The sequence below is a fragment of the Vespula vulgaris genome, chromosome 10, assembly GCF_905475345.1.
Source record: "Vespula vulgaris chromosome 10, iyVesVulg1.1, whole genome shotgun sequence".
Lineage (NCBI taxonomy): Eukaryota > Metazoa > Arthropoda > Insecta > Hymenoptera > Vespidae > Vespula > Vespula vulgaris.
Genome location: NC_066595.1, coordinates 4,447,194 through 4,517,547, shown reverse-complemented (window position 1 = coordinate 4,517,547; position 70,354 = coordinate 4,447,194). Strand labels below are relative to the sequence as shown.

At 34.9% G+C, this 70,354-nt stretch overlaps 7 protein-coding genes across 20 annotated transcripts in view; 5 read left to right on the top strand and 2 right to left on the bottom strand.

The window, feature by feature from the left end:
- Positions 1–5,205, top strand: part of LOC127067026 (small conductance calcium-activated potassium channel protein) — a 164,777-nt gene extending 159,572 nt beyond the window's left edge. For all 5 annotated transcript variants that reach the window (XM_051001465.1, XM_051001467.1, XM_051001466.1 and 2 more), the window contains 4 exons: positions 1,151–1,261; positions 2,059–2,186; positions 2,306–2,375; positions 2,652–5,205. In XM_051001465.1, the coding sequence (XP_050857422.1) occupies positions 1,151–1,261; positions 2,059–2,186; positions 2,306–2,375; positions 2,652–3,350 (1,008 nt within the window). In that variant the 3' untranslated portion in view covers positions 3,351–5,205. The remainder of the gene's footprint in view (positions 1–1,150; positions 1,262–2,058; positions 2,187–2,305; positions 2,376–2,651) is intronic.
- Positions 5,206–15,128: 9,923 nt separating this feature from the next.
- On the bottom strand, positions 15,129–19,236 carry LOC127067027 (A-kinase anchor protein 17A-like). 7 transcript variants are annotated; one of them, XM_051001471.1, is made up of 8 exons: positions 18,901–19,236; positions 18,644–18,818; positions 17,500–18,128; positions 17,265–17,413; positions 16,985–17,192; positions 16,723–16,905; positions 16,498–16,624; positions 15,129–16,405 (listed from the first exon to the last, which is right to left on the bottom strand). In XM_051001471.1, exons 1-8 carry the CDS (start codon positions 19,036–19,038, stop codon positions 15,495–15,497), a joined length of 2,520 nt encoding a protein of 839 aa, XP_050857428.1. In that variant the 5' UTR covers positions 19,039–19,236; the 3' UTR covers positions 15,129–15,494. The 7 variants fall into 7 exon arrangements, with proteins under 7 accessions (XP_050857428.1, XP_050857429.1, XP_050857431.1 ...); XM_051001472.1 differs by having other exon boundaries at positions 17,500–18,317; positions 18,644–18,753; positions 18,901–19,045; XM_051001474.1 differs by having other exon boundaries at positions 17,500–18,169; positions 18,644–18,753; positions 18,901–19,045.
- Positions 19,237–19,659: 423 nt separating this feature from the next.
- On the top strand, positions 19,660–25,386 carry LOC127067028 (G-protein-signaling modulator 2). The gene is made up of 8 exons (XM_051001478.1): positions 19,660–20,232; positions 20,568–20,933; positions 21,031–21,173; positions 21,251–21,490; positions 21,576–22,044; positions 22,144–22,349; positions 22,453–22,633; positions 22,739–25,386. The coding sequence occupies exons 1-8, from the start codon at positions 20,188–20,190 to the stop codon at positions 22,940–22,942; spliced, it is 1,854 nt and encodes a 617-aa protein (XP_050857435.1). The 5' UTR covers positions 19,660–20,187; the 3' UTR covers positions 22,943–25,386.
- Positions 25,387–25,749: 363 nt separating this feature from the next.
- LOC127067024 (androglobin-like) lies at positions 25,750–31,994 on the top strand. 3 transcript variants are annotated; one of them, XM_051001462.1, is made up of 11 exons: positions 25,750–26,111; positions 26,192–26,292; positions 26,357–26,434; positions 26,551–26,740; positions 26,815–27,036; positions 27,362–27,487; positions 27,716–27,933; positions 28,059–29,609; positions 29,686–30,384; positions 30,452–30,631; positions 30,713–31,994. In XM_051001462.1, the coding sequence occupies exons 1-11, from the start codon at positions 25,979–25,981 to the stop codon at positions 31,343–31,345; spliced, it is 4,131 nt and encodes a 1,376-aa protein (XP_050857419.1). In that variant the 5' UTR covers positions 25,750–25,978; the 3' UTR covers positions 31,346–31,994. The 3 variants fall into 3 exon arrangements, with proteins under 3 accessions (XP_050857419.1, XP_050857420.1, XP_050857421.1); XM_051001463.1 differs by having other exon boundaries at positions 30,452–30,623; positions 30,713–30,854; XM_051001464.1 differs by having other exon boundaries at positions 30,710–30,837.
- A 2,841-nt stretch (positions 31,995–34,835) lies between these two features.
- On the top strand, positions 34,836–56,171 carry LOC127067023 (fibrillin-2-like). 2 transcript variants are annotated; one of them, XM_051001461.1, is made up of 42 exons: positions 34,836–35,043; positions 35,297–35,420; positions 36,353–37,074; positions 41,923–42,005; positions 42,553–42,657; positions 42,730–42,864; positions 42,988–43,275; positions 43,591–43,839; positions 43,920–44,075; positions 44,253–44,537; positions 44,621–44,743; positions 44,837–45,085; positions 45,169–45,288; positions 45,415–45,630; positions 45,695–45,894; positions 45,969–46,149; positions 46,220–46,525; positions 46,592–46,933; positions 47,004–47,129; positions 47,214–47,547; positions 47,646–47,812; positions 47,884–48,212; positions 48,327–48,753; positions 48,853–49,206; positions 49,292–49,405; positions 49,477–49,635; positions 49,713–49,927; positions 50,006–50,363; positions 50,445–50,590; positions 50,665–50,773; positions 50,835–51,113; positions 51,217–51,642; positions 51,716–51,964; positions 52,179–52,382; positions 52,494–52,619; positions 52,693–52,932; positions 53,042–53,214; positions 53,285–53,479; positions 53,568–53,672; positions 53,754–53,906; positions 54,032–54,235; positions 54,306–56,171. In XM_051001461.1, the coding sequence occupies exons 3-42, from the start codon at positions 36,896–36,898 to the stop codon at positions 54,525–54,527; spliced, it is 8,631 nt and encodes a 2,876-aa protein (XP_050857418.1). In that variant the 5' UTR covers positions 34,836–35,043; positions 35,297–35,420; positions 36,353–36,895; the 3' UTR covers positions 54,528–56,171. The 2 variants fall into 2 exon arrangements, with proteins under 2 accessions (XP_050857418.1, XP_050857417.1); XM_051001460.1 differs by having other exon boundaries at positions 34,836–35,420; positions 36,440–37,074.
- LOC127067100 (galactose mutarotase-like) lies at positions 55,703–57,812 on the bottom strand. The gene is made up of 7 exons (XM_051001629.1): positions 57,317–57,812; positions 57,048–57,178; positions 56,777–56,970; positions 56,519–56,692; positions 56,207–56,448; positions 55,976–56,123; positions 55,703–55,891 (listed from the first exon to the last, which is right to left on the bottom strand). Exons 1-7 carry the CDS (start codon positions 57,412–57,414, stop codon positions 55,703–55,705), a joined length of 1,176 nt encoding a protein of 391 aa, XP_050857586.1. The 5' UTR covers positions 57,415–57,812.
- Positions 57,813–63,800: 5,988 nt separating this feature from the next.
- On the top strand, positions 63,801–68,143 carry LOC127067209 (transcription factor sox-3-like). Its single transcript, XM_051001884.1, has 2 exons — positions 63,801–64,412; positions 64,509–68,143. Exon 2 carries the CDS (start codon positions 64,651–64,653, stop codon positions 65,638–65,640), a length of 990 nt encoding a protein of 329 aa, XP_050857841.1. The 5' UTR covers positions 63,801–64,412; positions 64,509–64,650; the 3' UTR covers positions 65,641–68,143.
- The last annotated feature ends 2,211 nt before the right edge of the window (positions 68,144–70,354 follow it).

Below are 70,354 nucleotides of genomic sequence, written 5' to 3'. Positions count from 1 at the left end.
GATGCATTATCGATACGCTGTGCCAAGGAAATGAGAAATATATAAATATACGCATCTGTATATGGCATTAATTAATTCAATTCGAGATTAACGATTTCAATAAAAATATTAACGCCAGCAATTTTATGTTCTTTCGTTAATTATTATTTCAAAATAAATTGGAACAATGATCGGAGATAAATTGAAAATGACTACGAAATAGTTCGTTAATGTTTTATGATGTACATATACACACATACACACACACACATATATATATATAAAAGATGATTCAACGATTTATAATGCATCTACGAATGAAATGATTAAACGATGCTAGTCCATGAAAGGATGATAAATTTTTAAATTCATCGTAATAGTTTTATTTAGTTGAAATGATTTGTAAATCATTGACGAGGTAGTTCGTCGATACGTTGTAAATAATAAGTAGGTTCAATCGGAAAGGGCACAATAACTTTTTCAGTATGAGTTATATCGACGGGACGATTTTCTGCACGGAAATGCCATCCTAAACGTTCTTTAGATATATCGAAGAGGATTTTACGATAGTAACAGCAGTGCCGTTGGAGTAGAGTCAGCAAAGATATTTTAAAGAGGGAAACAGCCGGGCTATAACAAACTGTACTCATGCCGAGTCTAATCTTCTAGACAAGAGAAAGAGAGAGAGAGGGAGAGAGAGAGAGAGAGAATATACGAGTTACTTATCGTTATTGTTGCGCCATGCTCCAACTGCTAATTCAGTGGCACAAATTTGGAGGCAACACCGCGAGAAGCATTAACCAATTTAGCCAGAAGCTACACGTTTCGCCAAGCAAATTTAGCGTTAAGTTCAGCTCGGTGAGCACGTAGTATAGATATAACAAGTACATAAGTCCACTTTTCGATCGTTTCTCATCATCCCTTCAATGCCACTTCTCGTCTTATAGATAAATTCGATTGGTCAAGGTAGAAAATTTCAAGATTCCCTTACGTATGCATAAGAGAAAGGGAAAGGAATAGAATAATCTAGTTTATCGATTCGCTTTTTGTTTTCAATTCATAAGCTCTTCTCTTTATCTTGGAATTTCTAAAATATTCTCCATTTGTTTGTTTCTTATCTCCAATGAAAGTGGAAATCTTAAGGGAGAAACAACGATTTTTATTTTTTCAGGGTGCAGGTTGTACGGCTTTGCTCGTCGCTGTTGTTTCCAGGAAACTGGAACTTACAAGGGCGGAGAAGCACGTTCACAACTTCATGATGGACACGCAGCTAACGAAAAGGGTAAGAGCTCGTTTACTGGTTACCACGTTGGAATATGAAGCAGATATTTCGTAGTTGCGAAAGTAGAGAAAAATGTTCCATTATGGATGAAAGAAAAAAAAGAAAGAAAGAAAGAAAGAAAGAAAAAAAGGGAAGGAAAGAAGAAGAAGAAGAAGTAGTAGAAGAAGAAAAAGAAGAAGAAGAAGAAGAAAAAGAAAAGAAAAGTGTCGTAAAAGTTAAAATACTAGGTAAACTTTTTTATTAAAATTCTTAAGCAAGACCTGTTATCAAGTCTCGCGACTAGACTCGACGACGAGGATCGAACGTATAATCATGAGGAAGATAACGACTGATTATCGGAAATTCCGTAATTAGTTAATAGCTTCGTTGTTTGCTGAAACAACGGAACTAATTTTAAGCCAGGCTTGTTTAATTTTCGATCAGAATGTAAGCGTATCGATCGGTATGAGTGGGTTGGACAAGCTGGGTCGTTGAAAGTCGTTCGTTAGGATCGTTCGAACGGCCGCAACGTACGGCATTTTTCTCGGCTGTACAATCTGGATCGAAGCCTTTAGCCAGCTACTACTGAAATAATAATTAGCCTTTGATATTTATAAACCTTTGCAAATATCAAGGAGTGATTTGATATAGTTACCAATGTGCGATATTTTATCGACGAGCATCGCTAAACCGATAGGTACTTACATCCCTTCGCGATTTGTTTCGATGAAAGGAAAATTCGTTTAACGCGATAATACTTTCTCCTACATATTCAAATTGATGGACAGTTCATTAAAGTTATTCATTTACGATTTCAGTTGAAGAACGCCGCAGCAAACGTGTTACGAGAAACGTGGTTGATCTACAAGCACACACGCCTAGTGAAACGCGTCAATCCTGGCCGTGTTCGAACGCATCAACGAAAGTTTCTACTGGCAATATACGCGTAAGTTGATTTGTAAGTTAGATAACCGATGGTACCTCGGCCATCTTGTTCGCGGTGAACGACGTAAGCGTCCTTCGTCCGGACATACGGACTATTTAAAGTAAACTTATCCCTTGCAGACTGAGAAAAGTGAAAATGGATCAACGAAAGTTAATGGACAACGCCAACACGATAACGGACATGGCCAAGGTAATAACGACCAGAAAGATCCATCGATCATGGTTAAGAGCGAAACTGAAATTGCTAATGAGCGTTGTATTGATGTAACCGTATGTACATATAGTTATTACACGCATATAAGTTTCGTCTTAGCCATGATCGAGAGAGGTAGACGAATTCCTTGACAGATTCATAATAATTAGAGCGCATTGGATCGAAATTCATTGGATTAACGAGGACTAATGAGTCGGGGTTGTGTGTGGTGCGTGTTTTGTTGTTATTGTTGTTGTCGGTGGAAACGAATAGACGCAGAACACGGTCTACGAGATAGTCTCGGATATGAGCACGCGACAGGACGGGCTAGAGGAGCGACTTGTGAGCCTGGAGGATCGGCTGGTCGGGCTGGAGGAGAAACTGAGCACGTTGCAGAGCCAATTGGAGATGCTGCCGGAGGAGCTGACGCGGTGCCTAGCGCAACATGCCGAGCGTATGGAGCAGAGACGCAACTTCCTGCACCCGGACACGGCGGTGGCGATGGCGTCTTCCGGCGGTGCCGGTGGTGGCGTCTCCGCCGGTAACAGCCTCGGCTTGGGTATGTCCCATGGCGTTTTGGCTGGCGGCAACGCCTCCGGTCATCATCCCTTGGCGAATTTAGCGAACTCGCCGTCCCTCCTGCCACATTCGAGGAGCGTACCCAGCGGACCGAGTGCACCAAGTACCATGTCTCTTCATCCTTGGCCGGTGAGTCCGGTTCTACCACCTGTGTCTAGTCGTACGCCTCATCTCGTCCCGGAGACTGGTCGACATCACGGCCACTCTACCGTCGTCGCTACGATCCCGAGCAGCACGCTGACGGCGGCACCAACAGCGACGGCGGCGGTGACGACGACGACGACGACGACGATGATGACCACAACCTCGCAATCGACCACCAGGCTGACCTCTCAAGCCGGCATGGGTGGACTCGGCAACAGCCAAGGCTCGGACACATCCGCGCACAGCTGAGTTTCGTCTCTGCAGCCGCAGCATTCTTACTAAACGGAGATCCTTCGAGAATACCTCCCTCTCTCGTTTTCTCTCGCTCTCTCTTTCTATTTCCCTCGTCCTATCTTTGACTCTCTTAAGTCCTCATTTCCTTGTACCAAGCGACGATCTCATCGTCTTATTCTTTGAGAGAAAAAAATCTCGACGAAACCATCCTCCTTCACGACGGGTCCAATCCTTTTACCGATTGACGTTGCCTATTCGCCTAAATAATGCAAAGGACGGAAGTGTTTCTATCGATTAATCGATTCCGATCGATCGATCGACCTTGCGAGAGACGAGGGGACATGGTTATCGTCTAAGCGCGAACCGATAAAGAGATGGGAGGAAACTCGAAGCCGGTTTCTTCCAATCCGTTGCTGCTGCTGCTGCTGCTGTTGCTGCTGTGTGCTGTGCTACTCTGCCCAACTTGCGTGCCTGAAAACTTTTTTTTCTTATCGATATAAATATATATTCGACACAACACGGAAATGCTCCATCTTCTTATATATATCTCTCTAATACCTCGAGTCGAGTACGCGCGGACGGGCACGATACTGCGTGTGTTATTAACTCGAATGAATGATTGTGCAAGTGTTGCGTTGAGGAATACGTTTCCTTTCGAGTTCGACTCGCGCTGGCTCGAGAAACTTACAAATTTGTACGCATTCGTATTACCTTTCTATCCTCTAAAGTATTTGAAATATAATATTTTTCTTGAAAATTTTATAGTCCTTTAAACGACGATAATTAAGCCTACGTTCAATGAAATATAATATATACCGGCTGATGCGCAAATTATTAAATAAAAAGGAAAAAAAGAAAAAACAAGAAAAAAATGGAAAAAAAATAGAGACAGTTTAACGCATAATAAGAATATAAAAGTAACCGATTCTTTTTTTTCCAACTTATTACTATAAAAAAAAAATAGATCGATATATAACTATTCATATATTTACTGACATAATTAAACAACGTTTTAGGAGTCGCGTAGTAACTGCATAGTAAGAGAGAAGACGGTGAATATATATGCATTTAGCGCATTAACTGGCCAATACGAATGTGTGAAATTGACGTGATCGATATTGGAATCGTTCGTGAAAAGGTTGGAAAAAGAGGGCATTTTGGCAGGCCTCCGTTCGTTCCTTCGAAGTTTAAAAAAAAAAAAAGAGAGAGGAAAGAGAGGATTTTCATATTCGATTCGAAAGGAGAACGTGTCACCTTTCGTGCGAACGATTCGACGAGCCATTTCGAGTTACTCGAAGGGATTCCTGAGATCGGAGACGAATCAAAATACTGTAAGAGAAAATATTTCTACTTCTAGTTCGATACTCGATAAATTTATTTCGTTTGAAGAAAAAATTTAAATTCATTTTTATGCGTTTGAGATTGGTTACGATATATATATATATATATTTATCGATGAACTATTTTTCTTTTTCTTTCTCTTTTATCTCTCTCTTTCTCTCTTTCTCTAAGTGTATTTCGTTTAAATGAAAAGTATAGTAAACAAATTTCATTGATCGATGACAGTATTTTTACACGGCTCCGAAGTGCTCTGGAAAACAAAGAGAATAAACGCAAAGTGATCTTATTCGCTTTTACGTCCGTAGGATTACGAAGCATATTAATATTGTTAGCGTATACATACATTATATGTACATGGCGCACGGGTAAAAAAAGATAGAAAAATGGTTTTAAAAAAGAAGGGAAGAAAAAAAAGAGAAAAGATAAGAAAAGAGAAGAAAAGACAGAGTAACGTAACAAGAAAAAAAAAAGAAATGGCCACGTTTCTAGTCGAGGAGAAAAGAAGAAATTTTTTACAAGAGGGGGGGGGGACGCGACACGTATCCAATATATCTTAATTAAATAATTAAGATATCAATCAACCAATTGATTAATTAATTAATAAAAAAAAACAAACAAACACAAACAAAAAAAAAATATAAGAAAAACGAATCGGCCGAAAGCTATAAAACAGCGAGTTAGTTACTTTGCTAAGAAGGACGTTTTACGTTTCAACGTGTATCAATATAATGCGTATGTTGGGTGAGGGAGATAGGAAGAGGGAAGGGTGGGTGGTGGTGGGGTGATGAAGGAAACAAGAGGTGGGAGATACAAAAGAACAAAAAAAAAAGAGATAAGAAAAGTAAATACGAAAAAAAAAAAGAAAAGAAATGAAAATAAACGAAGAGAAACAACATAGAGAAATAAAATAATGAAAGGGCAGGTAGGGAGGGGGATGGATAGGGTAGGGAAACGAACTTCTTGCCACAGGGAAAATGGGAAAAGTGTAGGAAAAGAAAGGTGAAAGAAAAGTCGAGGGAAAGCAGGTAGGAGGGCGAGGTACGTTCGTTGTGTTTTCTTCGAAAGAAAATAAAAGAAAAGAGAAAAAGAAAAGGAAAAATAGAAAAAGGAAAGGAAAGGAAAGGAAAGGAAAGGAAATGAAAAGAGAAGGGGAATAGGAGAAAAAAAGAAAAAAAAAGAAACAGGTGATTTATTCGGAAGATAAATCGGAGCCCCGTCGGCGGACCGACTTTAACGTTCGTTGCATCGAGCGTTCACCGCCTAAAAAGAGAGAAACGTGTGCAGTATAGCCAAGACTTTCTGCGAGCGCAATTGGAGATCCACAATGAAAGCGCAATCTTTCACGAGAGCGAGACGATCGCGTCAACCGCGAAGATAAATGATGGGATGGGAAGGGGTGGAACGGGATAAGGGGGTAAAGTAAATAAATAAATAGAAATAAATAACAGTAAGAAAAGAGAAAGATAAGAAAAGAAAGGAAAGAAAAAAAAACAAGAAAAAGAAGAGAAAAGAAAAGAAAAGCAAAAGAAAGGAAAGAAAAGAAAAGAAAAGAAAAAACTGAATGGAACGGGGCTGTCTCGCCCTCGTGCTAATCGTCTGTTCGTTTTCGCGAGACGAAAGTTTGGGACCTGGTTTGTCTTGTCCGACGAATTCATTTTCATTTTCGAAAGCGCAGTTTCGCGGCTGTTTCGAAACGCGAAACGGGACCAAAAAAGACACACGTTTGTCACGATGTTCTCATACTCTATCTCTCCTCTGTCTCTTCCTTTCTCATTTTATCTCCGTCTTTATATGTCTGTTTCTTTTTTTTTTTTTTTTTTTCGTTATCTTTTCTTTCCGTTTTCTCTTCTTTTTCATGTATGTAATTCTTTATATGTCTATCCGAATCTCGATATTTCGTTTTTAAATGTCCTCTGCTTTTATCTTTTATTTTTCTGTATTTGTTTCTCTCTCTCTCTCTCTCTCTCTCTCTCTTTCGTCTGTCTGATTCTATCTTTCATCCATCTTTCTCTCTCTGTCTCTCTCTCTTTCTTTCTTTCCGCGACTCAACACGCTGGACACGACAACTCCACGATATTTTTATATAGATTTCTTAAAAGTGCATTATAGTGCCAGGAAGACCACGCCGAGTTAAATAAATAAATCAATAAATAAATAAATAAATAAATAAAAACATAAAAAAAAACAAAAAAGAAGAAAGAGGAGAAGAAGAAGAAGAAAAAGTAACAATCCCAATATTGGAACATTAGACGATAGACACCGATTATATATAATATTCTATAATATATATAAATACACGATAATAGAAATAATAACCAGAAAGTTGAACGGTCTGGCGCATAATCGCTTCGTCTTCGAGAAAGATTTAGGCGAGATACGAAAAGTAATATCTAAAGGGATCTAAGAGGGAGAGATATATCTTCGACGGTAAAAAAAAACTTTGTCATAATGATATTATAAAAAGAAATTAGACGAATGCATCATGAAAGTATTAAAGGAGATTAGAATCTTAAATGAAGATGAGTAGAACACAAATCGATCGGGATTTGTGGAATCTAGCGATTATTCGTCGTACCGTAAGCTGGTTGAAAGTTTAGCCACGACCACTTAGAGAGACTTAGAAGCGAATCTGGACGCGGTAGCAGTCATTACAGGAGTATCTGCCAGAGCCAGTTTAGATCATTTATTTAGGATATACATAATATATGTATATGTATTTTCGCGGAACGAGAGAGCGTTGAGAGCGAAATATCAAGCGAGATAAACTAAAAAGTCCAAGAAGAAAAAGCGGGAGAAAATTATTTGGAAAGGAACAAAATAAAATAAAAATAAAATAAAATAAAATAAAATAAACAAACGAAAAAACGAACAAACAAACAAACAATTAAATAAATAAATAAATAAATAAATAAAATTTCCGCATCGACGCGCGAGACGCACTCGCGTTATTCCACTTACGGCCTTCGATTCTCAAACGAATTTCAAATACCATACCTACATAAATAAAGCGTTTTCTCAGTTACGGTGTTACGATGATACGAACGTAAACGAAAAATTAAGAGGACTGATAGAGAGGAACGAAAAGAATAGGAAAAAGAAAAATTGATACAATTTCAAGATGAACGTCCAACAACGACGAGAACGACGAGAACGACGAGATAAATAAGATTTGGAAAATATTGAAGAGATGAAAGAGAGCATAATCCTTTATCGTAGAGTAGAGCGAGAAAACCAAATAAGAAATGACTTTATACAGGACTTAAAAACGCACGTTCCACTCTTCCTCTATCTTCCCTTTCTAACTCTACCACCCCCTCTTCCCCTTACTATTCCACTCATTACATCGATATCCACTCGAAGATATATAATTTCTTCTTCTGCTGTTATTAATCGATCGAATCGATTTTTATCATCAAATTTCGGGAAGCGACAATTTAGAATTGGTATAAGACGATGTCGTTGTCGTTAGAGTTAAAACATGATAAAGAAGATATTATCGCCCGTATTAAAATGAGAAACAAAAAAAAAAAAAGAAAAAGAGAAAAGAAAAAGCTTTTTGCAAACGAGGGCGAGAAAGTTGTCTCGAGCGTAAATTTCTACACGAGCGCATTATTATGGTTATATTATTGCGTACTTGATAATTTATTATTATTGTTACTATTGTTATTGTTATTATCATCATTATTATATAATTATTCATTAATACTACGATTAACTTAAGAACTATTTACTAAAAATATAGCGAATTAGAAGAATTTAAACGGTCTTAAAGCGGAACAAGAGAAAGAGAGGAAAATTAAAACTAAAAAAAGAAATGAAAGAAAGAAAAAAAGAAGAAGTAAAAGGAAAGAGAAAAAAATCAAGATCAAGAAAGCAAATAATATCCGACGTTTCCTCTGTGAAAGATCTTTACCAGAAATAATATATTTATTACTTAGTCGGCTCTGTCGCCATCTTACTATTACGTAAAATGACCAAGAGATTAACTAACTAACGTATATACATATATATAATCTAATTATCTCTAATAGTGTGATGATCTAGTCGACCACGAGTTAATAAGGAGACTCCTTTTTTTAAGCGACTCTCTATATACTTCTAATATATACATACATATATATATGTATGTATACATATATGTGTTTACATATATATGTGTGTATACATACATACATATATATTATACCTATCTATTCGAAACGACACAAACACACATCATGCCAAAACGCAAACGCAACTAAGTACTACTTATGTGTACTTATTTGCATGAACTTTATCTATAGTCGGTGAAGATCATCATGGTCATTTAAAAACACGACGCGACATTTCATGTCGATTCTCGTCGGCTCTACAACGAGGCGTGGCTTATCTCGTTGGTTCCATGCGATTTACGAATTTCATAGATCTTTTATTTTTACTGAATATGTTTGTAAATTTATAAATGATATATAGAGTGGAGTAATATAAATTTGTCGAAAATATCTTTTGATATTGAATTAGTTTTATTAGTTTCTGTTTTTCTTTTATTTTTTATTTATTTTTTTTTTTTATTTGCTTAGGCCGAACAAAGTGCTTTGAATGTTTGAGTAAATATAAACAAATTATTGGTACTGTGTATGAAGTATGTGAAGAATTAGAAAATAGAAGAGAAAAAGAAAATGATCTTTTGTTTGTTGTAGCAACGATAGAACATGAGACAAATATATTCATCTATTTATTATTTTTTCTTTTTTAAATATAAAAATACATACCCGATAAAAAGAACTTTGAGAAACGCTTACTTCCTATTCGTTATTGATGCTACAGAATAGAAAATCAAAATTTATACTGTATATTTTTAAGAGTTTCTTTGTTTGCTTTAGACAAAAAGAAAAAAGAAAAGAAAAAAGAAGAATAGAGATGACATTCATTTTCAAAAATTGTCCGATGCAAAATTTCTCTGACTGACCGTACATAACAACGCGCACGAATAGATTTATAATTTTGTAATACTTTTATACGTGCACCTACATACACATAGGACGTAAAAAGAATACACACACATAACTTTTGGTTGATACTTTTCACTTCATCTTCGTTCGAACGATAGAAAACGAAAACGATAAAAGAGACAATTGATACAAGGGAATGGTCACTCGCTAATATGCACTCTCCTATTAGAGAATTAATTAATTAATTAATTTAATTAATTAATTGATTAATTCGCTAGCCAATTTTCAGATCCATCGTCAATCCATGAAGAAATATATTTTCGTTTCTTCTAGTCGAACGCGAAATGGACATTTCGAATAAAAGTACACGTTGTTCTGAATGAGCTCTTAAAAAGAAGAAAAAAAACAAGAAAAAAAATATGAAATAGACAGAATTAAATAAAAAAGAAAATGTTCCTTCCGAGGGCAACGAACATCGGAAGACTAAGCATACCTATAACACATATTCATCTATACAATAATTATATAAATAAAATATAAATATACGATAGCTATGCAAATTTTATCTTATCCGACGATTATAATATTATAAAAGAAAAGAAAACAAGGAAGAAAGGAACAACAAAAAGTATTTATATTAAAAGATCTGTACTAATAAAGCTAGTACTCGATATATTACTTTCTTACGAATGGATCTAGAACGAGGCACGAATTAGGGTTGAAAAATCTCAACGTATATGATACATTTTTATTATTATTATTATTAATATTAATATTATTATTACCATTATTATTGTTATTATTTATCTAGTATTTTATTTATTTACCTGGTGTTTTGATCTCTCGAAAATTATTAATACAGAGAAAACTAAAAATAAAAATAATATAATAATAATAATAATAATAATAATGATAATAATAATAATAATAATAATAATGATAATGATAATGATAGTAACACAATAAAACGGTTTTGATACTACGAAACACCGAATGATAAAAATCTTTTATTATTGCGAAACTCGTCTAGGATATTTTTTTAATTCTTCGCGACAAAGCGACGAACTAGTTGTTTATTTAACGAATACGAGGATGGGTCGGTTTATGTGTGTTGAAAAAAATCAGAATATAAAAAAAAACTTCTCTTAAAATATTTCTTTTTGTCTTTCCTTGGCATCGAAGAGGGTGTCGGATGAAGTACTCATAAGTATTATTCGATATTATCGAACGAATTAATTATAAAAAGATTTTTATCTTATAATAAACATATTAAATTTTTAAGTTTAATGAAAGTTTAATTTTAATGAAATAAAAAGCTTGTATTATTAAGTAATATCGGATGAAAATGAATTATACTTTTAGGAATTTTCATTAAACGAATTTTTGATGATTTAAAATTTAATATATAAATTTATTTTCTAATTAAAGAGAAAAGTATGGTATAATTGAAATATAAATGAACAAAAGATGGTATTTCGTCCGATCCTAATAAATACTGCATTCTCTTTTACGACCAAATAGCAACATTAAATAAATAAATTTAATTAAAATTGATTAGGTAAAGCAAGCGTGCGTAAGTTTTTTGTATAGGCTGCTGTTCAGAACAAAAAAAAAAGGAAAAGAGAAAAAAAAGGAAAAGAAGAAGAAGAACATTTCGAATGGCCGTAAACATATCGTTCCTCTCTCCTCTTTTCATGCGTATCCTTTCTCCTCTTTCGTTCGATCATGTGTATTATCAATAATCATCACGACAAGAAAAATTAGACGAATTAATCTTTAGTTTAATAAAAATGCACTTGGCTAATATTAAATGTTAAACAAAAAACATTTCAAGAGAGAATTCTTGACAATGCTTTACTATTATCACGCATTATCGTTATATCAATGTTAATTGTAATTATTATTATTATTACTATTAATTATATGAGAATAGATCGTGTGATTATCAGCGAGAGCTCGAGCGAAGGAGTAAAAAATTTTAAAAATAAAAAAAAATTAAAAATTAAAAAAATTAAAAAAAAAAGGAGTAAGAAACAAAGAAAGAAAAAAATTCGTCTTAAGGATTTCGTCGAGAAGGGACTAAAAAAAAAAAAAGCATAAACAAGAAAAAAGATAATAAAAAGAAAAGAAAAGAAAGGAGAGGGAAATAAAAAAATAAAAAAAGAAATTTTCGTAAGAACGTAAGTACAAGATACTGCCTGTCGATTCTGAACCATTGAGAAAGCACATTTCCCTTTGAAAATTCTTCTTTTATAGAGAGTCATACAATATACTCCTACCATATGCATACATATACATATAAAAATATGGAGAACGAAAAAAGAAAAACAGATTACACACAGATATACATGTAGATCGGGAATAGAAGAGGAAACGTAATTTAAATAATTTCGTGTGGTCGTTTATAAATATGCGTATGTGCGAAAAGAGCTTTATTTGTATGTGTGGAAAGATGTTTGTAAAATAAAAAAGAGAACGAGAAAAAGAAAAAGAAAAAGAAAAAAGGGAAATAAAAAAAAGAGAAAAAGAGAAATATTTGACAAACAAATGCAATGTATTCGTGTAATGGTAACGATCGGAAATGAAAATTTATTGTTAATGAAAATTGATAGTAAAAGGATTAATAATAGTAATAATAGTAATAAAAATTACTATTATTATTATTATTATTACTATTATTATTATTTTTTTTTATTTTTATTAATGTAAAATATGAAGAAAAATCATAAACAAAAACGTGAAAGGAGGAAAAAAGAAAACGGAAAGAAAAGAAAAACAGCTGAAAAAATAAAGAATGAAAATTCACAAACACGAAATATGATAGGCGTAAACTCTTAAACTTATAGTTTAGAGTAGCGAAGGATACTCAAGGGTTTTGTTATCTCACACACTTATATCGCAAAGAAAGAAAAAGTTAAAAAAAAAAAACAAAGAGAAAAAAGAAAAAAGAGAAAGGAAAAAAGAAATTCAAACGCGAAAAAGATTCGACTGTAACTTATGTATGGTAGTCAAAAAGAAAAAAAAATATATATAATTAGATACTCCATTTCTATAGCATTGTGACCCAATGATTTTCACTTTCGCGTGGAAGTAGTGCAAATCTCTGCGACAACATTTGAACGACGTTATATTGTCTTTGATATATATACATAATAATCTGTTACTGCTGTCGCAAATCTTTTTGCAGCCAAAATAAAATTAAATTAAATTAAATAAAATAAAATTAAATTAAATTAAATTAAATAAAGTAAAAGAAAAGAAAAGAAAGGAAAAAAAAATTAAGGAGAACGAAAAAAACTAAAACTAATAACAATAATATTAATATAAATATTAATAATTAAAAAAAAATAATAACAATAATAAACGTTCGGAAAGATAAATATCCGACGTACTTTTCTACGCCGATTAAGCTCCTTTCTTAAAACGTCTTGAACACTTTTTCCTTAGAGACTCGTCTCGATCGATTCTTTCAAGATCGCTCTGATTAACGCTGAAACCAAAAGAAGAAACAAGAAGAAAGAAAAGAAGAAAGAAAGGAATAAAAAGAAAAGAAAAGAAAAACACACACAGAATAAAAAGGAAAGATAAGAAAAGAAAACGAAAAAGAAAAAAAAAATAAATAAATAAAGGAGACACGAGAAAGACGCTTCTTCTTTCACTTTTGAAAATTTCGTCATTATCTTTGTCCGTGATTTTAACGAGCGGACATTCGTCATTTTCGGGCATTAAAAACCTTTTTCCAATTCCTCGTGTTGAAGAGAATCCTTCTATCGTTAAGGAAAGTTTAAAAAAAAAATAAAAAAAAAAAAAAAACAGAAAAACGACTTACAGGGTGTCTTAAGTCTTGCGATGCTGTCGTGCTACCGTGGAGAACGATGCTGTCGTGTACGTTAAGACGTATTGTACGTTGTTCCATAAATGATTATTGTAGTTTTCCAATTGCGTCCAGATCGACGTTTGGCGAATGAAATTAATTCTTATAAGTTCGAGTATTATTCTATATTATACAGATCCTAGTTTCTCTCTTTATCTCTCTTTCTCTCTCTCTCTCTTTCTCCAAAGAAAAAGAAAAAAAGACAAATTATATTCATGAACGATAGCGCTTGTCTCGTATAGATGGTATTATTTATTAGGACGATTTGTTTAGAAAAAAGGTATATATATATATGTATATGTATATACACGCATGTGTGTATATAAGAAAGTTTACAAAAATGAGTTTCAGATCAATCAAAGATTCAGTCGTCGAAGTCGTGCTTTTTTGAAAACAATTTTGTGTCAATCTGATTAATGAATTTGTGAAGAATCTTGTAATTTTTTTTTCTACTTGTATTTTTACTAAATTGTTTTTTTTTCTTTTTTTTTAGATAAAGAAAAGGACATCAGCTATATGTATGCATATATATATATATATATATATACACATACACATAAATAATAAATGATTAATATTACACCGTAATATAAAGGAGAATACACGAGAAGCGCTATCAGTTTAATCTAAACAAACAATTCCCACGCAACGAATCTTGAAAGTAGTCAATATTTAACCAATTCCGAACATACCGTAGTGATAGTAGAGGAGAAAATAATAATAATAATTAATAAATAATAATAATAATAATAATAATAATAATAATATAATATAAAATAATATAATATAATATAATATAAAAGAGTAATGCCAATAACGTTAAATTTTTAACTGAAAATGTTCAGAATGGTAAAAATCTTCCATTAGATTGAAATCATTATGAAGCATTGAATATGATAGTTAAAATTGAAACATACGAGATGATGATTATGCGAAAAGCGTGTATATATAACATATTAAAAATAGTTATGAGAGAAATGTAGCAGATATTTTTAAAGAAAAACAAATGTTGAAGAAAACGTTGGGAGACTGTGAATCGTTTAAGTAATGGCACTAAGCGATCTTGATGATCTATAAATAGAATAATAGCGAAGATATAATAGTTCGATGATCATACATGGTACATGTCTCGAATTAATAATTAATTAATATTGAGTCTTATATTTATATATATATATATATATATATATATATGTATGTATGTGTATATATACATATATATATACATATAAATACATAAGCAAAAGAATGTGTGCGAGTACACGATTAAAAAGTGTCTATGAACCAACCAACGCATTTTCATGCCAAGAACAAATAAATTTGCAAGTCGGAAGAAGACGTAAGATATTTCTTTCTTTATTCCTTCGATCATTATCATTATTATTATTATTATATTGCCTTGTTATTTATCTCCGTTGAAAGGTGATTCGTCCAGAAAATAAATGGATCCTCATCGATTCCCTTTCATTTATTTCTCATATCGAGAATCATACGTACGGAAGGCAACGAGTGTTTGACTACATTACAACGAACGACAACAGCACAATAGAACCGTGTTATCGACAAAATTTGTTTCTTTCAGTAAGTAATTTACTTGAATGAATATGCATGTAATATGTACAAATTACATTCATCAGCAACAGGAGTCACATCAACGACATCGATTTTATTTGGCTCCATCGCGATTGAACATTTTCGAATATTTTCTTTAACATAAGAAAGTATTATGCCGATGAAAATAAATTAATTTTTTTGAAAGTCAATCTCTCGACGTCGTACAAATTAGAAATATATAAATACATATGACACGTCGATACATAATATATAAATACACATACTTTTCCGCACCGTTAAAATTATTTAAGTGAAAATACGCGACGAAAAATGCGATGAAATATATATGTATACACTCACGCGCGCGCGCACACACACACATATATATGTATATATATACACACACATATATATGTGTGTGTATAAAGAAAAACATGAATAAAAGAAATATGTTTTAAACTACTTTTCTGACGTTGCTGTATGCGAAGATCGCGATTCTTCTTTACTGACTGTATCTAGATTCTTATTCTCCTTCTCTTTAGATTCTTGAATATCTCCGGTGGAATTGGTATTGTCGATAGTTTTTGACCATGAACAACTTCTTCTGTCCAATGACTTTGGCATGGACCACGTACTACTTCGTGATCTTCTTTTAGGCGATATTGTTCGCGATTTCGCTCTAGTAATCTTTACTCTAGAGGGTGATCTTATGTTACGTCTACGCCTATTGTATCGATTTCTAGAAGCACTACTACGAGATCTAGAACGACTTCTCGATCGAAATTTTTTCCTTGATCTTGATCGACGCGAACGGGATCTCGTTCTCGATGGTGATTTAGATTTTGATTTGGATCTTCTGTTACGTTTCCTAGAATGAGATCTACTGTTACTTCTGCTACGTTTCCGACTTCGAGATCGTCCTCTCGACTTTGTACGCGATTTCGACTTCGATCTCGTCGTTGATCTAGACTTTGTATGCGATTTCGTTCGCGATCTCGATCTCGATGTTGATCTGGATTTCGATCTAGATTTCGATCTAGAGATCGATCTCTTACGACTACGAGATCTAGAGCTTCTCTCGTAATCGCTTTCGAAATCATGATAATCTTGACCAGCCAGATGAGCAAAGTACTTGTAATATTGCTCGTTATACAAGTGAGGATTAAATGTACGTAAGGTATGTGCATTTCCACCACCACGCCAAGGTATAAATCCTCTATTTCTGCCACGTAAGAAACGTGAACTTCCTCTACCGTTGCCTCTTGTTAATGGAGGATACATCATTGGTAATGTTGCTTCGTAATACCAATGCTGTGGGAATCTTGGATAAATCGGTGGATACGGAAGCGTTGGAGCAGTGGGCACAGGACCTAATATAAAAAAAAAAAGAAAGAAATGGAAGATAAAGTACAAATAACAGAAAGTAATGTAATAATTTCATTTAGATCAATACTCGTGTTACCTGTATTTGCTGGCGGATACGTGATGGCTTTCGTTAAGACGCTTTTTATTTTCTTCTTAGTACCCTCAACGTCTGTACCATCCGTCTCGCTACCAGAGCCAGATTCCTTGTCCTTTTTGTGTTTTCTCTGTTAAAACGATTACACAGAACATTGAAATTCCCTTTGCTTCTTTTTTATATATCGTATGTTATTTTTTAAACCGTAACAACGACAGAGGGAAATACCTTCTTCTTTTTTTCTTTCTTTATTTTCTTCCTCTTCAACTTTTTTATTTTTTTGTTTTTCTTTTCATCTCCCGATTCAGATTTGGTACCAGCTTCATTGATTTTTTCGTTCTTCTTATCATCCTTCTTAACATCCGAATTCGATACTTGATCTAATTTAATTTCGTTTTTTTCTACTTTTATCTGTTGTATAAAAAGTTATATAAAAAGAACGTTTAGATTTCTTACTAGACCTATAATTCACATATTTATGAAATTTCACCTTTATCCTATCAAATAATTCGTCTAAAAGACGAATACTTTCAAGCTGCCTTTGAGCCTTTATTAACTTTTGTTCTTCTCTAGCTATTTTCATAGAGACCTTATCCTCTTCTTGTTTACGGAATATCGTTAATGCTTTTCGTTTACGTTTTTCCTCTCGTTTTTGTCGTCTACTTGCTTTAGCTGCTAAATCGGCTTCTTCTTTTTTTCTGTAACCATTCGAGTATAAATAAAACGTATTAAAGATAGTTATATATAAGGAAGGATATATTTCAACTAACTTTTGCTCCTCTCTACGTTTCTCTTCTACTTCTTCCTTCCTACGTAATTTTTCTACAGCCAAATTATCTTGTGCTATAAGACGTTTTCTTTCAAATTCTCTGTGTGCAACGGAACTATCACTCATATGTTTTGTCTTATCAAAATCAACCTAAATCAATTGGTCAAAGAAGATTTGTTATACGGCTATATCTAATTTGGATATTAATACAACGACAAATAGAATATATCTCAAACCTTTATCACAGCGGTAAGAGCATTTTGTCCTTCTTTTTTAAGAAGTTTCATACCACGCAAAGCATCCATCGCTCTAACAAAATCCATATACTCAATATACTGGATATAAGCATCAAAGAAAATTCCATCTTCATAGCTAAATTTATGCATATTTGTACCAAGACGCATTCTTGGCCTGTATCGATCGGAAGCAGGTACATCAACTCGCCTAAGAGAACCCCATTTCTTGAAAATCTTGCTGATAAGCGATTCATTAGGTATATTTCCTCCATCTTCCGTAAACCATTTGACCGGTAGTCCTGAAATATGTATTGTATCTGGCCTTTCTCCAGGTTTTAATTCGTTCATATGCTTCGCATCTCTAAAGTATGAATCCCAACTATGTCTAGTAGGAAAATCATCCTTTGCTTCTGCTGCTCGAATTTTGAGCACATTGGGAAATCCAGCCAAATTCAAACGTTGAGAATCCAATCTGGCTAATACGCGCTGGAGTCTGCATCTGTCTCGAAGATCTCCTTCCAGCCTGATAAACTCCAAAGTGCTTTTGGCTACTTTCAAAGATGCAAACTCGTCTGGTAGTATGAGTGTACGTATTTTCTCCATTACCTCCCATGTTGAAATAGTTTTTCCTGTTTATATCGCAGTTAACTTTCTATAAAAACCTGCTGTACTAAAAAGGCCACATATAATCATAGATTTGTATGAAAGTTCTGTTTATGAAGATTCCTTTTTTCTTTTTTTTCTGTTTTTTTTTTTTTTTTTTTTTTTTTAAATCGACGTAAATTAATGCAGATTGTGTATGAGGAGAATCATCGAAGCTGTGCATGGATAAATAAGTTATATGAAGTTGATTAGTCAAGCAATAAAAAAAGAAAAACTCATAAATTAAATATAGATAAACTTGTAAATAAGAGACAATCCTATAATTGTCTCTTAACAAGTAAACGTTATGCCTTTGATCAAAATATGATTACAAAAGTATATTGCATGAATTTATTGAAAAAATTCATTTGAAAATGTTCGTAAACGTCCAATGATCAATCAACAAAGTGAAATAACTTACGTGGCTTAGAATTCACAAAAAATTGAGATTTAAGATGCTAAAAGTATAAGAAAACAGTGCTGCTGACTTTGAACATTTTACCTGGTGTCTTCAGTTGGGGAAGATTAACAGACACATTTACTTTTGCAAGTGGTTTTAGATAAAGCGCACGTGGTGTGTATAGTGGTACAATATCGCTCACATCCCTACAGCTTCGAAATTGATTAACAACCTCACTACTGGAATTTTCACCTACCTTCTTATTGTCGCTCATTATCTATCTCAAAAATTCTTCCGTATGATAAAATGTGCGATAATTACGAAAATGCTGAAATTAATATTTAATTTATATAGCTTACGACAAGAAATGGCCAGTAAGGTGAAAAATATTCAGTAGAGAGGTTGCATTTCAGCTCGAAAGATCCGCAGTAAATCTTCAAGAGGAATTCCGTTTTGTATTCCACTTTACTACGAATTTTCTTTGGAACATAACACATAAATGCCAATTCATAACACCATTATAGAATTTATAAGATCGTGGGTAACACCTTGCGATAACACATTCTAACTCTATTCCACACTAGCTTTCCCGTCAATACTAGATCGAGTCACAAAAGATATATACATATATATATATATATACCCTAATGCATATATTTCTATGTGACAATATATGAGCATTTTTAACCTATATTAAAAAGCTTATCCGATTGGTAAACCGATAACGAATTAACGATGGGTTTTTACGGAAATATCGTCTCAATGTATTTTACTCGACGAATGAAAACTCATCTCATATTTGTTACAATATATAATAAATTTTTCGTGATAACGTTAAAACGCGAAGAATAAACAATAAAATATTTCGATATTGAACGTTTAAAGTTTTATTATAAATATGTGAGAGAGATATTTTTAGAAACTTTTGCGAAAGCAACGATCGAAAAAAATTGATTATTTTGAAGTATTCCTATCTCTCTCTAATACGCGCGATAACAATGTGTCTTTTTTCATTGACGCATATGTCGTATAAAATGATTAAACTAAGCGCCATTTGTTCGGATTAGCGATACTCAAACTTTCATAGTTGATCGTAAATTATTTTTTTTCGACGTTGCTTTTGAGAATATCATGCAAAAGAATATAACATGATTTATATAATTATATTTAATTTGCCAATTTGATTTATAATTTGTTATTTATATAAAGGTAACATTAGAAAGGAGGATTTATATAATAAATCAAAATTGCGTAGTAACATTTACAATTCGATGTTGCGAGCTTTTCGTTTGAGAACCACTGACGTTAGACGCTCACTTCACTATAGATAAGTTGCTTTGAGTTGCATTCTGAAAGGGGAAAGGTTGTAGAACTTCCTATGTATACAAGTAATAAAAAGTGACGTAATTAAATTAATGGAAATGGATTGATAATTAAATCCTCGATATAACAATCATGATATACGTTGAAAGTTGTGAGTTACGACAATAGTATTTACAAAAACGTGCCATATATATATATATATACATATATATATATATGTAAGACCCACCTTATTTGTTGCCCGTTCATAATAATAGAGAGTATTATTTACAAGAATATTATTAAGGATATTATTTAGAAATATCAGTTGGAATAGAGACGCGATGTCGCTCAGTGCTAGTGCCGAAAATTTATCATCGGAAGGACAAGTAAGTAAAACGTGTTAATAAAAGGATTGTTCATACTATGACTCATGTTTAATACTTTTCTCAGCTTAATTTTTACGATTATATTGTCGTGTATAAATTAATATAAGGGATCTTTCAATTTTGTCTTACATAACCTTTTCATTTTATAATAAAATTGAATATATTTATTATTCGAATTATAGTTTATGAAAGGTCAACCATGTCCATATTTAATTTAATTAAGCTAATTAATTTACTTTAATGTCTCGCATATTACTAGCATAACGTTATATAGGTTATTAATTTGCGTTGAGTTTATATAGATCAGCGTTTAATTATTGATTGTTATTTGTTAGAACAATGAAAGGTGGAATATGTGCCTTGAGTTGGCACTCGAAGGAGAACGTCTCTGTAAGGCAGGAGACTGCAAATCAGGTGTTGCATTTTTTCAAGCTGCTATTCAAGCAGGAACAGATGATCTAAGAATACTGAGTGCAATTTATAGCCAGCTAGGCAATGCGTATTTTTATCTTGGAGATTATGTAAAGGCAATGCAATATCATAAATTGGACTTAACACTTGCGAGAAATATGGGAGATAAATTAGGAGAGGCAAAGTCAAGCGGTAATTTAGGAAATACGTTAAAAGTCATGGGAAAATTTGATGAAGCTATGTTATGTTGTAAAAGACATTTAGAGATATCGAGAGAAATTGGTGATAAGGTAGGAACTAAAACGTTATTTATAATGTAATAATTGTGATTAGAGTATTAAATAGAATATATAATTATTGTACATATATATATATGTATATACATAGCTTAGTGAAGGCAGAGCTTTATATAACTTGGGAAATGTATATCATGCAAAAGGAAAGCAAGCAGGAAGAGTAGGACAACACGATCCTGGAGAATTTTCTGAAGATATTAGACAGTGTTTACAGGAAGCTGTGCGATATTATGAGTAAGAATATTTTACATAAGTTAAAATTAACTAAAAAATCTTTGAAACCTATATTAAAAAATTGTGAACACGAATAGGGAAAATTTAGAACTTATGAGAGAGTTGGAAGATTCTGCCGCACAAGGTAGAGCTTGTGGTAATTTAGGTAATACGTTCTACCTTTTGGGAGATTTTCAGCAGGCTATATATTATCACAATGAACGATTAAAAATTGCTAAGGAATTTGGTGACAAAGCAGCAGAAAGAAGGGCAAACAGTAATTTAGGAAATTCGCATATATTTCTTGGAGAATTTGAAAAGGCTGCTCAGCACTATAAGTACATATTCTATTTATTAAAAATATTATTATATCAGCAATATTAAGATAATATAAATAAAAATAATTATTTATACTTCTTATAGGAGAACTTTGGTTCTTGCACAAGAGTTAGGTGATAGGGAAGTAGAAGCACAGGCTTGTTACTCCCTAGGCAATACATATACGCTTCTTCGTGATTATCCAGCTGCTATAGAATATCATTTATGGCACCTTGGAATTGCTCAACAATTAAAGGATCGTGTAGGCGAAGGACGTGCGTGTTGGTCATTAGGCAATGCTTATGCTGCTATGGGCAATCATGAAAAAGCACTTCATTATGCAAATTTACATTTGAGTATTTCGAAAGAATTGGAGGATCCAATGGGACAGGCTACTGCACAAATGAATGTTGACGATCTACAAAAAATTTTGGGATTAGGAAAAGGACAAGAACACAATAAAGAAAATCAAATGCATAAACTTACTATGAATGCAGCATCAAATTATAATAATTCTTCTCCTGGCAGATATAGACTTCGTCGTCAGAGCATGGATAATTTAGATCTTATTAAGGTTAAAATTATTAATAAATAAAAAAAATTATAATACATTTATTATGATACTATTAATGTAACACATATGAATGAAGACTTACGCAATATATTTCTTTAGCTTACGCCCGATGGAAAACAAAAGGAGCCTATAGAACCATTGCCAGATGTTGCTAGTAGCGCTACCGCACAATTAATGCAAAAAGAAGAAGATAATTTCTTTGATCTTTTATCTCGTTTTCAATCTGGTAGGATGGACGATCAACGTTGCGCTCTTCATGTAAATCGTAATGCAAAAGTTAGAAGTATTTCCCCTGAAAATGACAAGTATGAATAATTTCAATATTACATCGTGTTACATATTGTATATACATATATATATATATTTTTTTTTTTGCTTGATATATATTTTCTTTCATTCCGCGTTCAGAGACGGAGAAGATTTGATGGAATTAATTGCTGGAATGCAAAGTAAAAGAATGGACGAACAACGTGTTACTTTACCTTTCTTGCCAGGTTTAAATACTAATGGAAACGATCAAGCTAAATCATCTGCTCAAGCACATGCAGATGCTGATGATTCGTTTATTGAAATGCTTGTAAGATGTCAGGTATGTTATATCGTATAAAATTTATTCGTGAATTCGTTTAATTTTTAAGATACATGCTAAAACGTCAACATATATTTTCTCAAAGTAATTTTACAATAATATTAGGGCTCACGGTTAGAAGATCAACGTAGTCCATTACCAGCTGCAGCTTCGTTACAAGATGCAGAAGAAGAAAGAAATCCAAGATCTAATGGAAATACTCATTCTGGTTCTACAGTACCAGAAGAGGATTTATTTGCTTTGATCCAAAGACTTCAAGCTGGACGAATGGAAGATCAACGTGCATCCGGACCTGGAAAAATATGTTAAACGCATACGGAAATTTTGTAATAATAGGAATTGACGATTTCAAGCAGTAATGCGAAGGTTAACACTATAATCTCCTAACTTCGTTCAAAGTTTCTGCTATACAGGAGAAATTAGATCTCTAATATATATGGAGATTTATTTTGATTTATATATTATATTCAATATTTTTTTAATTTTTTTTTTCTCCATACAAACATATAGGTTTCTGATCATGTTTGATTTGAAAATGGCGAGATTTAACACACCGTCCACTGATACCAGATCCTTTATTCATCGTATCAATTTTATCATATTAATATGCAATAATTTTACTTACATTTATATATTACGTTTTATCGAAGAGTTATCAATTTCCTATACGCCAGAGAGCTTAGCATATGGTGCCAAATTTAATACTAACAAGTTTGAATTATTTGTAGAAATAATTTGGAGTTGTTTACATTATATCAAACGCATATATTATCAATAGATAATTTCTTAAATCTAGCAATCTAACACGATTAATTATATTAGAAATTAGGAATCATGTGTTAAGGTATTGCTTTAAAAAATGCCTAAAAATTTCTCAAGCACTGCCAATACTGGAGCACAGATGATTAGTTGAGCAAACAATACATTTAGAAAACTGTATCTATGCCAAAGGATGTCAATCTTTTGAGTGTGAGGTAGATATACTTAAAATATTTAAATAATATACACAAATAGAGTCTTAAATAGTTGACTCGTGAATTGTTTTTATACGTTCACTTCGAATTCAATGCTTAAGAATATTTTATTTCTTTAAAAGAAATAATTTTATTCGAACTATAAGAAGTATCGTGAATAAAATTTGTGCCAAAATAATGTGAAAAAGTAAGATAAAGTAAACGGAACAACAACTAAGGCACCATTCTTAAAATAAGCTCCTAAAGATTTTTCGATACATTGCAAAACAAAACGGATCGTTCATTTTCAAATTTATCGAAATGAATTGGATTTTTTAAAATGACCAGAATTGATAAAATATTGAAAAATTATCATATTTCGACCTAATGTATTTTTTAAATTCTTTTGCCTCGCTGCTATAGAGCAAGCTGGTTCTTGCTATTAAAGTATAATAGAAATGCATTTTTTGGTAAAAAAAAAAAAAATAAATAAATAAATAAATAAAAGGAAAAGAAAAAGCAATTTTACACACAGGACACGTATGAATAAAGACTACTACATCAGGAATTCCAATAGGACAATTTTGATCAAGGAGATAATTAATATTTTTTTATCAAGCTTACATTACGTTTGACTGCATGATTTACATGGATATACATATTAGATAGTAATTCATTAAAGAAATCTATCATTTTATGGTCCTAACCGATGGTCTAGCGCTTGAAATTTTCAAACGGTTCAAGCGTTTTATAAAATAACTTAAGTGTTATAATGTTTGATCGCGCTTAAATATATATATATATATATGTACACGTGTTGTAGGAGATAACAAAATCCTGTTATTCAGACATTATACATTTTTCTGCATCTAATTATACGCTTTTACTGCTACCGTTCGTAGTCTTCTGTTGTTACAAAGATGCTATTATTCGAACAAAGATTCCGAATATGTGAACTTGAATGTATCGTATATCGTTTAAAGATATATATTTTGGTAAACTCTGTTTAGAATAATTCTACAAGATCTAATAATCATTATTTTCATAGTTAAATAATCATATACGTAAAGTTAAAATTTTTGCGAGAGAGACAAAGTAAGAAATACATTTCATATAGAAAAGTTCTATCTAATTTGAGCAATGAATTGCTTAGAATGTTTATTATGAATTAACTGTTACTATATCTATATACATATGTATAGTTTTAAGATTTTAAAAAAACTCTTTATATACGAATGACAGGATAGATCGTAATTTGAAACATATATTTCGCATATATGTAAACTTAATTTGATATAATGGTGATTCAATGACAGGGAAACATTGCTACTTAATGATAGCTATGTAGTTTTCGTTAAGAAGATGGTCATTTGATCATTAATATCTCTCTTTAGTTCAGTTAACAATAATTAACAATCATTAAGTTAGTAAAATAAGCGAATAATATTGATATAATAATAAGAAGAAGAATAAGAATAATAATAGAAATAATAATATTAATATTAATATTAATATAATAATAATTATTTTTTGTAAAATTTTTTATTACTCTTGTAATAATTCTTATTATTTTGCTAATCAATCTTTATTCTTATTATCGCACAAGAAATTGCGATAGTAAATATTAGGTACTAACAATTCTACGATTACGTTAATGTAGAATTTTTTTATAGATTTTCTTTAATAACGAAATTCGAATTTCTCATTCTACAGTGTAGATATATACATACATTCCACTGTCTTACAAATATAGACGTGTATAACAAATTGAATGAATAATAAAGATATACATTTTTCAAATGCGAAGTTTTATATATGTATATATATATATATGTGTGTGTGTATGTAAATATAGAATAAGTTTTTTAAATTGAGACACTGAAATATCTCGAAAACATATTTTTAGAAAAGTGTTTGATATCAAAGTTATTTGATTTTCTGAAAGAAACATTATTTATTTTTAATTCGATCAATGTTTTTAAGTCAACTTAATTTTTTTATATAGAAACTTATAATTCTTGAAATATTTTATTTTACTTAAAAAAAAAAAAATTCTACTTTTTAGAATATTTAATATAATTTCGATAACAGAATTTGAAATGGAAAGTCAGATTAGGATCGGATATTCGATTGCATAGTATCGAATAGAATCGAACAGGATCGAATGATATCGAACAAGATCGAATATCGAATCAAACAGCTTTTATTTCAAACTTTTTTTTCAAAAATGTGTTGTTTTTGGAATATTTAAGTGTTTTTATTTAAATTGTTCATCCTGTAGATGTTCATAAAAAATGATAAAATTGAGTATGATGAGTCTACGAAAAACAAATGCAATGCATGATTATTGTATTGTATATACATATAGATATACACAGTTAATTAAACACAAATGGATACTTCGGTAAAATCAAAAAAGTTGACAGATACGGATTTCAAGGATAATTTCAACGAAAATAGTATTATACCTTGGACAGAGTGGAAAGACACGGAATTAAATAACGAAAAATGGTCTATACCACAAAGTAATCATTATAATATATTTCTAACCTATTAGTTTATTAAAATAGAATGTCATGATTAAATTAATTAATTAATAATTTAGATGGAGAGGATGGATTATTTCTCGATACGGAATTAACTCCGATGCCTCTATCTTTGGAACCATATGAGTGGATTCGTCCACATTTTTTAAAGGATTTAACGGTATATTAAATTATCGAATGATAATTAACATTTTTAAATTTACAACAAATATGTATAACTTTAGGAACCGTTAACTGTTTATACAATTACTAAAGAATATCCTGACTTAATAAAAAGGAATAAACATCTGTTGCACAGTGAAGTAGGTTGAAATTTATCGACTTTTTATAAACAAAAAAATATGGAAAAAAAATGTTTTTCAAAATGGTTACACCATTTTTACAATCGAGTTTAATGATAAATACGAATATAATTTAGTTTATCAGATGGTTTATTTCGAGCTTGATTAATCTTCAATACTGTGGGCAAAATGGTTTAGAAGTGAGCGGGGAATCGAATAATTTTATTTGGAATGGGCGAAAAGAAAAATGGCAGGGTTGGATGCACGTGTATTCGAATAACAAAGCTGGCCATGGTGTGTCTCATCGACCTATTTTTAATCCAAATGGTAAATACCAATTGCAAACATTTACTCTATCTGATTATTATTTATAACTTATAACAGATATAATATTTCATTAGGAAAATATATCGTACGTCTTTACTTTCTTGGATGCTGGCGTCGAATAGTAGTAGATGATTTTATACCCGTCGATAAAGACGGTAATCCTCTTTTACCGACTACAGGTAATGGTTTTGAATTATGGCCTCTACTTTTGGCAAAAGCTTTATTGAAAATCGCATCATTAACATGGTCTCACCGAAGAGAAATCGTGGATTTTAATCCGGTTTCTTGTTTCACTGGTACGTAAAAAAGAAACATTTGATTTGTAATTAATATTTTTAAATATATAATATAATAAATAATATAGAACGTCAAGGTTCTTTAATTCGTTTTTTTAATAAGATTAAAAATTTTTTAATAAAATTAAAATCTACATATAATTGTATACAAATAATCGTATTTCGTTAACAACGCTTTTTTTGTTGTCTCCATTTAATCTTTAGCTAAATAAAAAATATTCATCTTTTTTTTTTGTAAAAGAAAAACTACGACAAGAACATATATATATGTGTGTTTATGTGTATATGTATTTTTTTGTTCACACATTCCATTTGGTTTTGACAGGATGGATCTGTTTGTCTTTGAATGTCGTTCATCTTTCTCCTCGAGACAAGTGGGAGTTCTTAGTGAAATATGCGGAACACTTCGAATGGAAGCAGGAAGGAACTAACTCGGAGAACGTAACGCTTGGTTGGTTTTGTTTTCATCATCATCAACGAATTTTATAGGATAAACAAATGGTTGTCTCGAAGCACGGTATTTCGATTGATAGATCTTATTATTAAAAAAATAAAAAAATAAAAAAAAAATAAAAAAAATAAAAAGAAAAGACAAGAAAAAAAAAAGAAAAAAGAATTTTCAATAATGATCAAACGCGATTATTCACCCTTTCAAAACATATCCATATTTTTTGTCTAGTTGAAGAAGACGAGAAAAAGTCAAGAAAAAAAGGGAAAAGAAATCAAAGAGGCGTTAAAGGGTTGCAACTTCCTGATAAACCTCGACCTATCACGCTGTTTCTCGATTTGGAAGATATGAAAGAGGTCACGCCCGAGACAGTGCCCGGTTTGTCGCCTTGCTGGAGCCATTTGGTTCATGTCGTTCAATCGCGTGATCTTCCATTGGATCCTAAAGACGTAAATTATTTCTCTACGATATACTTTTTGTTTCGATAGATAGATAGATAGATAGAGAGAGAAAGAGAAAGAGAGAGAGAGAGACAAAGCTGTTAGAAATGTATCGACGTTTTTCTATTACATAGATAAAAGAACCTTTACCAAAATGGAAAGAATATCGATGGATAAATTGGGCGATCGATCGAGGTTTGCTTGATCCAGTGGAATACTTTGTTCCTATTCGTTATTTAAAAATCGTCAGTTCATTGAGAGAATGCAAGGAAGGTGTTTTTCTGAGGAAAAATCTAAATTCCTTTATCAACGAATTTTTAGAAGAAACAACAAAAAATCAGGAAGTATTATCTCCTGAGAAAAAAGAAAAGGAAGAAACGATCGATGAAATTAGCTTTTGGTGCGATTTTAATAAAATGGCATCGTACGTGAATGTAGTTCATCTCTTTTACAAGCCTGAATATTTTGGATATACTTTAAGAATGTCAGATTCCTTTCTGCTGGATGATCAAAAGAACATAATTTTGCTACCGAAGAAACAGAAAAAAGATAGTAGGAAAGGTAGCAGAAAGAGTGTACCGTCGGACATGGTTCATGATGATTCGGTAGAATTTATGGATACTTATGCCTGGCCTAGAACCATGAAATCATCGAGAAACGAGCCGTTGTATTTCTTTTGCGATTCAGTCGAGGAGAAGTTTTTGTTAATAAATTTTAGTACCATGGAAGAACGATTACCTTTGAATATTGTTTCAAAGGGAGAAGAGGCCAGTGATTCGGTATTGATAAGATCATTATCTGAAGATAGAAGTTATCTCGTCGTAGAAAGACACAGTTGGTTCTTCAGGCCTACCGAATCAAGAGCACTTATATCAATTTCAACGTCTGGCACCAAGTCGAGTGTGCTGGAGTTAGAACCAGGAAGACATCTTTTGCGTATTTATTGCCGTTCGGAGTCACGTTGTTTCATATCGATTTTATCTGACACAATTTTTTACGTTGGTGATCGTCTTACAATACAACCGTTAATGAGTACGGAATCGGCGAGAACCGATGTCTTAGTTAAACACATTAGCAATTCCCTAGCTAAAGCGTTTTTCAGTTTCGGTAGCAAAGATTATTCTTTGAATTTGAAGGCATTTTATCATAGTTATATGCCAGATTTAACGAACGTTTCGAAAAAAAAAGACAGAGCTACGTTTAAACAAATACATGACTACTTTATAGAAGAGTTATTTAACTCGATCAAAAAGATCTTCCCTTCGGAACAGCTTCGCGAAATTTTATTTTCCTTGAAAGTCTTTTTTCTAAATCCTAGAATCGGTTTAGAACATAGCAAAACTCCGTCGATCTTACGTGTTTTTCAAGAGAATGGAAAGTCCACGTCAATAGAAAACGATTCGAACGAATCGATCTGCGAAATGATTTGGATCAATTACGATCAAGCAGCTACCATCATCCAAGCTTTTTTTAAGGCGGTGATGGTTAAGCAGTATAAACGGCGACACAATTCCAATCACAAGGATCACTCAAAGATCTTAACGAATCTCTTGATGATCGTTGAACTTTTCGATCATTCTAAGAGCGAGTCATTAGCGTCTATTTTGTTGAGAAACGTCATTCAAAGAAACAAAAACTTTAACGAGGCTTATCCTTGCTCCAAGGACTTTCAATACGTGTTACAAGTAATTTCAATGGATTTACATAAAAAAGAGAAAGAAAACGAAAATATATGTTTCACTATCTTCTACTTTGTTCCAGATACAAGAATGCAAAGGTACTTTGTTGAACGTTAAACCAGATCAATGGATTCCAATAACGAGACTAATCGTGAATGCTCAGGAAAACGAAACGATCTTTGGCACGATACAACTTTTTACAAACTTAACGAGTTACAATTTGCGATTATACAACAACGAAACCGGTCGAGAAATGTGGAGAGTCATTAACAACGTTGCTCCATCTAATTATCGGCATACGACAGTCGGTTACACGCTCTTCGCTTACGGCTACGATAATAATCAAAGATCAGAAGACACGGAATGGATACTTTATTTTATTACAATGAAGGGACAACCAATGTTTTATCAATTAGCTGACAAGGAACCCATTTCGTTGAACACGAAGATACCAGTTTTAATCATTGAAGAAACGTCTAACATTTATATACCTAATTCGACGAATTTAATTTCCAAGTGGATCGTCAATATCGTTCGTGATAGCCTGTTGTCGTTTAAATTGACGACTTCATTCAAATTGGTCCAAATGAAATTAAGAATTATCGATCAGAAAGATAATGTTTTATTAGAAATTGAGGGTGGATTTGTCCTGTGTGTTCCGGTTGTATATTTGAAGTTAGAAAAAGAAAACGTAAACATGGAAAATTCCCGTACTACTTATTACATCGAGGTATTCGTTCTTCATGATAGTTGGCCATTAGCTGAGACTGAATGGTCTTTGGTAGGTATACAAATTAATTATTAATGATAAAAGTATATAAAAAATATTGTGTTAATATATCTTCAAGGTATTAGAGGCAAAGACAAAAAACAGAAACGATTTAATTCGAACAAAATCTTCGAACATTAAAATACAAAAATCCGATATAATAAGAACAAAACGTAATTCGAAGCAAGTCGTCGATCAACGTTTGGATTCACCTTTTTGGAAATTTCAAACCGTCATCGATGCTAACAGTGGTGTGGAGGTGATTTTATTAATAAAAAAAAAAAAGATAAAAGATATCTTCTCCGAATCATTGATTAATATTCGTCTTTATATTAAGTAGATTATTCAAGATAGAAGAAGAGAACAAGAGATATTATCCTTGAAAGAATCCTGGTGGAAGGATGATCCTGAACGACTTCAACGTGGTAAGGAACTCAGAGAAGCTTTTTTGGATACTTACAGTATACGTTCAATTTCTTCGATGAACTTGGAGGAAGAAATATCTATTGAAATGAACAAACGTATGGGAAGACGAAAAATTCGAGAATCAGAGATTCATAAGCGATTGACTTTAACAGAGAGCATTGTTACCAAGTTTTTGAAGTACCCACGATCTCGTAGCTTCGAATTACCAGTATTAGATTTGAGTAAGTTCCAAAAGATCGAAGAAGAAATGGAAATATCTCGAATTAGGAGCAGCTCGGAAAGAAAGATTTTAACAGAACAACGATATGCCGATGTTTCCGACTTCTTTCTGACTTATGATAATTTTCTTCAGAGATTAGACGATTGGTCGTACGAGCAACTGAGAAAATATAAAAAATTGTGGAACGATCTCGAAGAGAATATCTCTCAAAGGAAAGCTCAGCTTGAGAAAGTTTACGAGACACGTCAGGCTTATATTTCTAGCATTAAGTTGCTCGATACGCCTAAAAAAGTGAAGAAAGGAGAAAAGAGAAGTGCGAGAACATAACAAACAATGACTACAACGACAACAAAAATAACAATAATGATAAAATAATAATAGTAATAATTAATGGATAGCCTTGTAAATAGATATCTAACGATATTAACCGATGTCAAAGAAATCGTTTGCCTTTAGAATCGTTAGACAATTAATTAGAATGATTATCAGAATGTGCGAACTTTTCTCATCCTTCGTATATTTTTGATTAGAATTATCTCGATTCCCCCGGTCAAGGATAGGCTGATGCTTTTCCGTAAAAGTTTCTCTACTTACGTAGATCATGTTCCGTGGCAAGAATACAGGCTTACATACATATATTGCGTTGTTGATGACGGTGCGCGATATACCTTTTAATGATGCCACTCCCGACGGTCTCTCTCTCTCTCTCTCTCTCTTTCTCAAAAAAAGCATGATTATCGTTCTGCCGATTTTTCATACACCAGACCAGTCTCTCTTTCCTACCATGTCGCCCCACCAACGATTATTACAAAATTACGAGAAAGGCGACAAGTAAGCAAAAAGGATTCATAATAAACCTAGGTGCCTTAAGGTACAGTGCAAGTTGTTGAACTTATCAGATTATTGTTATTATTCACAAATTATCATTATCGTCGAGAACGAGTGATCATAATTATAATAATATTCGATCATCGAACGACTTATTTATTTATTTTTCTGTTTTTTTCTTTTTTCACTCAATTTCATACGAAACCGCGCGCGTATTGATCGACAATAATTAATATTGTAAAAATTCCTCGAACGATTTGATTAATTTAAAACGCCGATTAATAATATCGTAGTAGGAACGTTATAGAATTGAAAAAAAAAAGAGCGAAAAAAGAAAATGTTGCAATTCCACGACAAACATCTAATTCCTATTGGTCGTTTGAAAAAAGTCTCATGGAAAGTCGTTAACCGAGCATACTGTACGTGTCCGATCGCGAGTCGAGCACGTTTGCGTATGTTCCTTGATTGCAGGTGCAGTAGCTGTTGTAGGCACGGTGTTGGATCGTGCGTGAAGGATCAGAAGTCGCGTGTCGGTGTGAGAGCACCCGCCGAGCCGGTAATCATTGTCCTTCGTGTTTGTTAGCGGTTAGTCCATCATCTCTCTCCCTTCCTCTTTCTCTTTCTGTCTTTTCCACCACGGTGAAAGAAGAAGAGTTATTCTCACGTATGCCTTGGCAACGACGTAACAAATCGTATACATACATCGCAAAGTCGTTTAATTATTAGTTTAAAAAAATATTTGATATTTTTTTCCCCTTTTTTCTTTTCTTCTTTCCAAGTATCTCGTACCTTGTACGAGAAAAAGTCATTTGAATAAGACGGTAGGAAATAAAACGTAATGTCGTATTTCTTCCCACGAAGTAACTATTTTGAAGTAAAGATTTCGTAGGCCGTTTTCTATGGAGCGGTTTAACACTCGACGTTTCTCGATCGTATCTCCTCGTGTCTTTCATCGTGAAACATTATCTCTGCCGCCATCCGACACCATTCTCGGACCCCCCAGGAGTTCGTTACTCTTGTCTTCGTCGTCTTCGTCGTCGTCCTCTTGAAGAAGGAAGCGTTGCAACCTTTGAAAGAAGAATTTACCGAGAGAGAAGAAATTATGTACAACAGAAGCACGTACATTTCGCATGGCTCGTTTACCAGCAGGAATCCACCTAACGAACCTAACGAATTGAATCCTCTGAAACATCCAATTGGCTTTTCTTTGGTAAACAAGGCAACGTATCGAGATGGAAATTATCGTTGAGAGTACGTTGAAGTAGGTATCTTTATTTGCGATATAAGAGACAATAACGTTGAAATTACAGCGAGCATCGTCGTGCCTTTATCTATTTGACATCTATCGTACGATATCATCCCGTATCAAAGGCGGTTCCGCTCTGAAGATATATACGCCTTTATGTGCCCTAATTAACAAGCATCGCATCATCATCTTCTTTCTTTCTCTCGCATTCAACACCAAGCGCGCGATTCAATTCGTCACCTCGACGACATTCTCGCCCGCATAGACTCGATTCTCTCTTTGTTGATTCATTATATCGGATGTTTTTTCTTTTCTTTTTTTTTTCTTTCTTTCTCTCTTTTTTTCTTTTTTTCTTTTACGCTCGTCTACTCGGTGAATAGTTTTATTCATAAAGCGAAAAAGGATTATGATTTTATTTCTATTCGATACGATTTGATTTATTAGATCATAATATTTTCTTCCTCTTTATCCTCTCTTTCTTTCTTTCTTTTTTTTTTCGCTATCTTTAATTAGTTATAATATTATAAAGTAATTCGAACGATCGAGAAATAATTTTTAAGGATTTAAAAGGCACTGCTCTATGAGATCTTTATTTTAATATGTTAATTCAATTCAACCTTCTCTCGGACGGGCTTATTGGTCCAGAACAAAAGGTCAATGTCACTAGTATTTCTTAATCAAAACTTCAACGTTTTGATAAAGCATATTGCGAAATATTCTTCGGCCTACTTTCCGTACCTACATTACTATGATTCTTCTTCTAATATTCCAATGTAGAACGATCGCAATTATAAAACTGTAAAATTATCGTATAAAATATTTTTATCACGATAACACGTTGACGCCGGCTTATTATATTTCACGAAGGAACAACGAACCGTCTCTGTTTAATTGTTTATTTATCGGACTGACGTTTGTTTTTCGCGTTAAACAAGATTCATTCGTATATAGGAAATTATGAAAAAAATATTCTTAAGATGACCATGGCCCAAGATAAGAAAGTCTCGTTTCTAAACGTCTATTTGACCTATATTTCAACTTAAATAAGTAGAAAATGGAGAAGCAATGTACGCCTTTTTATTTATTGCATAGCATTTATCTTTTCATTAATCAGTTTAGATTAATGTCTTAGACAGTGTCAGTATGCTTTATTTTTTGGTTTTCTTTTCTTTCTTTCTTTCTTTCTTTCTTTCTTTCTTTCTTTTCCTTTTTCTTTTTCTTTTTCTTTTCTTATCATGCGAATACGTACGCGTGCCCATTTATAATTCATATTGGGCCGCGTTCAAGTGCTGAGAGAAAGACAGACAAACAGAAAGAGAGAGAGAGAGAGAGAGAGAGAGAGAGAGATAGAGAGAGAAATAGAGAGAGAGACAGAGAGAGAGAGAGAAATGTTCATACATGCATGCCGACGTTGACAAGAAGATGGTAGAAGAAGGGTTGAGAGCATCGTCTTCGTTCGAAGGAAGGGGAAAATTAAAGAGAAGGAGAGAGAGAATGAGAGAGAGAGAGAGAGAGAGAGAGAGAGAGAGAGAGAGAGAGAGAGAGAGAGAGAGAGAAAATGAGAGGGAAAGGGAAAGAAGCGTACGTGCGAGCGTGATAAAGACAGCAAGAGTGAGTGTAAAAGCGAGAGAGTGAGAGAGAGAGAGAGAGAGAGAGAGAGAGAGAGAGAGAGAGGGAAAGATGCTGGAGAGACTTCTCTCCGGATGAGCCCTCTCTCGGAGTATCTCGTCTACGGCGATTTGCTGCTCCAGTCTCGCGCCGAGTCCCGTCGGCGCATCTCTTTTCGTCCTTCTGTCTCTTCGATCTATTTATCTGTCTCTTTCTCTCTCTCTCTCGCACGCGCGATCGAGAGAAGAAACGCGCGCGTTTTTCGTCACGTTTGAGAAAAAGATCTTTTCTCATTTCGTATAATCATCGATCGATAACCGATCAAATCGATTTTTAGTCTTATGTTAAAAGTTTTCTTTTCTTTTCTTTTTCTCCCACTTTTTTTCCTCCCTCCACCCTCGACTACACACATATACACACACACATACGCACATTTTCTTAACATTTTTTTTCTTTTCTTTCATTCTCGTTCACTTTGTTTCTTCTTCTTCTTCTTCTTCTTCTTCTTCTTCTTCTTCTTCTTCTTTTCCCTCCTTCCCTTTTTTTTCGTTTTTAAATATAAAGGTATAAAAGATATTAATATTATAAAGGTTTAGGCACGGGAAAGTCGGGAAATATGAAATTGATTTTATAGTGGACGAGTTTGTTGTCGAACAAGACGGAAGATATTTTTTTTATTTGTGACCCTGTGAAATTAATTACTACGGTGCTACGATCAAGGTATCGATGATAATAAAAAAAAAGAAGAGATATATGGTATCCTTTAGAAAAAAAGGGATATTAAATATAGTTGGAACATTTGTTTCTTTTCTCCTTCTTTTTTCTATTCTTTTCGTTCTTTTTTTTTCGAAACGCGACGCTCACGATGCTCGTTGTCTCATATCGCTCGCTCCTAGCGGAAGTTATCGATCATTTTTTCCTTCTTTCTCTCTTTTTCTTCTTCTTTTCTCTTTCTCTTATTATTCTACGATTAATAATCTCCCAACACCTACTCGCTTATCTTCTTACTCATTTTTCACGAAAGAACTCGTAGAACTGAACGGAAGAAATTTGTCTCGAATCGATCTCTTTTCTTTTTTATTTTTTATCTTTCTTTCTTCCTCCCTCTCTCTCTCTCTCTCTCTCTCTCTCTCTCTCTCTCCTTCATTTTTTATATATACATATATATATGTATATATACATATACGTATATTCATGTACAAGTTTTATGGTACTTTAATGACAGTGTTCGACCAGTCCCGCTTTTACGTTATGATAACGAGAGAAAGCCACGTTCGTGAATTTGCGAAGAACATCGTCGTGCCATTTTAATTTTGTTTTAATTTAGTGTTTCGAACTTTATCTTGTTTCTCTCTCTCTCTCTCTCTTTCTCTCTCTATTTCTCTTTTTCATTTTCTTTAGAAATATATTAGAACACGAAAAGAGAGAGAAAAGGAGAAAAAACGATATATCGAATTAATTTCGCAAAACTTCTTCTGTTTTTCTTCTCTGACAAAAGGATGGCAACGAGCTTCGCGTGTTGGATATTAATATCAGAAGATAATTCCGCCTATCTCATCGTACTAATTTGGTGCTTCCGGAACGTCCTCGTCTCTTATCTCTTTCTTTTTCTCTTTCTCCCTCTTCTCTCTCTCTCTCTCTTTCTTTCTCAGTCTTTCACAGATTCGAAGCAGCGACGGAATTCGCATCGTGACGATAAAGTTAAAACAACGAGTGTGTCCTTTGAATTGAATTTCCAGTAGAGTGATTCAGCTGTACACCTGTTCGCGTTTGATATCCTTTGGGGAAAAGAAAAAAACAAGAAAAGGCATAACGATGATGGGACCGTTCTTCGTGATTAAGTGCCAGAGAAAAGGACGATGATAATCATTTTAATAATAGATGTCTGCCTGTCGAAGGACTATCAACGACGACGTTTGATCTTTGAAAAGGACATCGAACATGCGTGTTAATAAACGTATTCTCGTCTACGATCTATCGAAAGCCTAACGATACGAAACTTTTATTCGAGAGAATTGAAAGAGTGTAAGAAAGTGAAGGAAGGAAGAGAAAAACAAAAAACTAGGAAGAATAAAAAATAAAAAAGGAAAGAAACAAAAAGAAGAAAAAAGATAGGAAGGAAGGAAGGAAGGAAGGAAGGAAGGAAGGAAGGAGAAGAGAGGAATCGTCGATAGGAGAGGAGGAATTTGCGAACAATGTTACTTCGACGTGAAAGGAAACGTCAAAGGAATGGACCCTCGTGGTTGTTGATCGTAGCTTTGGTCCTTCTTACGAGTCGAGTCATCGAAGAATGCAATGCGACGGGACAACGTTATAACACGCCTAGTCCTACGCAGGAGTTGGATAATACATTGCAAAGCGTACCACCGACTGGGTGAGTATCATATTTTCTTCTTATTCATCTTCTTATTCTTCTTTCGAGTCCGCCCTTTACCTTTAGGAACATTAAATTATTCCAATCGTTCGAATTAATGAATTATGATTTGTCATAATCGTTATAGTCGAAAAACCTAGCCTATTATCGATCTTATATTATACGAGAGAATCTTTTTTCATCGTCGACGATTTAAGGCTCGCTTTTAAGATTAAATACGAAAAAAGAAAAAAGAAAATTAATGATATACGTATATATAGACTTAAGATGAAGTGTTTTTTTTTTTTTGCTATCTATAATAAGAACGTCGAGGGCCTAGGCCTCGTTTAATGTTTTAAGATAAGTTGTGATTCATCATACTTTAAAACCACGAGGATTCTTAATGACTATTACGCGAGGTTCTTAATTACTAAAGCAGATCGTGTCGAGACACTCTCGTAGCCTTTGTGTTTTTTGGCTAATGTAGAGTCCCCGGAGGGTAATGAAAATCGCTTTGATGAAAAAGTTGAATGACGTAACACGTCGTCGTGACTCTTAATTTGTTTTACATTGGATGTTTACCACGTGTCGTTTGCATCTATTATAATATATCACTGATTTTTTTTTCTTTTTTTTAAACGTCTTTACAATGTAAGCCTTTCGAAATGATAATTATGTTGAATGAGTCGTTTTAAAGATATCTTTGTTATTATAATTTGTATTTAATTAAGCTAATTTTCGGTCGTCGAATTTAAATTGAGTGTTAAACGTTTCTTCAATTTTTCTTTTATATATATGTATATATATATATATATTTTTTTTTTTTCCTTGTAAAAAAGCAATCTCTGAATTGCTCTTTATCTTTATCTTAAAATCCTTTGAAGAATTCGGAAGCAGATTTGCTATTCGCTGTTTCTTTACCGTGTCTTTCTTGACTTAGCGAATTGCGCGTTCCAAACCCTGATAACTTCTAATTGGGTTATCGCGGTGTTACGTTACAGCGCTTCGTTGAATTCTACTTGCTCGACAATCCACTTTTTTGCACCAAAAGTGAAGCGGGAGGCCGATAAAGCGGTGCACTCGCGTCTCCATTGTCCTCCCACGCATTCCTCACTTTACCAAAGAGAACAACGAGATCTTAAACGCGATCGGTAATTCGAGACCAACGTAAAATGGATTTAGCGAGAAGGATTGGGAGGGAGGGGTCGAGTGTGGGGGGTGCGACGGTGGATCGTGACGTAAAACGCGTAAAAACGGAAACAATTGTCCGTATAAATGGAAAAAGACGTCTAAAGGAATTTAGAAAATCGTTGGATCTAGAACGACCTTAAGAGGAACGTTAATAAATAGAAGAGAAAAGAGGACAAAATTCTGGTATAACTGATATCGTAAAATCTTTGATCTCGATTAACGTTGCACCGTAGAAATGAGATTATTTATTCGAAACATGACGATAAAAGAAAATTTATAAAAACAATGATTAAAATGACAGATAATTAATAATATAGATGAAAAATTACGTTTGTTCTTTTTATTATATATTCTTTAATAGTATACTATTACATATCCTATATATCAGTTTATTCTTATAGTTGTATTAGTGTAAAATCGATTGATACTCTATTATTGATTCACTATCTCGCAGAAATGAAGTACGACGGTGTTTTTCTTTCTCTCTTTATTTTGCCGCACAAAAGCCACCAACTCTCCGAGGCGTTAGCCACTCTCAGGGAAAAGTATTCAACATTAACTGAAGATATCGTATAACTGAGACCAGAAGAACTAGTTTGTTACGGTAAAAGATTCTTGGCAGCTCATTGCACGCGGTAGCGCCGCGATCTACGTAGATCTTTCTCCTCGACGACATCCTCCTCTTCCTCGACGACAACGACAACGACAACGATTCATACCTTCTCGCTAATATAAAGACAGAAAGTCGTCGATCCCACTGATTTCACTTCGGCAGGAGATACATCGCTTTGTGAAAGATCGCCAATAAAAATATAAATCGTGTCTTTCTTTTTCCTGTCTTTTTCTTTTTTCTTTTTTTTTTCCTTTGACTTTTTTTCTAACATCTATCATAATAAGACGAAAAAAGACGAGTATTATAAAACGTTTTGGATATTTTATTTATTAATGAGATTAGAATCTCGTACGATTAAATTAACATGTTTCAATATACTGTATTAGATAATGAAAGCGTGTCTTATGTAGGAATAATTTTCATTTTCGATCCCCGTTGCAAGCTGATCGATATCAAGGAAGCCGTTTATATCTTTTTATTTTAAGAAGAAACTAGAAATAAAAATGTCCGATGATTTCTACAAGAAGGCACGAGTTTATCTATTACTAGCTGACTGTGGTATGCATTTACAATGATCCGATCTTTCCCAACACATTTTTCACTTCGTTCTTATTTATCTCTTCGTATGTCGTGCCATGTGAATCGAAGGCGACACGTGTTAATTATCCCGTTGATCGCGATCTTTCGCTGTGTAAAACATCTTAATTGATAGTAGTAACGCGATACGCTTAAACGGATAAAGTATTACTAATGAGCTCGACTAAACTAAGAGATAATTGAACTAATCGTTAGACATCGTAAAGAGCGTTAAATGTAACGCACATCGATTCGAACTCATCATATTTCAACACAAAATTACTATTTCATTCGTTATAAAATCGATATTCCAATAATTATTTTATTTGATTTTAATTATTTTATTAAATATCCTTTGAATAATTTCAAATAAGAGAAAATCGAGAAGTGGATCTTTTACGAATTAGAAATTAACGATGTATATTCGTTCACAAAAATGTAGATAATTAGTTCGTTCTAATCCTTTTATCTTTACTTATGTTAATTTAACGACTCACTCTCCCTCTCTCTCTCTCTCTCTTTCTCTCTCGCTTGGTTACTTCGATACTACTTCTCGTAGATATATAACAAATGATTAGCCACACATGTCTTTAACTCGAGCGAAAATAATGTGAAACGAACGGAATAAAAAAAAAAAAAAATAGAAAAAATGCACTTCGTTCCAGGGGATTAGAAACATCATTAAAATAAAAATAGACTTTAATCTGGCTTGAATAAAACGTTATCGCAGCGAGTATCTAACCGCAAATTCCTAGAAATATGAGTCTTTCGATCGAAACGAAATGATCTTCTTGAATATATATATATATATATATATATATATATATATATATATATATATATACACATACATATAAAAGAGAAAAGAAAAGTTAAAAGTTACTTGTTATCTTAAGCTAAGGATCGTATCGGTGTGAAATGTAAATGCCGTGAAACACTTCACCTCTCCCCCCTGACCTGCCTCCCTTCAACACTTTGCTCTTTCACTTCCTCTCGCATGGTATTACGTAAAACCGTAGTTTAAACCAATCTAAGTGGCAGACTAACCATGAATAATTATGTAAGTGGCAGTCCTATTAAGCGTAAAATAGACCCTATCCTATTTTGGAACGTCCTACGATGGTTACTCATAGAATAATGAATGAATAGGTCTAAAAAGTTCATAGGACTAATTCGATTGATCGATCCTCAACATATCCTCCTTTCGATAAATTGCAATTTATTTAATTATTATTATTTTGAGTTATATATTGTTTATTTCAAAATTGTACAAGATGTTGCATTTTGTTTTATCATAGAAGCTGTATTCTTAAACAAAAAACAGCTTTGGTAACGCCATTTCTCAACCTTAATCGCAATGCACTCGCCTTTTGATCGCTTTAATTCTAATCGCTCGTAATGCACTAACTCGGCTCAACGCAGTGAACGCTTAAACGCTATTACACGCACTTTTCAATTGAACCTTTGAACCAGCCTCACCCACGCGTTATAAATAAATGTTTCTTAGATTAAAGCAATGATCGTTAATTAAGAAGGTAAACGAGATATTCTTGTAGGAAGTTCTCGATAACATCGAAAAGTTAAGAAATTTTCAAGAAAAATAAGACGTCAACACATCTCCGTGTTATTTCGTATAATATGAACATTGATTTTAGCCTTGGGCCCGTTAAACCAAGGGTATTATTACGGTCGAGTGTTAAAATTATGTCCTGGCTAGCGGTTTACGTTCTGCTACGTGTCGATCAATGGATTCGAACCAGAATATAAATTTAATAATGAACCGATTCCCCGTACATCGTTGAATCTGCATACAGATTACATCAAAAGTTTCGATCCTCTTTTTGATTTCATTCACGATGGAAATGTGATCGAAATAAAAAGTTAAGAAAGAACTTAAGAGAACTCAATGATTTCCTAACGATTTCTAGTCGATTATGTAAATATAATGTACGATTAAAATGATCGTATAGAAAAAAGGATCTTCTTTGATGATTGTTTATGGTAATGGAAATCGAAGAAAAAAAAAAGGAAAAAAAAAACGAAAAAAAAAAAGAGAAAAACTTTTCGCGGTTCGTTGAAAAGCACGGAACGGCGGGAAAATCGGCGGCGCCAAGGCGCATAAGTGGAACTACTTAGAGGCGGTCTATAGCAGCTGACGTTAATTACGAGCCGCATGATGTGAATGCCCGCCTTGTTCCGAGGTGGTACTCCGCTCTCTTCTCATTCTTTCACCCTTCTTCTTCTTGTTCTTGTTGTTGTTCTTCTTCTTCTTCTTCTTTTCCCTTTTCATTTCTTACGAAAAAGAACAAAAAAAAAAAGAATCTTATTTCCGCCTTTTCGTAGATGAGTCCCGTATGAGTCTTCTTAGGATGTTAAGACATTCAATTTATATTAAATCGTTATTGAATTTTTTTACGTCAAGTCCAATCTATCGATTTTTATATCGAACGATTGAAACGATTTAGATTTTAATTTGATATCATTTATAGGCCTAACGTGTGCAGATCGAGGTTCAAGAATTATTGTTGTCCAGGATGGTCGAAGAAACCGGAAACGGGACTCTGCGTTATTCGTAAGTACGATCGAGAAAGTTCTCGATTATTTAATAATGTCTAAGTATATGGATATATCTATACGATATAGAGAAATATAGAATACAGGGAGTAGGCTCGCTTTACGTTACGTTAAACGATAGGATATCTAATTAGAAGAAATTTATAATTTCGATCTTTATTATACTCTTATTCTCTCGTGTTTGTATAAGCTCTTTGCTAGATTTAAAGAACGTATGTACGTGGAACTATTATTAAGATCGCATAACCGGTCATCTATCATTACTACTGCTTCGAGTTTGCTTCTACAAGATGATAATTGCGCAATTACGTAACGGATAAATGAGTATCTATGCTACATAACCGATCGTTTCTTCGAACGAAACTGGTTTAATGGCCTGTTACACGAGGCTTCCTGTTGATCGCATTGTCTCCTCTACGGCTATAATTCGATTGGCCTTATACGATGTGTATGAATATGAAACGTGAATTAGAAGCTTAAGATCACATCGCAAGTGGAAATCAAAGATCACGTTTTACATCGATAACGATGATCTTTATTTTTAGCTGTATGCACAAGGAGATGTGGTACGGGAAGATGCATAAGGCCAAACATATGTCTCTGCGAGGGTGGTACTGTGGCATCCACTTGTGGTTCGATTTCAACAAAACGTAAGACTTTTCAAATCGAAAAATTTTCAGAAAGATTCAGTATTAATCAAAAATTTGATATTATATCGACAGTATCGACTCACGAAAGTAGCAGTAACGTTGATCGAGGAGAGTCAGGTAGATGTAGAGTACACTGTATCAATGGTAATTGCGTCGATGGGAGATGTCAATGTCGAAGCGGATATCAAGGAGAGTTTTGTAACGAGCGTTAGTATCGACATATTTCATCTTCTTTTTTTTTCTTTTTCTCTTTGAAACATTTTATTAATCGTTTCGTTCGATCAAGAGTAATTATCGATTGCGTTAATGAATGTATTTTTTTCCTTTCAGCCATATGTCGAGAACCTTGTTTGAATCAAGGTAGATGTATCGGTCCGGATCGTTGCGCTTGCATCTATGGATACACCGGAAGACGTTGCGAAACAGATTACAGAACTGGTCCTTGTTATACGAAAGTAAAGAATGGTCAATGCTTGGCGAATTTACAGGGTGTCGTTTGTACGAGACAGTTGTGTTGCGCCACCGTTGGTAAAGGCTGGGGTCATCCTTGCGAGAGATGTCCCATGAGACTCGATTGCGAATTGGGTTATTTAAAGACCAGTCAAGGTCAATGCGTAGGTACGACGAGATACATCATTTTTCGATTGTATCATTAGAAATAATATTTTCCAAACAATATGATACTTTGTGATGCATGTCTAATCTCGGTTAAGGAAAGAGAGAGAGAGAGAGAGAGAGAGAGAGAGAGATTCGAGTTGGTGTCGAATAAAATACGATTAGCAAATAAAGTTGCACGAAGCAATATAAATGAGTCTAGGATAATTATATATGATACGTAATCATATATCTGCAGTCGTACGATCTTTCAGACTTACGTCATACATCAATTAATATCGAAGCCTGAGATATATATAATGCTAATTACTTACATAGATATCAACGAATGCGAGGCAATTCCGGGGTTATGCGAAGGTGGAAAGTGCGTTAATACTCAAGGATCGTTTACTTGCGATTGTCCCGAAGGACAAGCTAGAGATCCCGAGACGAACGAGTGCAAAGATCGAGACGAGTGTCAAGAGGAAGGAATATGTGCTGACGGCCGATGTGTGAACACCAATGGTGGCTATTATTGTCTTTGTAATCCTGGATTCATACAGAGTCAAGATCGCAGATTTTGTATTGGTAATTGGCTCGAGTCTGTTTCTATGATATCAGCAACGTTTAACAGTTATCGACATTTTATTCTTTAATGCTTATCGTAGACGGAAGACAAGGACTTTGCTATACCGCAGTGAATAGAAATGGTCAATGCAAGAATAGATTAACTATGAGACTGAGTAAAAAGGATTGTTGCTGTGGCAAGAATATGGGTAAAGGATGGGGAGACGAATGCTTCATTTGTCCTAATACTGGAAGTGGTATGTATTGAAACTGATCTATCATAGTTTTTCTAAAAATTACCTGATAATAATATTGTAAATAACGTATCCGTATTATCGGGAAATAAAAAAAGAAAAAAGCAAGAGAGAAGATAAAATATATATTACTATGACGATAGACCGTAATTACACGTCCCTGTTATTACTCAATTGTAGAAGATTACAACAGGCTTTGCGCGCAACAACCGCAACAATTCACGGTGATAAACGAGTGTGCCTTAAGACCTGAAATATGTGGCAATGGCAAATGCGTCGATACGAAGGAAGGTTACGAATGCGAGTGTTATCCTGGATTTACGAAGAGGAATGGTCGTTGCGAGGACATTGACGAGTGTCAATTAGGATACTGTCAAGGTGGTACTTGTCGAAATTATGAAGGAAGTTTTATTTGTCAATGTCCACCGGGATTCACTGTCTCAGGAGAAGGAAAATATTGCACGGGTTAGTATTTCTGTTGAAGAAATGAGAGGATCGATGAAAGATTTAAAACAGCATCATTTGATTTATATCGATTGATTACATAGATCACGATGAATGTCAAGATACTGGAATGTGCAATAATGGCCATTGCATCAATATGAATGGTTCCTTCAGATGCAAATGCAACGACGGCTACACGTTATCGCCAACCAAAAATACGTGTATAGGTATAGAAGATATTTTTTTTTACTTTTCTTTCTTTCCCAATTTTTTTTTATTTTTTTTTTATGTGAATAAATAGTGAATACGTTTTTTAACAGATATCAACGAGTGTACCGAGAATCCACGGATATGTTTGAATGGTCGTTGCGAGAATACGCCAGGATCTTATCACTGCATCTGTCAGTCAGGATTTACACCTTCGAGAGATAATACTTTTTGCGTGGATATGGACGAGTGTTCTACCAGTGGAATGTGCGAAAATGGAAAGTGCGTCAATATGGAAGGTTCTTTCAAATGCGTTTGTGATTCTGGCTTTCGTATTGGACCCGATCAAAGTCATTGCATAGGTATTGAGGGTCTATATTCATTTTATTTAGTGATAATATCGAATATGTTGATTATTAATCAACTTTGTTTTATGATTAAACAGACATCGACGAATGTTTAAGTGCACCCTGCCAAAATGGACGATGCATCAATACTCTTGGAAGTTTTCGATGCGAGTGTCATCCAGGATTTAATTTGGGACCCGATGGTAGATCCTGTTTAGGTAATTGATTTATATTAATCAGAATATATTATTCGTTTATATTAAAATATTTTGTATATATATATATAGAGAGAGAGGTAATTAACAAATAAAGTAATAAAATAAAAATTACATTCTATATCTTAGATACAAGAAGAGACCTTTGTTACTCGCAATATAGAGATGGTCAATGTTCTAATCCAACTTCAACAGCAGTGACTAAATCGAGTTGTTGTTGTTGTACTATAATACTTGGACAACCTATGGGTTGGGGTAGCACATGTCAACCTTGCCCTTTACCTGGTACCTCAGAGTTTGATTCTCTTTGTCCTCATGGTGCTGGAATGACATACAACGGCGATGGTAATTATCATGAACAAATCTCACAGATCGACAAATCATATTTACGATTTTCTATGTGCAACAGACATAAACGAATGTGCCCAAAATCCAAACATTTGTATAAATGGCGGCTGTGAAAATCTGATGGGTACTTATCGTTGTATTTGCGACAATGGCTATGAAGTTGATGCGACAGGGAAAATTTGTAGCGATATAAATGAATGCGAGCTGGAGGAATCCTTATGTAGTGGTGGTCAATGTAGGAATACACCTGGTGGCTATCAGGTAAATAAAAATTTATGTTTAAAAAGACAATAACGAATCGATGATTAGGCTTAAGTTTATTAAATTTTTATTAGTGCATTTGTCCGACTGGTACAAGACTGAAAACTGAGAATCAAATGTGCGAGGACATCGACGAGTGCGAAGAATTAGGGCCAGACGTTTGTTTCAATGGAATTTGTGTGAACGTTCCTGAATCGTACGAATGCGAATGTTCTCCAGGCTATATACTTGACAATACTGGACATATTTGCATGGGTTAGTGATATAACTCGATCATTTCATATCTTTTCATTTAATATGACTTTGATATGTCGTATTACGTTAGACAATAGAAAAGGATCCTGCTGGACCAAAATGGTAGATGGTCGATGCGAGAACAATTTACCTAGAGTTGCTCTAAGATCGGAATGTTGTTGCTCCGTTGGAGTTGCTTGGGGAAGTCCTTGCGAAGTTTGCGACCATTCTCTTTGCGAATGTTCCAAAGGATACGCCAAAGTGGATGGTAAATCTTGTGTCGATGTTAACGAGTGCGAACTTAATGCTGGTATATGCAGAGGAGGTGGTACGTGTGTTAACACCGATGGATCTTATCGTTGCGAATGCCCTCCTGGTTTGACTCTGGATCCGACTCGTTAGTATTGTTCTTCAGATTTTAAAATGATAAAACTATTTCTTCATTTGTCGATATTCGATTTAGACACAACTTGCGTCGATACCAGAGAAGAAACTTGCTACTTGGAATACCGTCATGGTCAATGTTCAACGGCAATCGAAGGACACTTCTCCAAGAGTCTTTGTTGTTGTTCCGTTGGTCGTGCTTGGGGTAGCGAAAAGTGTGAAGCCTGTCCAAAGACAGGAACTCACGCTCATTCGGAATTATGTCCTAGAGGGATTGGATTTACCGAACGTCAGGATATTAACGAATGCGTCGAATTTCCTGGCATGTGTGTTAACGGTAGATGTAAGAATACCGTCGGTAGTTACAGTTGCAGGTGCAATCAAGGATTTGCTTTGGACGAACATGGCATCAAATGTAACGGTGAGTATATTAAAAGTTATCTGTTATCAATGAGAGGATATATTAAATAATCGTGAGAAAATATTCGTAGATATCGATGAGTGTGAGATTATGCACGGTGTATGCGGTAATGGTACATGTCGAAACACACCTGGCAATTTCCAATGCGATTGTAACTCTGGTTATCGTAGTAGTGACATTATGAAAATTTGTATGGGTAAGAAAATTTAACGATTTAATGATCTTCAATAAAAAAGAAAAAAGAGAAAAAGACTACCGTCGTATATATCCTCGATTTTAGACATAAACGAATGCGAGGAGACTCAAGGTTTGTGCAGAGGTGGTACCTGTGTGAATACCGAAGGTGGATTCAAATGTCAGTGTCCACCAGGACACGAGTTGAGTCCTGACAAGGATTCTTGCAAGGATATCGATGAGTGTTCTAGAACAAGTGGTATATGTTCCAATGGAATCTGCGAGAACATGATGGGCACTTATCAATGCATATGCGACGACGGTTATCAACAAACAGGACACAAATCTCATTGCGAGGATATAAATGAATGTCTCGTGAACAATGGTGGCTGCGAAGATATTTGTATAAACACACCTGGCAGTTTCTCCTGTTCGTGCGGGTAAATAAACTTGTTGCATTATCAATTGGTCGATAGGCTTAAAGAAAATAATTCGTACCAGGTTGACTTATATGTTTCCAAACAAATGTTGAACACAGTACGGGCTACGCGCTGAACTTGGACAGTCGTTCTTGTTCCGACGTGGACGAGTGTAAAGAAAATCCTCGAATCTGTAACGGTGGGAAGTGCTCGAATATACCGGGTGGGTACATATGTACGTGCACGGATGGATTATTACCAGGAAGGGATGGCGCGTCTTGTGTCGGTAAGTTTCATTTGAAATCATCTTTTGCAACATTTAGAGAGTACTTCGTTTATTGAAAAATGTTCATTTAGACATCGACGAATGCGTAACGCAACCACAAATCTGCGGTTATGGAGAATGTCACAATACGATTGGATCTTTCGAGTGTCGTTGCGAGGAAGGTTACTCCGTGAAGCCTGATGCAGGATCAGCGTGTACCGACGACGACGAATGTTTATTAAATGCTTATACCTGTAGCGAGTTTGCCGAATGTCAGAACACTCAGGGTTCTTACGAATGTACTTGTCACGAAGGTTTCACTGGAAATGGTATCGAGTGTAGGGATATTAATGAATGTCTTACCAATAACGGCGGATGTGATTCTAATGCTCAATGCATCAATACCGAGGGTTCCTTCAAGGTAATGTTGACTCGTAAAATGAACTATAAAATGTGATTTAACAAAATTTAATTATCTATTTAAAATTGAATATGGTTGTGCAAAGAAACGAGTTAATAATAAAACGCGACGCAGTGCGTCTGCGATGCTGGTTTCAGGGGCGACGGTTATACTTGTAAGGACATCGATGAGTGTGCAAACGACAATACTCTTTGCGAGAATGGTCATTGTTTGAATTATCCTGGTTCGTTCCGTTGCGAGTGTGAAATGGGCTTTATGCATCCAGACGAGAACAACGAGCAAGCTTGCGTGGACATAAACGAATGCGACATGTTCAGTAATCTCTGTGTGTTCGGTCGATGCGAAAACATTTTTGGTATGTTCCGTTGCGAATGTAACGAGGGTTACAAGCTGGATGGTTCTGGTGGTAATTGTACGGATATCGACGAATGCGAGAGTCCACAGTCTTGTCAATATGGAACGTGTATAAATACTCAAGGAAAATATATCTGTCAGTGTCCGCCTCATTACGAATTGGTCGATGCTGGAAACGCTTGCGTCGGTAAGCTTGCATAATTGATATTCGAATCTCTTAAGAAATAATGCACGAAGATCAATTTATATTCTATATTTCTAACGACTGAACATAATGATGTTTCAGACAGGCGCGACGGTTTCTGTTACGCCGGTTTCGAGCATGGTACCGGCAGACCACAATGTGTTTTCGAGATGTCCACGTTAGTAACAAAGGCAACGTGTTGTTGCAGCATTGGTACCGCTTGGGGTAATCGTTGCGAAGAATGTCCCAAGCCAGGGACGAAAGAATTCGAGGAACTCTGTCCTGGTGGTATGGGCTATAGGCCAAACCGTGTCACTGTCATATTGGAAGACATTAACGAGTGCGAGGAACATGAGAATATATGTCAGAATGGTCATTGCACCAATACCTTTGGCAGTTTTATGTGTTCTTGCAACGAGGGTTTCGTTCTGGACGACATGAAAACAAGCTGCGTCGGTAATGTCGATGGACGATCGTAATATCCTCATATGGAATTGTTCCTTTCTTTAAAAGGATTGATCCTCTTTAAAATGACTTTCAGATATAAACGAGTGCGCGTTACATCCATACATATGTAGCGTGGGTCGTTGCATCAACGACCAGGGCAAGTATCACTGCGAGTGTCCCGAAGGCTATATAACCATGCCAGGAGGAAGTGCGTATTTGTAATAGTTTATTCGCATTCGTGTTTCTTAATATATTTTTAACAAGATTAACTCATGACAGAGGAATGTGTCGACACGAGGAAAGAATCCTGTTATCTTACATACGAATCTGGACAATGCTTCAATCCTATGGCTCAACCACAGACGAAAATGTTATGTTGCTGTTCGATGGGAGCAGCCTGGGGTAGTCCATGCGAAAGATGCCCACCCGAGAGGACACGTAAGAACCGATCGATTATTTTTACAAATCTTTAGTTACTAATTTTAGATGTAATCCATGAACGTATGTATATTTAGGTGAGCATGAAATTTTATGTGGATTGGTACCAGGACAAATCATGAATCCGATAACTAATCACACCGAAGAAATCGACGAGTGTGCTCTTATGCCAACTATGTGTACTCATGGTCGTTGTTTGAACACACCTGGCAGTTTCGAGTGCCAATGCGAACAAGGATACGTTTATGATCAGGATTCGCATCAATGTATCGATGAAAACGAATGCTTGCAAGTAAGATCTATACGATTATGTTTAAAGGAATATTTTTCTTCGATGATATTATTTTTAATTAAATATTATTTCGTATAGATACCAAATCCTTGTAGCGGTAATGCTCAATGCATCAACCAACAAGGATATTTCGAATGTATTTGTCCTGCTGGATACAAATTAGGTATCAGTCGACGAGACTGCATCGACATTGATGAATGCTTCGAACGATCGGGTATATGCAATAACGCTGCTTGCAACAATCTACAGGGTAGCTTCCAATGCGTTTGCCATTCTGGTTTTACTTTGACTCACGATCGAGAAAATTGCGTTGACATCGACGAATGTCAACGAAATCCAAATATTTGTAACAATGGTACTTGCATAAATATTCTTGGTTCTTACAAGTGTCAATGTTACGATGGCTTCAAGTTGAGCCCTAACAACGATTGCGCTGGTACGAAGTACTTCGATATTTTTTATCAAATGAATGCATTATAGATTATTTAAAAAATAAAACAAAAAAATATTTTTTTAGACATCGACGAATGTAGGATAATGCCTTTCCTCTGTCGCAATGGCAGATGTCGTAACACCGTTGGTACTTTCATTTGTGAATGTGCCGATGGTTATATATTGGCTCAAGATAGACAACATTGTCGTGATGTCGATGAATGTCACGAGGTAATATTAAAAAATATTAACAAGAATAATACGTAAGAATTCTCGTTGATGGTAAAATATTCTTTGAACTTTAGATACCTGGCTTGTGTCCATATCCAGGAAAATGTCAGAATTTAATGGGATCGTACATATGTAGTTGTCCACCAGGTTACGAATTGAACAACGAAAGAAGAAGATGCGTTGGTACGTGAGTTGATTATTATTGTTAAATAAAATTAATTATTAATTGTTATTCCATTGGCAGACATAGACGAGTGTATAGAGACGATAGGTATCTGCGAAAACGGTCAATGTATTAACACGGACGGCGGTGTTATCTGTGAATGTCCAGTTGGCTTTCAATTGAGTGACAAACCTAATTCCATGAGATGCATCGACGTTAGAGAGGAACAATGCTACGATAGTTATAGACGTGGCCAATGCTCTTTCCCTCGGAAAGGTGGAATGACGAAGAAACATTGTTGTTGTACCATGGGTAAAGCTTGGGGAAAATATTGCGAGCAATGTCCACCAGAGAATAGTGGTAATTAAAAAAAAAAAAAAAAGAAAACAAAATTTATCTTCATGTATATCAAAGCGATAAAGATTATAAATGATAATGATTTGATATAAATTTGTTAACACAGAGGATTTTAGAAGATTGTGTCCAGAAGGAGTAGGTCGGGATGACACTGGTATTGATCTGAACGAATGTCTTTTCATGCCGGATGCCTGTTCCGGTGGCGAGTGTATAAATACCGATGGATCCTTCCGATGCGAATGTCCATCTGGTTACATTTTGGATGAAACTGGAAGACGTTGCATCGATAATAACGAATGTTTAACAGTTCAGAATATTTGCGGCAACGGTACCTGCACCAACATAGATGGTGGTTTCGAGTGTTCCTGTAACGAAGGTTTCACGCCAGGTGTCAATCAGATTTGTGAGGATGTAAACGAGTGCCTTGAATTAGGTAATCAATGTGCCTTTAGGTGTCACAATGCTCCTGGATCATTCAGATGTATCTGTCCATACGGATATACTTTGGCTCCTGATGGAAGACACTGTATTGGTACGTTTTAATAATCAATAAATTACTAATTAAAAAAAATGTGGATAGTTGATAGGAAGTTTTGATTGATCAGACGTCGACGAGTGTGCCACACCAGCGAACAATTGCAAATACCAATGCAAAAATCTTATCGGCACGTTCATGTGCATTTGTCCACCTGGATATCAACAAATTGGTATGGCCGATGAATGTAAGGACATTAACGAGTGTGCTATTAATTCTGGACTATGTAGACACGGTCGTTGCGTCAATTTAGAAGGAAGTTATCAATGTTACTGTTACGATGGTTTTGAACAAAGTGTCGACGGAAAATCTTGTATTGGTGAGATCACAATTAAATATTGTCTATTTAAATTATTAATTTTGAAATCACGTTCCCGTGTCAATTGCATTTCAATAGTAAAATTACGATAAAAATATAATTATTATCAATGTCTGAGACGTATAACAACTACTCTTGTATAACGATATGTTTATATTGAACGATATTTAATCACGTAATGCGATTGTTAATTTAAGTTACGTTTCATGGTCAGATCGTAGAGTTGGTTATTGTTTCCTGCAAACGATCGGTGGTAGATGTACAGCAAGGACCTCAGAATTACGTACAGTAACTAAAGCGGATTGTTGTTGTACGATGGGTGCTGCATGGGGTCCACATTGCGAGATATGTCCTTCGAGAGACTCGGACGATTACAATGAATTATGTTTGGACAAGGGCTTCTCTTTAGACGGCCAAGGTAAATATTTGAATTAATCTTATTTCTACTTGATAAAAAAAAAAAAAAAGGAAAGAGAGAAAGAAAAAAATATTCGTCCGTTTTATTTATTCTATTATCTTTTGTATACAGATATCGATGAATGTAAGACGATACCGGATTTGTGTAGAAACGGAATATGCATTAACACTATGGGTTCCTATAGATGTATTTGCAACAAGGGATACAAATCTGATAAATCAGGAGCACATTGCATAGGTATATAAAACATTGTTAAATATTGATCTTATATTTAAACAATCATCAGGATTAATATAAAACGTGACCGTAGACGTGAACGAATGCGAATTAACTCCCAAGCCGTGCAAATACAATTGTCAAAACACTGAAGGAAGCTTTATATGTTCCTGTCCTGCCGGTTTCATACTAAATCCTGATGGCATCAGTTGTCGTGACTTGGATGAGTGTGCGACAGGAAACCATCTTTGTCAACAAAATTGTGTAAATACTCAAGGAAGCTATACCTGCGGTTGTCGCGAAGGATACACTCAAGACGGAGATGCTTGTCACGGTTTGTGATTAGACGATTTTTCTGTTTGATTTTATCGATGTTTGGTATATAACAAAAAAAAAAAAAAGAGAGAGAAAGAAAAAGACAGAAAAGAAGAATTTATTTATAGATATTGATGAGTGTGAACAACCTGGGACTTGTCCGAAACCGGGTACGTGCGTCAATACGCTTGGCAGTTTCCGATGTATCTGTCCAAGAGGATTTAAGCTCGATCAGTCTGGAAGATTTTGTACCGATCATAACGAATGTGCCGACGATAGTAACTGCGAACATGGTTGTCAAGTATGTGAAAATTATTATGGTAGAGATGTATCGTCGATGATCGTTCTAAGATGTTTATAAATATTTATAGAACTTTATGGGAAGTTATCGTTGCGGATGTCCGGAAGGATTTGTTCAACATCTCTATTACAGTCAGTGCATAGACGAAAACGAATGTAGCAATTCTCCGTGCGGTGAAAATACTTGTATTAACACTATTGGAAGTTACAAGTGTGGTTGTCCTGACGGTTATCAGTTTGATAATAATTTACAGATTTGCGTTCAAGTATGAAAACGATGGATACATTGTGATTTTCATAAAAAAATGATTTTTGTTTCTTTCGGACGCATTTGACATATCTTTATTTATTCAGGTCAGCGCAGGTTGTTTGGGATCTCCCTGTGCTTTTGGATGCACACCTAACGGAGCTAATGGTTTTATTTGCGGCTGTCCTACCGGTTATCAACGAATAGGACAAGTTTGTTATCAATGATATTATCTATCTGTTGCCATTATACTTCTTTCAGCAAATGGTCAGATTATTTCTTGTTTGATTTAGGGTCATTGTTTGTCTACGATTAATCCGTTATCTCAATCCAATTATGGAGAAGAAATTGGTAATGTACCAACGTATGTAATCAATCCGGATCCTTATCATATTCCACCAGCTGACGATAAGACTATCTCTACGGAAGGATGTTTCTCTTGCAAGGTTGTAACTCTACGAAACATCTTCCTTTTTTATTTTTTTATTTATTCATTTTATATATTTTTTTCTCTATTTATTACGATTAAAAAAAGAAGAAAGATATTGATAAATTCGATTAAATATTACAGATAAATGGTAAAGGAAGACGTAGAAGAGGCGCGCGAATTAGATCGGTTGACGAAGAGTTACAACAAAAACGAGACGAATTAATGAAAAGACGAGTTACTCGAAAAGCAAGAAGACACCATCACGGGGAGGAACACGTTATGAAGATCAGTTTGCGTCAGACGAAGCATAGAATGAGGATTATTAAGTTGCAACCTGCTATAAAGGTAATATATAAAGTTTATGTTGTATAAAAGTGATTACATCGTTTATCATGTCATTGATCTGATATTATAGGACGAAGATATGGAATATACGATCGTTCGAGGTAACAAACATGAAAACTTTGAAATTGCAAAGGATCATGGAATTTGGGCACTCCATTTCCGTAGTCGTTTGAAAAAACCAGGCCAATTCCGTATAGTTATACACGGTCGTCCAAGAAACGGTATAACCGCGGAAAATGAAATTTGGGAGAAACCGTTGACATTTAGAATTCATCTTATAGTCACCGAATGAAATAGATCAAATTATCTACTGGCCGATGAATGCACGAACTATACGAGCATTAGCGTCCTCTTCCCAATGAAACAGTATATTTAAATCGCTCGAGATGAGGACGTTGATCGATTTACTTTTACGATGATTTTAGGATTAGTTTTAAGAATCAACGATATAATTTAATAATTTTATCTCTTTTTACTCGGTGGGCACGAGGGAGAACGGCGGGGAGGGTTAAGGGGGAAGGGGGAGGGAACATACATCGTATCACAGATTTGATCACAATTTCAAACGATAATTGATGCTATTAATTAACACTGCCAATGATTTAACTGATCGTACTCTCAATGTGTTCAAGAAAGAAAGAAAAAAGAAAAAAAGAAAGAAGGAAAAAAATTGGTAATTTCGTGACTTCAACGTTTTCTACGATAGTTATTACCAAAGTTGACACACATCGTCACTGCCAACGAAATCTCTCCATGAGTTCTTATTGACAATAATACTTACTGCCCGTTATAATGCAAAAGTCTAACGATAGTAGTAACAATCGATTAGAGTTGTACAAACATTGAAGTCTTATTCTAATTGTAAGTAAAACAATAATTGTACACAGAAAACAGATTTTAGCTTTATATATATATATATATATATATACATATATATATATATATATATATATATAAATATAATTTATGAAATTGTAGCATTAATGTAACACGAATGTAGGATATAATTTAGAATGATACGTGAAAGATAAAAATGAAGAGACAAGATTTAAGTATGTTAAGCTTCGAATGAATCAGTCTCTCATTTCATTCATTATGTGCCTTTAAAATGATTTAAAGAGAATTATACACACACATACACACACATACATATATATATACATACATATATATATATATACACAAAAAAAGATATATACTTATGGAATAGCAATCATAAAAAAAGAAAAAAAATGTATAATTTTCTACGTATTATCGAATAATTTTATAATAGAATTTAAGACAACTTCGTAAGAGTGCAGAGCGCTATAGTTACGCACATTGACTATGTGAATAGAAAATATCAAGTCAATTTTGTACAGCCAATCAATGTTTCCTCTTCGATGATGATGAATTTCGATGGCAGTAAAAAAAGAAAAAAAAAAAAGAGAAAAAAGGCAAGAAAGAAAAAAGAAGAACAACTATAAATTAATTTTTGGTTAACAAACCAAATTTATAGGTCATATCATGGACGTAAACTTTACCAGGATAAAGAATACAAGAAGGAAAATTATCTATATTAATAGCGTTTGGATAATTTTGTGGGGCTAGAACGAAAGCTCCGTGTCGGCGATAAGGAACACCTTCTTTTCCATAAATCGTCGAATTTATGTAATTCTAAAACGAACGTAAGGTATGATTAACTATCATTCGTTAAATTTGTATCTATTTAAATGAAAAACTTTAAGGATCTTATCATACCCTGTAATCACAAAATTCTGGTATATAATCCTCGCTATCTGGTGGATAAAGAAGTTCAGGATCAGGCAAATCGTTTCCAGTATAAAATTGTAAGCCAGGATGATTGGAATAAATTTCTAAAGTCCTTCCTGATTCAGGATGTATGATCCTTTCATAGGAAAAACAAAAAGAAATAATAATGATGAATCGTATCCGATGCGATCGGTTGTATAATATCGGATAAAAATTTACCTAGCATGAAATCGATAACACCAAGAACTTGGACTACAAATACATAGATTATGGTTGTAACCTCCTCCCGGTACGCGATAAAGTATTTCTTTGGTTAATTGTGTCGGTAAGCGTAAGTCATAGACCGTATTCTCGACAGAATGAATAACACCGGTCGGCAAATAGTCTTTGATATCCATGAACGTCCAACTATCGGCATTTATCGTTACAACGTGTTTTTTTAATTCTTTAGGACCCGCAGCCTAATTAAATCGAAATATTAACAATTATAAGAAGATGCGTTATTATCTTACATGGCATTTATCATCTTACATGGCCGGCCAAATTTAACAAACAATAATTAGTGACGTTAGCTGGTGTTGGCTCGGTAGCAGTAGCACGAATGTTGATATGCAATTGATTATCGTCCGTCCAAGTATATTTCACTTGCGTCAACATATAACCGGGATATCCTTCTCTACCCGCAGGACTTAGATGAGACATTACCTATTTTTTTTTTTTTTTACAATTAGAAAGATTCGAACATACGGAATGATAGAAAATAGCCAATACGTTTTATTTATGACCTACCACTTGTTTGTTCAATATATACGAATTCCAATTAACATTATCAAACCCAACTACTCCGCCATGAATGTGATCCCTTTCACATTTGTCATTGATCGACAAGGAATAGATAGTCTTCTGAATACGCATTTTACCATTAGCAACGCGATTTACTAGCCGGCCAATGATACTTCCTGTATACCTGTTCTCCAAATATCCTGATTACGTTGTCATTGAAAGTAAAAAATATTGTATCGATTTCTAAATCTAATCAGACGCGAAGAAATGATCTTACCGTTCATGTCATCAAATCCTAAAACAACGTCACCTAATACACCTTTTTTATTAGGTACTTTGATAGATTGTATTCCCGCTCCCCAGGATATCAATCGAACCGTTGCTTTTTGTTTATTCGTCAAGGTATATCTGTTGGGTGGAGAAAAATTTATTGGAAAGCGTTGGATTTTTATTTTTATTTTATTTTATTTTTTATTTTTTCTTTTTTCTTTTTTCATTGACAATGTAAAAAATACAAGAGAAGAAAAGAAACAGAAAAAAGAATACCTTCTCACTATCTCATAAGATCTTCCATATGCCTTAATATCTGGTCTCGGTACAAATCCAAAGCCATCTTCTTGGATAATAGTATCTTGGGCAGCCATTTTGCTAGGTTAGGTAGTTTGATAAATTTTTTCAATAGCATATCTTCGAGGAACGAGGTGAAATTAAAATAAATATGATTTAGCATGGGCACAATCAACGTTTGAAGATTTGAATTTCCATGTACTTTGTTGTACGGATAAAACGATTAATTTAAAAAGATTCAAAAGTCATAAGAGAGACGACGATTAACGGACAGAAAATTTCATGCGACTCATTTCACTCGGCAAAAAGGGCGAAATCGAGGGGGCATGAAATCGACTGTCTAGCGACAGAGAAAAATCCCATTTATATTAAAAGCTAGGCTCGTTCTCTTGGAAAGTAATTAAATCGTGTCGCATACGCGCGTAAACGAGTTTCACGCGAGAGCGACTCGATAATATCCGTCGTGCTTTTTACATTTTCGAGGCACTTTAATCACCGACCGCGCAAGAATCGAATCGAATCAAATCAATGGAGAGAGAAAGAGAGAGAGAGAGAGAGAGAGAAAGGGAGGATATATGTGTGTATATATATATATATATATATATATATATATGCTTATGTATATATACATACATGGATATATGAATATGTATATATATAGGGTGTTCCGGGTATATAGTAATTTTACATTAAATAAATAATTCCGAAATAAAGAAATATATTTATAATCTTATCTACTTTTTTCAAAAATTAATTCACCTTTGCTTTTTCGAAAATAGAACATAGCATAAAAATATTTGTCCTACGTTTTGTCTTACGAATCGTCGAATTATTTATGGAGAACACTCTACTTTATATATACATACATATATACGTCTATATAAATACATATATAATTTCAATTATCGAATTCCCGCGACTATCGATGTTTCGATCGTTCCAAAAAAAAAAAAGAAGAAGAAAAAGAAAAGAAAGAAAAGAAAGAAAAAATGTCTTAATCTCTTCTCGGCCGTAATAGTCACGAATCGTAAGTCTCGATTACTTGGAAATATTTCGAGGCTTCGGAAACACTCGGTAGAAATAATCACATTAATGGCATCGCCGGCTAAAAAGACAGTGGATACATTGCGATTCAAGTCTGTCTCGTGGTTCTACAACGTTCGTGAGCACCCTCGATGAATGCCACGAAAGCGTGCTTCCCTTCTTCCCCCGTTCTACATCCCTCAACCCCTTACCCTCTCCACCCACATTCAACATCACACTGTCTCTTTCTGTCTTTCTCTTTCTCTTTCTTCTCTTCAGCTCAACGAAGCATAATGTTCCACCTACGCGATGGCTAAGATATAACAGTAGAGATCTCAACGTTGTCGTACTTACTCGCCTACCAACTCTACTCTCACGTTTTCTTCGCGACAATACATAATACCATTCTGTCGCGGTAACAGCGACAATGAACGCGCACGTTCTCCTAGAAAATAATTATCTTAATGTCGACGAGCCAACAACGACGAATGGAAACGACGACTACGACGACGAGGCCTTCTTGGAGAACTCACGAATTCGTCCTCGCTCGTTTTGAACAATACCACGACGAATGTCACACGCCTTGTGTTCCTTCTTCTGGTCCCTCCCCCTTTTCAACATAGGGAATGCTATGCGACATCCTAACCCCCTCCCTCTCCCTCTCCCATCGTAATTTCTTGACACAGAAAGAAGATGAATGATTATTTGAATATACTTTATCTCGTTGCTATATACGAACAAAAAGAATAGAAAAAGAAAAAAATGGAAGAAAAAAGGGTTTAGTACTTATAATGATCATTTGCGAAATGAATTTTGATCTATCTTAAAATGATAATTATTACTTATGTCTGTAGTAAGAGTTTTTTGTCAATGTCGATTTTAGGATTGAAGAGAAAAAGAAAACACAAGAAAAATAGAGAAATGTTGAAAAGTTTTATTTAAACAATTCATCCGTAGACGGTATACAATCGGTTTACTTTTTAACCCAAGATATCATTGCTGAGTTCCGCTAGATGTCGTGTAAAGTATTCCTTGTCCTAATACTGGGCTCACTCGTCGGTGAGGTTGCGACAGGAAGGATGTCTTATCGACTTTGTTATCTCTATTCTATTATTCGATATCGTTCAACTATGTGATAGATAATTCTTTATTATCAATAAAAATGAAACATTAATATGCAATGATCTATTATATAGTCAACGAGATCTAACTTTTACATGAGTCAGATAAATTACAAAATTATAACAAATTAGAGGGATGAAACTTGGAATTCATGAAAGAAGAGGAATATCACGTTTTTATATCAAAAGGATATAAATAGGATTTACCCCTGTCGAGGAGTTTGTTCGATCGATCGATCGATTGATCATAATCGCATGAAACGAAGAGATTTGAAGATTGGTGCGACAGCAATCGGTCGGAGTCTGTAAATCCATTTGGTATGCCTGCAGGCGAGAGATCTTTTGTCGTTTAAGCGAAAGAGAGAAAGTAGATCTGAAAGGGGGTGGTGGTGAAGGGTGATGAAGGAGAACGTCAACGTCGATGGTGGTGGTGGAAAGGAAAGAGAAAGTGCGTTTTACCGTGACCACCCGGATCGTATTATTCCCCCTTTTCCAATCTCAATTAGTCATTACGTCTCACGGCTCGGCATAGCGATGCCCTTCTCGAAACTCCCTCGACGTCCGTGCTGGGTTTCTGCATTAATTGCGTCTACGCCTCGGTAGTCTCTCTACACTGTTCTCTCTCTCTCTCTTTTCCTTTCACCTCCTTCCCTCATACAGGGTGTTTCGAAAGGGATTAACGTCGTTAACAGGACGACGCTAAAAAAAATCTATTTCTACTCTTAAACGTTCAACAAATTTGTCATTTACTCGATATATCATGTATATATTTTATTATTTTTTTAACAAACTCATACACGGATAATTAATATAATTATACGATTAAACGAAGCTTTGTTTGTTAATAATCATTCTAATTCTCAAATTAGTTTGATATTAATTGACCAACGTAAATGATAGATCGTATAACAAATCGGAATATTGTCTTACGTCAAGAGTCACCCTGTAGATATTAGATGCGTTCACGCACGTGGCAGAGCGCGAGTCGCTCGAACGGGTTCTGGGGTTGCTCGCACCCATTTCACCCGCGCCCACCCACAAAACCGGCGAGGCAGTCGCTAATTACGCAACGCGTTCGAGCGTGCATATCGGGGTGGCGACGTGGTATGGACCTACCTTCTCTCTCTCTTTCTCTCTCTCTCTCTCTCCCTTTCTCGCTGCTTTTATGCAACATCGTTCGCACCCTCGAACGGCATATCTTTCGCCAACGATTGCCTATAATCAGCAGAAATTCGATGCGATTATCGCACTATCCTGCACATCAGGAAGGAGATATCCTCCACCCATAACACTTTCAACCCCCTCAGTTACCTGCCTGGATCGTTCCCGTTGGTCGAGCAATCGACTTAATTTGTAGGGTTCGACGTCGCACGAATAATCGGACTCATTCGAGTGATGTGTTTCTTCTCTCAATATATATATATATATATATATATATATATATATATATATATATATATCGTTATACCTGAGTTCGAACGATCACTAATTAGTTGGAGAGTTTTAGTTGTAAAGCTGGATTGTAAGATTTCTCGACGTCTTATCAAAACTTCACTCGATAAGATTCTCTCAAACATTCCCATAAGATTAAGGAAATATCTGATGATCTCGAATTATTAATAAAAAAATTAATGATTATTAATGATGATGACGATGATAACGACGATGACGATAATGTTGATGATGGTGGAAGCAGAGTCACACTTAAATTACCTAGGAAGCATTGATGGCATTCATACGTGGGGTAAGCATTGTCATCCCAAGGGATTGTCTCGTGGAGACACCTCACTGGCACACGCTTTATGTCGCAGCGAGAAGCTAGAAATAGGGGTGGCGACGAAGTCGACAAAGGGAGGAAGGGAATACCTTTATTAGGTAGATAAGCGAGATGCGAGTGCGTTATATAGATGCCCATCCAGCACACGGAGCTGCCTCGTTTTACTCACTTCAATGCCTAATGGAATTGAGTTCTTGTAAGCGAACACTCCCACCACCCTCTAGCCCCTGGCCCTGATTCGACCGCTCACCTCTACGTTCGCGTTCGACGTAAGGGTTGGTTGGATGGACTGTAGAGAGAGATGGATAGAGATACATAGAGAGAGAGAGAGAGAGAAAGAGAGAGAGTAGACCGGTGAAGCGGAGGACACGAGATAATTGGTATTTTGTCTCGCCGAATCCTTTGTACCTCGAGTTTTAATTGACTTCGAGATTTTTCAATACCAATTACTTTACATACATCATCTATTACGATTTTCCTTCGGCTTTTTTTCTTCTTTTTTAATTTCTCTTCGTCGTTTTGCCTCTCTTTCTTTTTGCTTTTTGTTTTTTCTTTTCTTTTTTTTGTTTAGATCGCTGAGCGCATCGTTAGAATATTTTTCCAAAAGATGCGTGAGATTTAAGATAATATAAGTACTCAACTTATAACTTATAGATCTTCTCTCTTTTTCTCTCTTCGTTTCTTCTAATAAAAAGTTCTAAAAATGTCTGTCGAATTTGAAATCCTTCGATATCTTCGAAATCGAAAATGTCATCGAACTCGATTTTGGAATGTATTATTTTATAATGTATCTTCATTATAGCTATGTGAACAATATACAACAGTAATAACAATATCAACAATAAAAATAATAATAATAATAATAAAAGGTAGAAAAGATAGGACTTGCGAATGCGTTTACGTAAACTTATTCGACAAACACCGTCGGAATGGCGGTCGCGTTCGATTATTTTTCATAAAATGAAAGAATCGTTTTTTCTTCGTTTTACCCCTCTTTCGTTTTTCATCCCTCTTTTCTTCTCGATTTTTTTGAATACCCTTTTTCTTCATCATCATCTTCTTTTTCTTCTTCTTCTTCTTCTTCTTTTCTTATGCTTCCTCTTTTTATAGTTCTTTCATATTGTTTTCGTGTTCTAGTAATCGCGTAGCTTATCCCTTTTTATTCGAAATCGGTATTTTTTGTTCCTTTTTTTCTCTCTCCTTTTTCTTCATTTGTCAGAAAACACGGATCGATCTAAAGCTTGCCGGATAAACGGCTAACGACACTGAAAGTCGGGAATACTTTTGAACCTTCGATTTGATTCTAAGACGATTCAAGAAATCTTCGAAATGCCTGCTGCGCTTCGTATAATGCCGTTCGAGTGGCCCATGAATCTTTTGAAACACCTTTCTCTCTCTTTTTCTCTCTCTCTCTCTTCCACCCCCTCTTTCTCTGTCTTCCTTTCTTTCCTTCTCTCTCTTTCTCTCTCTCTTTCTCTCTCCATCTATCTCTATCTCTCTCTCTCTTTCTTCGTCGAATACAATCGTTTTTACTAGGGCATTAGAGATATTGGCAGAGACTCTAAATACCTCTAAATACTTCTAAATGCGAGCGCACGCCCGGATGGATCGAACGGATCGCAATTTATTTGAAAAGGGTAGGAGAAGCTTTCCTAAGGGCGCGGCGTGTACGACTACGCGCAAACGACTAATACAGTTCGTGGACGAAGAGAGAGATAGAGAAAGAGAGAGAAAAAGAAAGAGAGAGAAAGAGAGAGAGAGAGAGAAAATCTTTATTCGGTCGTATTGCCGAACGTCCTTAGGGACGTCGAAGGGCGTGCGGAGGGCCGAGATTGGGGAAAGGGGCAACGTTCCTCTCGTTCCTTTCGCCGCTGTTGCTTTTCATTCTAATCCAAGTGCCTGTCGTCGAGAGATTTTTTCTCCCCATTGTTCGTCAGATTTCCCATAGGAAGGCAAACGGCAGATTTCGACGGCTATTGTTTTTACGAAAGAACCGGGGAGAGGCGAGCCAGCCGAGATACGAACTCTCGCGATAGACCCTGATTGATTACTCGAACGAGCTAAAAAGCTTCTTGCTAGAGAAAGCTTCGTAAGCTCGATAAACGGTCTTCTCTCTTTTTTGCTTTTTCCTTCTTTTTCTTCCTTTTCTTTCCCTCCTCTTTCTCCTCCTTCTCTTCCTTCCATCCTCTCCTCCTCGCCCATCTGTCCCTTTTTTCTTTATCGATCTTAGCTTGAAACTAGGTGATCCAGCACTTTGACAAGGTACTACTGAATGATCATCATGTAACAGATCTGTTATTTAATGGATCGAGTTCAGAACAAATAAAGTGTTGAACGTGAGAGAGAGAGAGAGAGAGAGAGAGAGAGAGAGAGAGAGAGAGAGAGAGAGAGAGAAGGGAGAAAGAAAGAAAGAAAGAAAGAAAGAGAAAGAGAGAAGGGAAGAACTTAATCGTTGCTAGCAGAAACCAAAGTAGAGACTCGTAGCAGTAGTATCCTAAGGGCTAGGAGGGTGCCGAGGTGTCGAAAGGGTGGGAGAGGAGCGTGACCAATTATCGCGCGATATCACGTCGCGGTGTTCCTCCGCTGCTAGGCGAACGGTGCCAGTCGATAACGGCTGGTCTATACGCTATTTGTACTTGGTCGTATCGAGGTAATCGATAATAATAATTGCAGCTCGTGGTCTCGGAGGCAGCCCTCCTCCACCTCTTGGAACGGCCCTACAAGCGGATGGGGTTGCGAATCTTGCTCGGGGTAAAAGAGTGTTTGTCGGGGAGAGGTAGAGAGAAAAGGCACGCGTGCGGAGGAAGAACGCCTCGACGAATGGGATGAAGAGGGTGGTTCGTGGGCTGGGCGTACGAACCAACGTTGGAAAGGTTCCGCCCTCGAAAAGGTATGTAGGGAAAGAGGGAGAGACAGTGCGAGAAGGGGGAGAGAGAGAGAAAGACAGAGAGAACGACTGGAGAAAGAGAGAGAAAGAACGATTGAGAGAGAGGGACGAAGATAAAAGATGTCTCGTGGCAGGCTGTTTCTACGTTCAGTCGACATCGGTACTTCTTTCGGGAACGTTCGAATACTGTCCGTGTTTTCTTCTATACAAAAAGAAAAAAAGGAACACAAAAACAAAAAGACACAGGGTAAAAGAAAGAAAGAAAACGTAAGAAGTGAAAGAAAAAATTGATATAGATTGTATGGATCGTGAAGTGAATTTATATAACAAATTTCACATATCTATGTTATTGTATGATTATAGGTATATATTTTCTCTTTCTATTTGTGTAGTGTATTAAAAAAAAAAAAAGACTAATATCAGTGATTGATAAAAGAAAAACAAAGAAGGGTAAAATTAAAGAATACTCGAAGAGTGAATTAGAATTTCCATCACGGAAGCAATTATGATGAGCACTCATCAACACCCGAGTTATGGATTTCTCTCGGGTATGGACTTACACTCGGTGCACCATGTGAATCAAGAAATGGGCGCGAGCGCTCAACAGAGCGTCGTAACAGCGCAAGAACAGCATATAAAGAGACCGATGAACGCGTTTATGGTATGGTCGAGAATACAACGAAAGAAAATTGCTTTGGATAATCCGAAAATGCATAATTCAGAAATATCGAAGCGTCTCGGTGCGGAGTGGAAACTTCTTTCAGATGCGGAAAAACGGCCGTTCATTGACGAAGCCAAACGATTACGTGCTATGCATATGAAAGAACATCCAGATTACAAATATCGACCACGAAGAAAGCCAAAGGTACCGGTATCAGTAGTTTCTGGTAAACCAGGTTCCATGAATCCTGGGGGGTTTCCAAGTTTTCCTCTTCCACCATATTTTGCTGCACCAACAGCTCCGGTTTCTCATCATCATCATCATCATCATCCACATCCGCTTGACTATCCACCTTTGTCACCGTATTTTGGATCTGCCTTCGATGCCGTTCATTTGAGCAAGCTCGTTGCTAGCGGTGGTGCATCAAGTGCCTCGAGTTCGAACTGTGCGGCAGCCGCAGCTGCGGAAGCGACCAGTAACAGTGCAGCCTCCGCTGCGGCAGTTGTCAGTAGCTTCTATTCTGGATTGTATTCCACGGCAGCATCACCTATAAAAACTTATCACACCCCCTCGACTCATCTTGGGCCTTTATTCTCAAGTGGTCATCACGCGCCACCGGGATCAAGTCAATCAACGCATCCATCCCTCGTATTTCCATCGACTTCATCTAACGGAACTGGAAGTATCGTCACGACGACCAGCAGTCCCGGAAGCAGTCCAAGATCACCTCCAGTGCCGTCCACACAACACAGTCATCAACAACTCGTAACACCCACGACTACGCCGAGCCTTGATCTCGATCAACATCGTAGACCGGTCTCCGTCATTTTTTAATCTTTTTCCAAGCCTCCTCTTTTAATCGACACAGCGAATGATTACTTTAAATGATATTTGATCACGTGTATTCTTCGTCGACAGCCCTGGTTCTCTTTCAATCTCAAGAGGAAACCTACCTACGACGCGAATAATTTAATTAGCATAATCGCTATGCTGAAGAGTAAACAGTCATTTAGGCGGGGTTTTTAACGATTCCTTTTTTATTTCTATCTTGTTCATTCTTTTTCCCTCTTTAATCTGTATCCTGCTATCCTGCGTCTGACAACATTTATATTTTCCGAATAATCATAATTATATACTTGTATTAAGAACGCGCTCGTTTTATCTTGGCGAAGTTTGAAAGATCGAATTATTTTTGTTTTCATTGCATTTACTTTTTAATCGTTCGCTGAATTTCATTGTTGTTCCCAGTGATCTTTAGAAAGTAATAAAAGATTGGCTAGTCAAGATTTTTACAAACAACGTGATTTTCGTCGTTAGTTATATAGTTTTAATTACAATTGTGTAAATAACATGTAAAACTGATAACCAATTCGATAGATCTACTGCGAGAACCATTCTTGTGGGATCTATTGAATTCGACGATTTTTTATCAATCAATTTGTTCACTCATTTACGATATATATGTACATATACGATTATATGAACCGTTCATTCTCCAAAGTGATTAATGTTTCGCGAAATAAAAACTAATGGAACTTAAAAAATTTGTATATATATATATATAGATATATTGTATTTTTTATTAGTAAATTTATACATGTATATTGTTTTTTTGTAATTTAATTTATAATTAATAAAAAATAATAATTGTTTAGTAAATTATTTACCATTACCATATGAACTTTTGTCACACCTGAATAAATGATATGGAACATAATTATGAAGGAAATTTATTTTCAATATAAAATAAAAAGAAAAAAAAGAAAGAAATTCCAAAAATGGAGTTAGTCGCTTTGGTCTGTGAACTTCATATATACATACATACATACATACATACATACATACATACATTTATATATATATATATATATATATATATATATATATATTTTTTTTTTACAAACGAGACACCCAACACACATGCCAATGTCTTATTAAAGAGTTTATTCTGCGTTATATATATGTATACGTATGAAGCTGTCAAAAAGATTGTAAAGCCAATGTATAAATGCTCGAATGTAAACATTCCGTATGTAGCACGCGTTCTTAATTTTAAAGGAAAGAGAAAGAGAGAGAAAGAGAGAAAGAGAGAGAGAGAGAGAGAGAGAGAGAGAAAAGACAGAATATGTATAATGAAGACGCCACGTGCATCGTTCACTGTGATTTTCGTTGTGATTCTACATATGTAAACAAATGATAAATACAATTGTAAAAGAAAGAAAAAATATCTCTTTCGAAAATATCAACTTTATAGCTTGAAAATTTTTGTGTGTGACGTACCTTTCATTTAATCATAATATTAATGATTTTCAATTTTTCTGCGCGTATAGCACAAGAGAAAAAAAAATTGTTGCACTGTCTCGTGTTATTTATCGTCTGGCGTTGTACACTAAGAAGTAGAGAGAAAAAGAAAAAGAAAAAAAAATAAAGAACGTAAACTTTCCCTCCTCCTTCTCTTCTTCTTCTTTTTCTTCTTCTCTCTTCTTCTTTTTATGTGTGCACACGATTGTATAGATTTTGAGATGTTGTTCTTCAAAGAAAAAAGGAAAACAGAAAAAAAAGAAAAAAAAAACATATACACTTTGTAAAAAAATTGATACGCTCGTGATATCTGTGCATTCTCCAAATAGTTTTATGTATATTGTTTTTGTTATAAATAAATTGTTATTATTTGTTCGTAGTACAAAGCTTATCTTTATGAGCGTATTCGTTAGAACTTTTACAGCTATTAACAGATTTAATAAAACCCAACATTTATATTTAATAGTAACAGTTTATGACAATACATAAAAACTATAAAACCTTTTTTGGAATTATGACTAATTACTGTTGGCTTAATATTTATGCTTCATAGGTAGAAATAAGAATTATAAAGGTTTTCTGAGTTACAATTGGATATTAAATAACGGTAAGCGTATATAAAATATCAGGATCTCCTTTTGTTAAAATATTTTTCTTTTATATCACGAAATAACACATTTATTTTTACGATAAATGTAATCTATTAACTTATCTGATTTAAATTAATCCGACAATTTCGTCTTGTTACTAAGAAAATAAAACGTTTGTCATCTATCGTTCTCAAACTTACCAATTTTTGGAAAAACAATTACGAACATTCGACGATAAAATTCGATGAATAAATGGTTAGATAGGAAACGATCGATATATCGATAGACATCGGGCAAGAAGGTTAAAAAAATTATCTACATTTGTTTCAATGATAATACGTACAAACTTTTTTTTTCTGAAAAACAATTGGACTCCAACGTTTATCCTTTAGATATATTTCTATCTATATAGAAAGATATCTATCTACCAGGTTTACGTGCGAACAATAAACAGAGAATGGAAGGTGGACGGTGGCGTTGTGGTAGCGTTTGTTTTCAAAGTAAACACGATAAGAAAAGGTGGGGAGAAATCAAATTCTTGAATATTATTTTACCGAACGTAACCAAAAGAAAGCGTGTCATGCTGAGTCTTTTCTCTGTCAGTCAATTGTCAATGTTAACTGCATATATCTCTCGTACCATACATTCTGAATTCTTTTTATCAATAACAATAAGAAGATCGGTGTTGGCGTTCAGATCAAAGCGCGTCAATGAATATTTACTGACCATCAAATCTTTACCCATACAAATTTAAGGTATGTCAACGTACTTACTTGCCTAGTTACTTATTTATCATCTTTCTACTGTAATTAAACACGTCCCATATCTCATTTCTTTTCTTTATATTTATTTCTTTTCCATTTTCATTTTGTTTCCTTCGACCTTAAATAAGTTTCTGACAATAACCTTTTAAAAATGGCCATTTACCTTAGCAATACAATTATAGGTACGAAAGCACAAGGAAGTTTTCCATTTTAAAGGATGACAGCTGTTACAAAACTAATTTTGCTAACGTTTCCGTTTGGAAATAGCAACTTGAAATTTCCTGGTATCGTATACCAGGAAAGCTTGACGCCTATTACAAAGGTTTCAAAAGTAAAAGAAAAGAAAGAGAAAAGAAAAAAAAGGTAGAGAAATAGAGAGTTAGAGAGTTAGAGAACCAGAGAAAGAGAGAGAGAAAGAGAGAGAGAGAGAAACAAGGAGACGTCAGGTTCTCGTCAAACGGCACTTCTCGTTGCACCGTATTCCCTTCTCTTCAATTTTCTTTCTCTCTCTTTCTCTTTTTGTACATTCGGTGCATTGAAAAGTCTCACCCTGAAACGTCGAAGGTGACCACCCTTTCCTTTACTTCTATGGGAGGTATAGACGCGAGAGAACTTCTCCCTCGTCCCTCTCTCTCTCTCTCTCTCTCTCTCTCTCTCTCTTTCCTTCTTCTATAGCTAAAGCAGCACTCTTCGTCACCCCAATGGGCATTGCGTTTCGCAATAACTACCCTCTGTTTAGAGGCCAATTGTATTGGCGCGGGGTCCTTTTTACTCCTTTTCAAACGGAGAAACCCCGCTGGCTCTGTTGGCCTGTTTCCTCGGTGGGGTGCGTGGATTCTCCTCTCTCTCTCTCTCTCTCTCGTTCTCGTGTGTATATTATACTCTTATATAAGCGTTCCTATCGAGAACTCTCGCGAGAACTTTCCTTGGCGCTTCCTGAACGGACTTCCGATCGCGCTTTGTACTTTTCTCGCTCGTTTCGAACCCTTTTTAAAGAACGTTTCCCTTTTTGCTATTTTGCCTGTCAAAGCTACGATTCGATGAGACCCGATTATCTTCGTGATCATGTGAAAATTAAAGATTAGAATTGTTTTTCTGCTTTTCTATTTCTTTCTCTCTCTCTCTCTTTTTTTTACTCTCGCATTTATCTTTGTACACTGCTGAAATACACGCGATATGTTCGATTCGATAAAAAAAAAAAAAAAAGAAAAATTACAAAACAAAAAGAAATACCTTCGAAAGGATTCGAGTAAGAGAAAAGCTTTAACGAGTCGAAGTAAGTACTTATATCGAGGCTCTTTTAATTGATCGATACCAAGGCAGTGACTGTTAAGTGAAAACGTACATACGTACTTAGTTACTTCCTTTTGCAATGGTACGATGAGGGAGGGATCAAGGGGGGTAGGAGGTGACTCCACTCGACTCCTCGCCATTATTTTCAATGAACAAAATCGAAACAATGTCCACTTGGTGAGTTAAGGATTCTCATTCGACGAGATACAATGAACCTAAAAGTTTCGTTAGCTTGATCGCTGACCCTCGACATCGTCATTCTTTTAATTGAAAAGTGCCATCCGTCTACTTACTTACTGGCCCTTTTTTTCTTTTCTTTTTTGTTTTCTTTCGTTCTTTTTATTTTCTCTTCTTTCTCTCTTTCTTTATATACATATATATATATATATATATATATATATATATATATATATATGGATATATGTTATTCAAAAAGGAAGAAGCTTTTTGTTTCGATTTCCGAAACATTTGGCACGACAGAAGTTCTCTCTCGTTCGTTTTCTCTTATTCATTTTCTCTCTCTCTCTCTCTCTCTCTCTCTCTCTCTCTCTCTCTCTCTCTCTCTCTTTCTTTCTTTCTCTCTCTCGATTTCCATTGAAA

What these genes read in the sequence shown, in the direction of transcription:
- LOC127067209 (XM_051001884.1), top strand. Translation starts at nt 64,651, where the DNA reads ATGATGAGCACTCATCAACACCCGAGTTATGGATTTCTCTCGGGTATG.
- LOC127067023 (XM_051001461.1), top strand. Translation starts at nt 36,896, where the DNA reads ATGTTACTTCGACGTGAAAGGAAACGTCAAAGGAATGGACCCTCGTGG. An exon ending in CGATGGTAGATCCTGTTTAG is followed by an intron (nt 45,289 to 45,414) that starts GTAATTGATTTA and finishes TCTATATCTTAG; the next exon opens with ATACAAGAAGAGACCTTTGT. An exon ending in CGAAAGAAGAAGATGCGTTG is followed by an intron (nt 50,774 to 50,834) that starts GTACGTGAGTTG and finishes TTCCATTGGCAG; the next exon opens with ACATAGACGAGTGTATAGAG.
- LOC127067024 (XM_051001462.1), top strand. Translation starts at nt 25,979, where the DNA reads ATGGATACTTCGGTAAAATCAAAAAAGTTGACAGATACGGATTTCAAG. An exon ending in TTCCATTGGATCCTAAAGAC is followed by an intron (nt 27,934 to 28,058) that starts GTAAATTATTTC and finishes TCTATTACATAG; the next exon opens with ATAAAAGAACCTTTACCAAA. An exon ending in ATGCTAACAGTGGTGTGGAG is followed by an intron (nt 30,632 to 30,712) that starts GTGATTTTATTA and finishes TATATTAAGTAG; the next exon opens with ATTATTCAAGATAGAAGAAG.
- LOC127067027 (XM_051001471.1), bottom strand. Translation starts at nt 19,038, where the DNA reads ATGTGTTATGTTCCAAAGAAAATTCGTAGTAAAGTGGAATACAAAACG. An exon ending in AAACGTAGAGAGGAGCAAAA is followed by an intron (nt 17,193 to 17,264) that starts GTTAGTTGAAAT and finishes GAATGGTTACAG; the next exon opens with AAAAAAAGAAGAAGCCGATT. An exon ending in AATTATTTGATAGGATAAAG is followed by an intron (nt 16,906 to 16,984) that starts GTGAAATTTCAT and finishes TTTATACAACAG; the next exon opens with ATAAAAGTAGAAAAAAACGA.
- LOC127067028 (XM_051001478.1), top strand. Translation starts at nt 20,188, where the DNA reads ATGTCGCTCAGTGCTAGTGCCGAAAATTTATCATCGGAAGGACAA. An exon ending in ATAATTTAGATCTTATTAAG is followed by an intron (nt 22,045 to 22,143) that starts GTTAAAATTATT and finishes ATATTTCTTTAG; the next exon opens with CTTACGCCCGATGGAAAACA. An exon ending in AAATGCTTGTAAGATGTCAG is followed by an intron (nt 22,634 to 22,738) that starts GTATGTTATATC and finishes CAATAATATTAG; the next exon opens with GGCTCACGGTTAGAAGATCA.
- LOC127067100 (XM_051001629.1), bottom strand. Translation starts at nt 57,414, where the DNA reads ATGGCTGCCCAAGATACTATTATCCAAGAAGATGGCTTTGGATTTGTA. An exon ending in TCTTATGAGATAGTGAGAAG is followed by an intron (nt 57,179 to 57,316) that starts GTATTCTTTTTT and finishes TCCACCCAACAG; the next exon opens with ATATACCTTGACGAATAAAC. An exon ending in TGTTATCGATTTCATGCTAG is followed by an intron (nt 56,124 to 56,206) that starts GTAAATTTTTAT and finishes TTCCTATGAAAG; the next exon opens with GATCATACATCCTGAATCAG.